The 72,089-nt window shown below is 40.5% G+C and overlaps 1 protein-coding gene and 2 long non-coding RNA genes across 19 annotated transcripts in view; 2 read left to right on the top strand and 1 right to left on the bottom strand.

Annotated features, from left to right (window-relative positions):
• Positions 1–3,224, top strand: part of LOC119374907 (L-asparaginase) — a 61,067-nt gene extending 57,843 nt beyond the window's left edge. Inside the window, exon 9 of the mRNA XM_049411076.1 lies at positions 768–3,224. Within this exon, the coding sequence (XP_049267033.1) occupies positions 768–824 (57 nt within the window). The 3' untranslated portion in view covers positions 825–3,224. The remainder of the gene's footprint in view (positions 1–767) is intronic.
• A 4,359-nt stretch (positions 3,225–7,583) lies between these two features.
• On the bottom strand, positions 7,584–8,989 carry LOC125760373 (uncharacterized). Its single transcript, XR_007417943.1, has 4 exons — positions 8,457–8,989; positions 8,318–8,384; positions 8,035–8,149; positions 7,584–7,886 (listed from the first exon to the last, which is right to left on the bottom strand). It is a non-coding gene; the product is annotated as an uncharacterized LOC125760373 (long non-coding RNA).
• Positions 8,990–24,002: 15,013 nt separating this feature from the next.
• LOC119374435 (uncharacterized) lies at positions 24,003–71,591 on the top strand. 17 transcript variants are annotated; one of them, XR_007414414.1, is made up of 8 exons: positions 24,003–24,131; positions 24,568–42,084; positions 47,771–49,165; positions 54,693–55,450; positions 59,040–60,479; positions 64,068–64,130; positions 67,716–68,053; positions 70,866–70,880. It is a non-coding gene; the product is annotated as an uncharacterized LOC119374435 (long non-coding RNA). The 17 variants fall into 17 exon arrangements; XR_007414416.1 differs by lacking the exons at positions 64,068–64,130; positions 67,716–68,053; positions 70,866–70,880 and adding exons at positions 49,301–49,704; positions 53,297–53,650; positions 64,342–64,356 and having other exon boundaries at positions 47,771–48,124; positions 54,827–55,450; positions 59,040–60,753; XR_007414413.1 differs by lacking the exons at positions 64,068–64,130; positions 67,716–68,053 and adding an exon at positions 64,342–64,477 and having other exon boundaries at positions 59,040–60,753; positions 70,874–70,888.
• The last annotated feature ends 498 nt before the right edge of the window (positions 71,592–72,089 follow it).

Raw genomic sequence — 72,089 nt, 5'->3', positions numbered from 1 at the left:
AAGGCTTTCAGTGCTAGAGAGAATTTGTGGCTGTTAGCTCTGTTAAATGTTTGTTGGAATATTTTATCTCTACTTGGACTTGCTTGATTAGCTGGCAGCATCGAAATGACTGCTGCTTCGATACACGTGCCTCAGTGTGGCATATTGTAGTATGCAAGTATTAGCATGCGTTATCTCGATCTCATGCATATTATCCATTGCAGCCTTTAGCAATGAATATTCATGTAGAATTACCTCAATGCCCGTCCAACATGTTTTTGCTTTGGACGAGATGATATTCCTGTTGTGCGAGGTGCAAAGAGTGGGTGTGGACATTGTGAATGTCTTTTGTGTGAAATAAGTGCTGCTGCTGGTTTTCGCAGCTTTGCAATGGTGCGTTTACGTCCTGCACTTGTGTAATCTCTCTTGTTGCAGCTACATGATGAGGAATCCTTAATAATCCTTAATTTTCGAGTTGGCTGTTGTGTGTGTGCCTGTTTAGCACAAACAGTTCAGGTCAACCAAGAGAAAATGCAGACATGAGAATACAGATGCTTGCATGGGTGCAAATTAATGCGACTGAGAGCTCTGAGACAATAATTTTTTTTTTCTCCTGGCACCTTCTGTGCCCAATCTCACCGTATACTCTTTCGGGAAAACACGAGACTGGCTTTGCAATTGCCTTGGCAGCTCCGGTTACAGCAGCACTTGGGTCCAGATCACCACAGCCTTATGTTGAAATGATAAAAATATAGCTAACTGATTAAGCGTATTGCTTCTCCTTTTAGACTCTGCTGCAGACATCCAGCCACCACAGGAATCACATTTCAATTGGTTGTTTTTGACTGAGACTTTGCACGTAAAGCCCAGATGATGTAGATCAACACTATTACGAGGGTCACTCAAGTGAAAACTGCACGTTTACAAAACTCTATGATTCCTGCGTGCTCAATGCAAGCCTTCCTCGAGTGTGCACAACTACCTGTTCACCATGCCCACAGTGAAACTTGTTGCTGCCCAGGGCTTCCTTTAGTGATCTGAACATACACAGGATTGTCACAAATGACAGACTCTTGCTTTGGATTATCTGACATTTAATAAAACAGAACAGAACTGCAAGTTGGTATATATGCACAGTTGGACCAGCTTGAACAGGTATGCAAGATGTGACACAATGAAATGGCCCTGTAGTGGTGCTTGGCAATGTTAATGCACTTTCAGCACTGCTGAGTTAGTGTTCCCCACTTGAAAAAAACCAGACAGTTGCATTAGGCCGTCTGTGAGCCTAGAAGCTTTAAAAACCATTAATGATGACAAATCGTCAAATGTAGGATGTTGCATTCCTTGCTTACTTCAAGCCTCTGTTCAGAACTTATGCCTAGTTTGAACCAAAGGGGTCTAATTGTAATTGTAACTGACAACCACATAAAACCCAAAACAGACACAGGACTTGCACAAGATCTGTTTGGTGTTTTTATTGTGATTGCTTGTCTGTGTGGGCCATATACCCTTCAGCATGCCATGCCAACTATAGCCCCTGTTGAAGCTCTTTTTGAATGGTGGGCCAATGAGTATCTTTATGTTAAGGCCTTAAAATGCACAATCAAACGCGAAAATTGACCATCAGCATTGGTGGCGTCAACATGAACGATGAAAAAAATCATCACGTGATGACATCACTGTATGAGGTCATTCCAACATTTGCCCACATGTTACGTCGTCATGAAGTCACCATGACGTTGCATGAGGACGTCATCACACGACATTGTTGCTTCGTCAAAGGTAGGCCGATCATGGAGGCAGTGCAAAACCACGTTATGCACACAAAACGTTTGGAAGGTGTCGGGGCGGGATCAAAACATCCACTGAGAAGAAAAAGACGGCCTTCGAGTCGTCTTAGGCGATTGCATAAGGGACCCTGTGGCTTGTACAGTGTTCTGAACAATCAGGGCACAGCTGCTGCTGTGGCAAGAGTGCTGTTAGAGTACTTACCAAGCCACATGGAGCCAGCCCAGTGTCACTGCAAGGTGAGATGTGCCGAATATGGCACCATCAGTTGTATCAAATGAAGGAGATAAGTATCATCGTAAGTAGTGCAACGAGACAGGAAAACAGAAAGGAAAAGACTGAACACAAACGTAAACTGACTTTATTCAAGGCAGATACACAGGTCTATATATCAACAAGCTGCGCAGGCACATTGCACATCGACCAATGGAGATAATAAAGCAGGAATTACCAAACAAGGCACGAAAGAAATTGCATTTCGGCATTGTCCAGCGAAATCAACGTGTCGCTCTCACACTCCCCACCTGCCTTCCTGATAAAAGATGCTTGTAACGTTTCATGAGCTGTTTTTGGCTTACTTCAGCCTAGGATTTGGCCTGGCAGAAATGCGATTTCTTCTGCACCTTGTTTGATAATTTCTGCTTTATTATCTCCATTGGTCGTGATGTTGCACCTGCACAGCTTGTTGATATATATAAACCTGTGGATATGCCTTGAATAAAATCAGTTGTCGGGTTGCGCCTGTGTTCGTCTTTTCCTTTCTGTTGTTCTGTCTAGTTGAGCTATTTACGATGGCATCTATGTCCAAACACCAACTCACTCAACATTCAACTCTTTTAAAGTATCAAATGAAGCTTTATTTCTAATCAAATTTATAAAGGGAGATTGTTTTGCATCACTGAGGTGCCCGAAGCCAAGCTTGCACAGCAAACTTCCATGGCAAGCACCTCCACCAATAATTGATTTATAATGCCCTCAAGCTCAAATGACATTACAGATGAGGAGGCTATAGCTGTAATTGAAAACATCTTTTCTTTTGTTGACCATAGTTCGCTGACCACTCTAAGCTCTGCGTGTATGTTGCAAAAATAGGGATCCCTGAACACCTAGTAATTGTAAAATCCGTTACATGGAACTTGTAAAAAGTGGCAACGCAGATGTGCTTGGCTACAAGTGGCACTGACTCCCAGGTCTAAGTGCAAAGGTATACCCGATAAAGTGTACAGGAGGACGACTGCCGTCGTAGCTATATTGGTAGAGCATTGGACACGTTATTTGAAGGCTGCCTTTTCGTCCACTTTAATTTCATCACATTTATATCATAATTACTGCAAATAATGTCCCCTATACTTTCCTTGGCTTGATTGTCTGTTGGTTGTCGTGAATGTTTTGTCTAACAAAAAAAACAAGCCCTTAAATTCCCCTTCTTTTGTTAATACAGATGGGAAGTGTTTATCATTTTTTTTTTGACATGAAGTGGCTGATTCCGCATATATATGTGAAAAAACGGCTTTAATAAATTTGTAAGTCAGCGCTGCCATGTGTTCGCTTTCTGTGTCCTCTTCTTTCACGTGCGCTGTCCGATTCATAACACAGATTAGTTTGAGGTCTGGAAAGGTGTAAGGAAACGGTGTACTTATTCCACATACTATATACACAAACTGTGATGTGGATGGCGGGAATATAGGAGTGAAAGGAACAAAGGTAGCCAACTTCACAGACAAATGTATAACAAAAATATCTGCCTCTTTACATAATTCAGATAAACAAATCTGGGTGCCACTGGATGATGTCTAAAAAGCTCTCCTTCAAATCATTGAAAGAAACAGCAGCAGGATAGTTCACTGAGCTGGAATGAAAAAAAGACAGTTAAAAGAAGTATCTATACACTCAAACCTCGATATAGGGAACCCAAGCTCAAGTTTGCGGCGCGACGACAGCGCCACGCTGGCCGCGCTGCGGCTCTGTCGGAAAGCTCTGTAGTGCATGCGCGGCGTACTCGGCCCCTTTCACTGTAGCACGAGCGCACGCGTTCTTCTGTCGGGTAACTGCAGGGGGGCTGTCAGCTCGGCACGTTGAACCGAGAGGCTTGCTATGGGAAGCTGCGCATTTCCGCGATGGCAGAAGCGACCCCGCGGAAGCGCAAGCGAGGTCCGTATTGCGGTTTAGTGGCCAGCCACAACAGTGCAGACAACACCAAGGCACACAATTCAAGCGACTACAGTAATGACTGCTTTCTGTCTTCTCGCATTGTTTAAGTCCAGTTACGGTTGTAAGTGAAGCAACTTTGTGCTTTGATTCCCCGTGTTCGTGAGACCTACCCCCCAAGCAACATTTTATCCTTGGCAAAATGTCGGCCTGACGTCGCTGGCCAAGTGCACTGTCGTTGGCCCAACCTTGGCAACCAATGTAGGGCCGGTCTTGGGGATTGACGTTGGCCACATGTGGGTCTGCGTCGTCACCCGATGTAGGCCCGTCCACCGTGGCCGACGATGCCGAGTGCATGCCGCTCGCGGGTTGACCAAGGCCCGACATTACATAAGCGTGCGCTGCAGTTTTGAGTGAACAAGTGGCGCCGCCCGCGGCGCGGCGCGCTACTAAGCAGTAGAGTCACTAGAAAAACTTCAGAGTATCGCATCTGTTTTCCGCGCGCCGCCGCCGACGCGATTGGCTTACTCGCATCACGTGACCTCTCGCCGCCATATCCCTTCCAAGCGCTTTGGGTGCAGGCGCGTTGAATGCAGAGCGCGGCCGGACATTTAGCAGTACCACGGTCCCTAGAAGTACTTCGTCGCTGTTTTAAAGCGTCATGCAGATGCCAGAGAGTAGCTCACCAGTAACCGAACGTTGCTGGTGAGCTAGTCTGGGAATTTCATATATTTTTGCATTCCGTGTGAAAAACATTAACGTCAAAGAGCGTCGTTGTACGTGTTTACATAGTTGGCCGCGAAATGAATTCGCCCTCCTCGAAGAACACTCCTTTCTGTAGTGAACTACACAAAGTTTGCTGGAAAAACTCTCATGCAACAGGATACTTCACCTTTTCTGTTCGCTATGTTCAGCGATGATGAAAACTACATACTACGTACCTTTCTATTTGCTCGGCTGTTTATATCTCGATCTGTTGAACAGATTGTGCATGCATTTCGAGTTATAAGCGTGTCGCGCACGAGAGCGAAATCGAAGACTTATTAAAATAATAACTGTTTACTGTATACCTTGAAGACAATTGTCGCATGACCATTTGCCACTGCGCAAAACTGAAGCGTGGAACTCTGTTGATAAAGTTGGTACAAGGCAATGTTATTAAGCGTACTTTATTTTAAAAAATGTTGCTAATGCTGCATTGCGCCGAGCGTACCCTTACAATACTGTTTAGTGGGTGAGAAATGGTCACAGCAAAAAAAAAAAAAAAAAAAAAAAAAATCGGCTCATCCTCCCACGCATTGAGGGAATCGATTTCATGCGAGCCCCGGATCTATATACATAGTGTGTTGCAGTAGCATGCGCGTTAAAAGGTTTCGGGATGTGCTATTCCTGATTAAAATAACATAAAGCACTGCGCCGAGAAAGTTTTAACAAGAGTGCATTGCGAAAAAAAAAACGTTGAAATTAAAAGCAGTGCAGAAGCCGAACCCCAGCTGTTTACGCGCTGGCAACGCAAAAAAAAAAAGACTTTGTCGGAACACAGCAAAATATTTGCAAATGCACTGCAACGTTGGGAATATTAAGGAGACAAAAAATAGGAAATCAAACAACTGAGTAGTGACATCAATCATTTTCGATGACCTATTTTCTACCTATCTGTTAGGAAATGACAACGTATTCGCAAAATAAGATGCACCTTACCTACCGCACGCCGATTCGCCCGTGCGTTCGGCTGCTGGCGTTCCGAACCGAGACAAATACTTCACGCACAACTTCCACTTACCGTACACACACTACTTCTATTACAGATAACACCCAGCTGAACAGCAAGCATGGTGCGCAAGTAAGGTATGCGTCAGCGATCAGTCGAAGGACGCAATGCTGAATGTTCGCGATGTTCGATAATGTTCTGGAATGCGCTATGAAGTGAACCTGAGCACCGACTGCAAAGCTAGCCCAAGCAGTCCACATTCACCAAGTGTCGAAGTAAATGGCATCTCGCACGGTCATTACGCGAATGCAACTATACAGCTCCGGACCTTGCGAACACACCCGGCCGTGAAACGAAAAGAGACCGATGAAGCCACGAAGAGAGTTCGCGAGCACATGGCAACATTCGCCGCACGTTTCATTAGCTACACCGCTTACCGCGCAGTATATTCATGACTGTCGATGACTCGAAATCACTTCTGATATCCTTTTGAAGAAACACACACACACACATATTGAAGTTACGCCGACCGTAACACGGCATCGAGGCGAAAAGATCGGTCACTTCTCAACACACGCTACCAACGCGCTGGACGGTTCGGAAGGGAAATGGCCGCCGCCGCCCAATGTTGCCCGCGTGCAGCCTACCTTTGCGGTACTCTGAAATTTTCGAGTGACTCTACTAAGCAGTCGCGGCTGAGAGCAGATGGTTACGGGCGGAACCATAGCAGCTCGAAAGGACGAACCTAATTCGCGGTCAAACGGGAGTGCAACTATACTGCTGCGTGCATGGCTGTCGCAACAGCTACGGAAACACTGGCTGTAAGCTGCCAAAAATAAAATTATATAGATTTTTATGGAAGGCTCACGAGAACGAGCGATGACAGCGTCGGATGAGGGCGGTGTGGCGCGCGAGATAAACAGACGTTCTTCATTTTTTTAATGCATTCCTTGCTATTACTACGCATATTTGCTCGTCGTGGTTATAAACTCTGCCTTCTTTTAGCCCCGATGGAGGTCTTCGGCAGCTTGTGAAGCACCAAAACCGCATAGGCAGTGCCCACTTCTTGGGCAATGATGAGAGAAGCTCGAAAGTCCTGCACTCTGCCTGTATGTCCTGACACTTTTGCCTGCGTGCTATGGGAAAGGCGACAGCGTGACCCTGTGACATATCTGTATCTAGAAGGGGACGCGGGTGATGGCCAGAGCTGCAGGCGCATGATAGCTAGGTCTGCGCAGGATGTCTGCTCGCACTTGTTGACAAACACTGACAAGGCGGCGCCGTGCTTGCGCCATCCGCGGCGCCCAGCCTTGCATGTGCACCTTGCTCCTACAATGTGCAATTGGTGATATATAGACAACTAAGAAAATGTGCAGAAATAATCGAAAAGCCCGAAGGAACGAGCGAATGTAAAAAAGCGAGAGGAACGAACGAACTTCCCAAGCAACATTTTATCCTTGGCAAAATGTCGGCCTGATGTCGCTGGCCAACTGCACTGTCGTTGGCCCAACCTTGGCAACCAATGTAGGGCCGGTCTTGGGGATTGACATTGGCCTCATGTGGGCCTGCGTCGGCACCCGATGTAGGCCCGTCCACCGTGGCCGACGATGCCGAGTGCATGCCGCTCGCGGGTTGACCAAGGCCTGACATCACATAAGCGTCGATTTACCGACGGCCGTGGTCGGTTGCGGACGTTCCTCGCTACTATTGCTCTGCTTTTTTTTTTCTTATTTTTTGTGCGTGTTTTAACAAAACGCATCAATTGTTTTTCTGGTGTGTTGATGCGTGTCGTATTTAATCTGAACGGGCAGTTTATAGAGGCGTTTAACTCTATCTGAATTAATTACGGGCAGAGTGCACATGTAAGACGGAATTAAACGCCTCTAACGGTCTGCACTAACGTGTTAATACGTAACACACAATAACAGAAAGACGTGAATATAAGTTTTCTCTCTTTATATGTTTATTTTGCAATTGTATAGATGTACTAATTTTACATGCAACATTGTTCGCACGGAGCGTTTGCATCAGCCCTTGTGCAACGCAACCGTACAGTCCATGTGATCGCTGCGTGATAGCGCTGACATATATATAAAACGGACGGCATTCTTGTTGGATCGGCTCCCTTCTTTCGGCCAGTTCTCGTGCTCTTGGCCCTGAACACGTACGCAGATGCGACGTTTTACCGTCGAGATGTGAGAGGGTAAATCGCCACCCTCATCAAGATGTGAGACTTGCATTGTTCTTCTGTCGGAGAAGACTGAAAGAAAGAACAATGAATAATATTCTGAGAAAGGTAGACTATTTACTTGACCAGTTGCACAGTCATGTCGCGTCTAGAAACTCTATTCACACAACTAAACAAAATTATTTTGTCACTGCACAAATAAGAAAAACACTGCACTTACAATAAATGCGAGTGTGCTGAAATTCTGAGAAGTGCTTCAAGCTCCACAGTGCACAAACTTGATAATATGTGGAGACAGGATGGATTGAGGTTTTCCTTGTTGGCTCGTAATGTCACTGCAAAACAAATGGTACAATAAATAGATTAATGAGAACACAATCTTACCTTCAAAGCGGCCGCAGGCCAGTCACATATTGTGTAGTCGGCATTTACAGCACACTTGCGACCAAATTCAACGTGAAAAGCGATTGCGTGAAACTTTTGTAACCAAGCATACGTCTTACCAGAATTCTTTTCAGTTGACGAGACCAGCGCAGCACGCTATCCACACCAGTCCTTGTTGCAGTGTTCCTTAGAGAAAACGGCAAAATAGGTTACGGTCTTACAATAAGATGCCACAAATAAAAAACAAGAAAATCTTACATATTTGCCCGTCAACGATGTCTTGGGTCCACGGACAAATATAACCACCGTTCGCCTGAACATTTCTTATCTGCCCGCTAGAAGAGACGACCAGATTGACGCATCAAGTGCGCAAATAAAATTTGATTTTGTCGCTAGACAGAAGTCACCATACGATACACCGAGGAAATAGAATGTCACTTACGAGTTCGCGTCAAATCCTCGGCAGCGGGAGACGGCCGCGCGCCTCCAGGATCAAGGCAAACGAAATGCTTCTGAGTGCTTGCCCAATGCCCGCCTCTGCGTAGTGTTTCCTCGCTCGAAAGAGCTACGATTTCGCGGGAAGGGAACTCCCGCACGCCACGGAGCTCGCTTCCCTCCCCAGCGCGGTGACAAAGAAAAAAAAAACCGCGAGAAGTCCGAGGTTCGGCGCTCCGCTTGCACGCCCCGCCGCCCTCGGCACATTCCGTTCCTCCTTTCAGGACTTGTCATTCTTTCTAGGAGAGGGATGTGATGCATGCTGCGTGCGCTCTCTCTCCAAAGTAAGACCGCAAGACCCCATCTTACCACTTTTTTTTTTTTTTCGGGGAACGCACGTGTGTCTGGTGAGAAAAAAAAAGGCGCGCGAAAACACTCTAGGGCAGCGCTAATGCGTCCAAGAAGCGAATCGAATTTGAATTGAATCGTTTTCGTTGTTAACACAAAATATCGTTGGCACCCTAACATTAAAACAAATTAACATGAAAACCATAAACTGAGCATCAAGTACAAATATTAAAACTCTTCAGAGTGTGCGGACTATCAAATTCTGGCTCTGCAAGCGACTTTTACGCTAATTTTGTGTTTATTTGGACATAGATAATATTTTGAAATATTCGTATTAACGCATATGGGCTATTCCCGAAGACCGAATCAAGTATGACGATATTCGATTCTATATTCCAAATGTTTTCATTATATCTGATGTCCTCCCTCTGTCATGCGGCTCGATCAGATCAATCATGTATTTATATTCACGACCGTGCTAAAGCGGTGGACAGTTCGGTGGACAGTTCAAAATGATCGATATTTTAATAGAGCCTAGCGCGCTATAGTATCAGGATCACAATTAAATTTCTGCTCGGTACTCGCATTTATTCCCATTTATTGATGTTGCTCAACCAAATGCTTTGCGTCTAATGCATGCAAAGGCGGACATTTTCTTGAGCTTCGAGCAGAAACCGTAAACGCTCGGTACACTTGAAAAGCACTGATGTCGTACCACTGTACATTGAGCATATAAGTGCTTCATCATAACAGGTCATCATAAGGCTTGAAAGGTGCTCATGACAATGCGGCGGAGGATTCTCGGCGGCCCGATCGCTAAAGGTTCTGAAGTTTCTTGCGAAACAGGTGAAAAATTTCGACATTTAAATTCCGCATTCTAACCAACTCCGCAATTGTACCTTTTCTTATTCACATACTTAATGTGCACATCAGAAATATTCGGCTGGATTCGGGAAAACTGAGGCACAGCAAACATATAACTTTAGTGCTGGGGTTATTGATTGGAGCAGAACTGCAAATGCGACGTCATTCTTAGACAAATGGACGTGTAATAAGCTACAAGAACGCCAGATTTTAAGATCACTTCGCAATTCAGCTTTTCATGTAATCAGTTAGAGCTTTCGCGCCCCTGAAACACGTATCTGAAATTTTCTATTAAAGTTGTGCAGTCCGCGAGAACTCTATTTCGCACAATTCGTGTGACGAAATTAATATTTTTTTGGTCTCGCTATAAAGCAGCCAAAACCTTTCCGATGGGAGAAAGAATGATTTAATTCATTTTCAATAAAGTTTATTATTAATAGATGGTGTAATGTATATGGTCGGTTACAATCAACGTGCCATTTGCGAACTATTTGAGTCAATTCTATACCGCGGCACAATGGACCATTGTAAAGCCACATTAAACATAAATTCGCGTGCTTGCACTTTCTTATCCGTTATGTACTTCCTGGTGGCAAATATATTGATCTCCAGAGTGTTCAAATCTTGCGATTTCTCAAGGTTATAAAAATATTTTAACGATATTCTCCGATCGAATAATTCTTCACAACACCGAAGAACTCCAACTTCCATATTGATGTCAATGCATGCGCTCATCATTATGGCCATCGCATGTCTAGTCAGCATCCGATTAATAGCTTAACTTCAGTCAGTTCAGAGCAAAACTCGATGTTATCCCTTAGCCGGAAGTTTCCCATACGTCTGTGGTTGACGGTCATTGCTGTTTTCCTTGTTTGACCAAAGGCCGTCATCGCGTTTGTAGCTACACTACATGACTTATTCTTCAACATACTGCCCAAACGCGCTCGCGCTTGGTAGCTCGAAACCTAAATGTTGAACTTCAAAATAAAATTGACCAGTGTTCAACTTGTCACTCGATCAGAGACGAATACTTTTCACCACGTCGCGTTATTTTGCTCTGCTTTCGATAACAACGGCGTTAGATTGATGAGCTCTGCTGACAAATCCTCATCACTCTATGCAGCCGATGTAAGGCTGGACAAATATATAAATCAATCTAACGGTGTCGAGCAGTGCACCTGGTCCCATGTGGTGCGTCAGCAAGGGACTTGATAATTAAGTTCTCATATGTGTAGAAACGTACGGTACGCTTACGTTGCGCAGCCTCTACAGTCAGCCACACATATCGTCAACGGCACGTGAAGCGTCTACTATTAGCAATGTAATTTTATTACTTGTTTTTCGTTTTGCATGCGAGGCACCGACGACGGCAGATTACCGCGAGGCACTAGCTATGCATTTGTCTAACGCGTCTTGAAATATAAAGCTACAGCGTCCATAGAATCATAGAAATATAAAGCTACAGCGTCCAGTTTTAAGCACGTGTTGCTCCCATTGATAATTATCATTATGTGAAATAACGGAAATAGTAAACATTTTATTAACATTCCAACAGAACAGCAGTGCGCGTTGCGCGTTGCGCATTACCCGCCGCAAATGCTCCATTATGCGATTCTTTTATACGTATGAGTCAGAAGATCAGACAAATCCGCGGAATGTTTCTCATGCATTTCCATGCATCATATTCGCTTGCTTATCTTTTTGTTTAGTATTTTCAAGACGTATAAAATGATCACCATGCGATTTCTGACTGGCATTATTGCGTATCTTGAGGCAGTGCATCGTTGGGATTATTTTAACTTCTTTATAATGTAGGTTACGGTGTACCTGCTTTGTCTTTTATTAAAAACAGGGGTTCACACTTTTATTTGAAATGCTGTGCTAAAATGATGAATGTCACCAACATATGCAAGACGACCTCTGACAAAGTGATGGGATAACAGAAACTTTTCAAATAGGCATATCGAGGAATATGAGCTTATTATCTGTAAGAGATAAAGGTGTAACTACATTGCACATTAAAGAAAAAGATAAATTCGCGTTAACTTAATTCAAACTTGTTACTACCTAGACGTACACGCGTAAATTTTGACAAACGCAAGTCTTTAGTGGTGCTGTTTCGGACATGTGTCCCATTTTCTTGGCGGCTTTGCGTGCCTGCAGATGTGCGGCTTCTTCGAAAGAGGAGGCGGCTCCACCATTCTGCCCTTGCGGCGCTAGAAAACGCTGAGAAAGAAAACCGGAGAACAGCGGAAAAAAAGAAGTTTCCCTCTCCCCACCGGGACCTTCCGGGGCGCGGGCCGCAGTAGCGCATGTTATTTTGCTTCTTTTTTTAAGTGTGTTTTTCACTCCACGCTCCCTAGCTACACTGTAGAGCAGCGCGCGGTTCCTCTTGGCTCTTTCCCGCACTTTTCCACCTTCTGCGTTTTATTTTCCACAGCACGAGTCTTCAGTGGATTGCCACTGCTGTGTGTTCATTCTAACAATCTTGAAAGAATATTTCTTGTTTATATATTATTCGTGTATTGGTACTACTAAAATCTTACATTGCGGCCACGCCAATTTTGATGAGTTTTTTTCACATAGCATATATGGTATTGCCGTTTGCCTGACTTATCCGTCAGCGAAAGATGAGAACGTTTACTCATTCCATTGCGCAAATTACATAATAAAGGACTAGCTGTTAGAACAAAACATTGCGTCTCTCTATCCACAGGCTGTTTGGGTGCAGCGCTGCTCGGGCAGCACGCAAAAATTTTCATGCTTCATGTTGTCTGTATACAGACGGTGCTTCTTTTAAGTTATACAGAACGGTTTTTAATGGCCGTTTTAGTTCAGAAATGACATAAATGTATTATGTGAGCTCGGTTTAATGCAAGCGGGTGACATTACTTGCATGAAAAAGCAAAATAAATAATCGCCTATCTAAATAAAGTTCATTTATGACCTTCAAATTACACTGCCTTACCTACTGCAACTAACTGTAGCCACTGAGTTTGCAATAATTGGAATGAAATCTTACGATTTAATATTTATGCCATCAAATTTGAGGTAGAAATTCACTGTTTGCTTCGGTCACGTTTTTTTTTTTTTTTGTAAGAATCCGTTTTAAGCATCGAACAACGACAAAAGCCTAGTTTAACGCGGCCCATGTATATAAATACTGTCGCACACTTGGCGAATGATGGTCTCGAAAAAATCTAGATACGCACGCTTGGAGAAACCATGCACGAATGTAATGGCTCGCTATTATTTTTGTTATTTAGTCAATAATGTATTTGGATTGTTCGCATAAATAATCTCTATCACTTGGTGTAATCAGCTCAAGGACCACAAGTATGTTGTGTGTCACAGGTGATTTTTGTAATGTTTAAAAAATCACACTGTAGGAGTTGTTTACACTTCCTGCAGTGTATTTTATGCTGCCCTAAAATAATACACGCTGTTCGAATTCTCTGCCGGCAACCAAGGCCGGCACGACGTGTTGCCGACTTGTCGCCCCGACAAGCGTTTGGCGCGCTCGGCGTTCACTCGGCCACCAACGGTGGTGCGAATCGTGCAGCCGACCTAGTGCCGACAAGTGTTTGGCGCGCTCGGCGTTCACTTGGCCACCGACGGTGGCGCGAATCGTGCAGCAGATCTAGTGCCGACGTAGCTGGCAGCGCACCTCCGGCCGACCCTTTTCGGATGCCTGGTGGCCAGTGAAGTCGGCTGCCGGCTATTTGCCAGTGATCAGCCAAACGTCGGCAGTCGGCCAGCGTTGCTTGGGTTTTCTCTTGCTTAGCCTTAACACCAACTAACACACGCAGACTGATTAATTGCGAGAACCCCCGCTGAATAGCGAGAACGGATGCAAAAGTATAAGGAACCTCTTCGCGTATCAAAGGGGGAAAAATTCACGAGCCGAGCGAGCCAAGCGTTTTCGATGCTGCTTAATGGAGGTGCATTTTCTTCTTCACAATGCTTTTAATTTAATCTAAATAATACAAGACCTGATAAAACTTTCATAACCTGACGACAGACGCCCTTGTCGACGTTCTTCATCTGAGCAACACACTTGCAACTGACTTGGAAGGGCCCCTTCGCAGACACAGTATCCTCCCTAGCACCGTGAACATGATTACCGCCGTAAAGATCGCTGCCGCGAAGAAGCCTGCTTTTATTTTAAACAACTTTCTACGAATTCAGTTCCGCGGAATCCACACAATCGCGCGCTGCTCGTTCCGACATGCCATTGCTCTGCTCCCACACAGCGGCGTTCGCAGCATGTCGCGACGGGATCACGCGCGCGGCCGCTACTCGCGGCGCCGACTGTCCCAGCGCCGCAGCGCCACCATACCAGCTGTCGAGGCCTAGGTCGGTTGCGGACGTTTCTCGCAAGTGTTGCTCTGCTTTTTTTTTTTGCTTTTTTTTGTGCGTGTTCTAAGAAAACGCATAAATTGTTTTTCTGATGTGTTGGTGCGTGTCGTATTTAATGTGGACGGGCAGTTTATAGAGGCGTTTAACTCTATCTGAATTAATTACGGGGAGAGTGCACATGTAAGACGGAATTAAACGCGTCTAACGGTCTGCACTAATTAACGTGTTAATACGTACCATACAATAAAAGAAAGACGCGAATATAAGTTTTCTCTCTTTAGATGTTTATTTTGCAGTTGTATGGATGCACTAATTTTACATGCAACATTGTTCGCACGGAGCGTTTGCATCAGCCCTTGTGCAACGCAACCGTACAGTCCATGTGATCGCGGCATGATATATAGCGCTGACATATATATATATATATATAAGACGGACGGCATTCTTGTAGGATCGGCTCCCAATTCTTTCGGCCAGTTCTCGCGCTCTTGGCCCTGAACACGTACGCAGATACGACGTTTTACCGTCGAGATGTGAGACGGTAAATCGCCACCCTTATCGAGATGTGAGACTTGCATTGTTCTTCTGTCGGTAAAGACTGAAAGAAAGAACAATGAATAATACTGTGAGAAAGGTAGACTATTTACTTGACCAGTTGCAGAGTCATGTCGCGTCTAGAAACTATTCACACAACTAAACAAAATAATTTTGTTGCTGCACAAAGAAGAAAAACACTGCACTTACAATAAATACGAGTGTGCTGAAATTCTGAGAAGTGCTTCAAGCTCCACAGCGCACAACCTAGATAATATGTAGACAGGTTTTCATTGTTGGCTCGTAATGTCACTGGAAAACAAATGGTACTATAAATAGATTAATGAGAGACACAATCTCACCTTCAAAGCGGCCACGGGCCAGTCACATATTGTGCACTCGGCATTTACAGCACACCTGCGACCAAATTCACTGTGAAAAGCGATTGCGTGAGACTTTTGTAACCAAGCATGCGTCTTACCAGAATTCTTTTCAGTTGGCGAGACCAGCGCAGAACGCCACACCAGCCCTTGTTGCAGTGTTCCCTAGGGAAAACGACAAAATAGGTCACGGTCTTACAATAAGATGCCACAAATAAAAAACAAGAAAATCTTGCATATTTGCCCGTCAACATAGGCGTGCGCAGGGGGGGGGGGGCAAAGGGGGCGAGAAGGGGGGCGCAAAGTCAGCCCTATACATTGTAGGGGGGGCGATAGGGGGGGCGCAAAGGCAGCCGCATACATTGACATAATAGGGAGGGGGGGCGCTGCGACGAACCTTCGCCCCCCCTGAAGGGCAACCCTGCGCACGCTTATGCCCGTCAACGAAGTCTTTTGGTCCACGGACAAATATAACCGCCGTTCGCCTGAATATTTCTGATCTGCCAGCTAGAAGAGACGACCAGATTGACGCATCAATTGTGTAAATAAAAATTGATTTTGTCTCTAGACAAAACTCACCATGCGATACACCGAGGAAATAGAATGCCGCTAGCGGGAGACGGCCGCGCGCCTCCAGGATCGAGACAAACGAAATGCTTCTGAGTGCTTGCCCGTCTCTGTGTAGTGTTTCAGCACGTCCTCGCTCGAAAGAGCTACGATTTGGCGGGAAGGGAACTCACGCACGCCAAGCTTGCTTCCCTCCCCAGCGCTGTGACAAGGAGAAAAAAAAAAAAAACCGCGAGAGGTCCGGGGTCCGCGCTTGCGGCCTGAATGTCCAACGAGACTGAATGTTCAATAGTGGACGTTCAGTCTCGCTGGACATTCCGTCTCGTTGGACATTCCATCTCGGTTGGACATTCAGTCTCGTTGGACATACAGTCTCGTTGGACATTCCGTCTCGGTTGGACATTCCGTCTCGTTGGACATTCAGGCTCTGAATCTAGCGCGATTCCTTTTAGTTGGCCTTAGGTACCCTCCCGCACCACCTTCTGCGTTTTATTTTCCACAGCACGAGTCTTCAGTGGATTGCCATTGCCATGGGCGTCGGCAGTGGGGTGCAAAAGGGGCACTTGCTCCCCTCAAGCCACACCAGCACTTGCCCCCACCCAAGCTACACCAGCGTTCTCCCCATCTCCCAGCCGCGATGCAACACAGCTGGCTTGCACCCGCCAAGACGAAATCCTGCCGACGCTCATGGCCATTACTGTGTGTTAACGTTCTAACAATCTTGAAAGAATATTTCTTGTTTATATATTGTTCATGTATTGGTACTAAAATCTTACATTGCGGCCACGCCTTTTGATGAGTTTTTTTCACATAGCATGCATATATGGTATTTCCGTTTGCCTGACTTATCCGTCAGCGAAAGATATAAGAACTTTTACTCATTCCATTGCGCAAATTACATAGAAAAGGACTAGCTGTTAGGACAATACATTGCGTCTCTCTATCCACACAGACTGTTTGGTGCAGCGCTGCTCGGGCAGCACGCAAAAATTTTCATGCTTCACGATGCTTCTTTTAAGCTATACAGAATGGTTTTTAATGGCCGTTTTAGTTCAGAAATGACATAAGTGTATTATGTGAGCTCGGTTTAATGCAAGCGAGTGACATATTACTTGCATGAAAAAGCAAAATAAATAATCGCCTATCTAAATAAAGTAAATTTATGGCCTTCAAATTACACTGCCTTACCTATTGCAACTAACTGTAGCCACTGAGCTTGCAATAATTGGAATGAAATCTTACAATTTAATATTTATGCCATCAAATTTGAGGTAGAAATTCACTGTTGCTTCAGTCACGTTTATTTTTTATATCCGTTTTAAGCATCGAACAATGACAAAAGCCTTTAACGCCCATGTATATAAATAATGTCGCACACTTGGCGAATGATGGTCTCGAAAAAATCTCTTAAAACCATGCACGAATGTAATGGCTCGCTATTATTTTTGTTATTTAGTCAATAATGTATTTGGATTGTTCGCACAAATAATCTCTACTACTTGGTGTAATCAGCTCAAGGACCACAAGTATGCTGTGCGTGGTGATTTTTGTAATGTTTGAAGAATCACACTGTAGGAGTTGTTTACACTTCCTGCAGTGTATTTTATGCTGCCCTAAAATAATACACGCTGCTCGAATCCTCTGCCGGCAACCAAGGCCGGCACGACGTGTTGCCGACTTGTCGCCCCGACAAGCATTTGGCGCGCTCGGCGTTCACGCGGCCACCGATGGTGGCGCGAATCGTGCAGCCGAGTGCCGACGTAGCTGGCAGCGCACCTCCGGCCGACCCTTTTCGGATGCCTGGTGGCCAGTGAAGTCGGCTGCCGGCTATTTCCCAGTGATCAGCCAATCGTCGGCAGTCGGCCAGCGTTGCTTGGACGTCTTTGGTGTCAGAAAAATACGGCAGCCTCGGCAGGATAAGACAAGTTGCAGCACTTCCGTGAGCATGGAGTAAGGCTCAGGCTTGACAAGTGTAGTTTTCGACAAGAGCCAGTGACGTATCTCGGTCATCGGATTGACCGTGAGGGTCTGCACCCAATCGAGAAGAACGTCGAGGCGATCGCGCAAGCCCCTAACCCACAGAACGTTCAGCAGTTGCGGTCTTTTCTGGGCATGCTCACATTCTATTCGAAGTTCGTGCCGAACATGTATTCGTTACTTGCACCGTTGTACAAGCTATTAGAGAGCAACGTACACCTTGGGTCTGGGGACAGTTTCAAGAAGCAGCTTTCCGTAACGCCCGAGAAGCCGCTGTTCTGGCCCACTATGATCCCAAGAGACCCCTCAAGCTAGAATGTGACGCCTCGATCGCAAGATGGAATACATGCCTTGCACGTGACGTCAGAGACAGGTTCTTTGCGCTTGGTCCCCCAACATGGCGGCCACCGTGACTTTTTTATCTCATTAGAGTGTGTCAGTGCAGAGGAGGACACCCAGGTGTTCGGTCCACGCGCTCTTTTGTGCTCTCCCCGCTTTCTTTTGTTCGCCAGCCGCGCCAAGGGGGAACACAAAGGAACGCGGGGGTTTTGGTGTGAAAGATGCTTGGGTGCACCGGCACTAATCTGATGGCGAGCCGTCACCGTTTCTTGCTCGACGCGTTCGAACAAAAGCTCAAGGAGCGTCTCAACCCGCTGGTCCCCCAAGATGGCGTGCCGTGCTTTTCCATACCTTCGGGAATATCAACAAACCCATTAGTTTCCGATAGAACGTTGACAAGGGCGGAGAAGAATTATTCTCAGCTGGAGTGGGAAGCCCTTGCTCTTGTGTTTGGAGTGTGTAAATTTCGTGATTACCTCGTAGGCCGAGAATTCGTTTTGGTCACGGACCACCAGCCGCTCGTGAGCCTGCTGAGGGCGGACCGACCAACTCCAGTCTTGGCAGCCACCAGAATACAGCGCTAGCTCTGTCCCTGTAAGCAGCTGCTGAACGCTGACGCCCTCAGTAGACTGCCACAGCGGATGGCAGAGTCTGAACTCCCCGAAGCAGATCCACCAGACTATGTACTACTAGCCTTGGTTGGTTTCAATGATAATAATATCTGGGGTTTAACGTCCCAAAACCAAGATATGATTATGAGAGACGCCGCAGTGGAGGGCTCCGGAAATTTCGAACACTTCCTCTTGCTTCCACCGATACGCGATGCTCCTAGGTGCCCCTCTCTCCACTTTCTTTTATTTCTTTCGGTGGCCGTGAGAGCGCGCGCTGTGCACTGCGCTGTAGCGCACCCGACAAGACCGGCTGGGCTCGTCGCTTTCGTCGCGTCTTCCTTGAACGATGCAACGTTAATATTGTGTTAAGGCGGTGGCCACACGTCGGACGATGAGCCCTGATTTCGTTCAGCTGCCATCTCATCAACGGCAATGTTTCAGACGCCTCAGTTGTGTACTTTTGTCCGTTGGTTGCGGGACAAGATGGCCTCCTGCAAGACCGCGTTTTTCCAAGTCAGCTGTGTGCGTAGTTCTCGGCGTCGTAGCAGTTTGATGACGCGAGGACGTCAACTGGTGCTACATCGTGGGAACAGCTGAAGTGACTGCAAGCTTGACGACATTGTGCCAGAATATTCTAGCGTACTGTACGCGCACGATTGTGCTACACTTAAAATACCGCGCTTGGCCTCGCGCGTCAACCTGGTACGCCTGTGTGCAACAAGTGTGTTGTTATCGTTGTTGCGTCGGTTAATATTGAATTGCAATTGGAATACCGTTTTTGCAAAGGTAAGTGAAGCTGTAAGTAGTTGTCCTGCTATATGCTCGCTACTCCACGAACATTACTTCTAGAATCGCATTTTATTTTGAGCTGCACGTACCAAAGGAGATACCAAGGGAGAATCTAGTATACGAGATACATTACACGCGTGCGCATTTCCTATATAAATCTGAGTAATGCCACGCGTGCGCATCTTCTATATAAGTCTGAGTAATGCCATGCTCAATTTAAAGCGCATGTGTTAGAGGATTGTGGCTTCAATGGTGAAAGTGATTAGATATTCCGAAATATATGTGATTGCAATGCAGTTAGAACTTTCTCATATGTTAACACGGTCTGTGAACAAAAAAAAAAAAAACGCTGTGTGAATGTTTGTTGGTCATTTGCTAAAGTACGTTCACGCATTATTATGCAGCTGTCTGACGGCTGTTAAAACGTTCAGCAAGTTAGATTTTGGTTTTCTTGGCCTAGTTGAGTGCTACGGGCGAAGATAAAATCGCGTGTCTTTTGTGCGTTTCTTAAGCAGGCATACAGCCGTAATAGTCATTGTTGTTGTACTGTTTGGGGTGTTCAATAAAACAAGAATGCTGTTTTGTACTGCAACAATTTTTATTTCATCTGTGTTAACAGATCACGCAAACAACTTGGACACATGCACGTAAGAAACGTACGCAGTGCATCGCGCGCACGCATAAAAAACGGGCCTGTCATTTTAAAACAAATAATATAGAAGAATCGACGTAACAGACGGCATGGTTGTCTATTGGAGCAGCGTCGGCAGTACAAATATCAAACCAGAATGAAACATGAATAGAAAAACGGAGAGTAACAGGCGCTTTGCCCACGGCTTCTATGAGCCGCGCATATCCACCTATCGCCACCGTCCGCCGTTGGTGGCGCCACCAGTACCACTGAAAGCAGCAGCGCACGAGGCGGATAGAGCTGGTTAACGCATCATGTCAGATCTGTGTTCAAAACATGCCCATGCCAACGTCAGCTAGTCCGATGAGCTGGCCCCCTACCACTGAAAAGTGGTCACGACTGCATATTGATTGTGCTGGTCCTATTGCAGGGAGCATGATTCTAGTGGTCGTGGACGCTCACAGTAAGTGGCTCGAAGCGGTGCCCTTGAGACAAGCCAACGCTGCGTGCACAGTCAGCTGCTTGCGTGCTATCTTCTGCCGATTTGGCGTGCCACGAACCAACGGAGTGCAGTTTACCAGTGACACGTTCTTAACTTTGTCAAGATGAACAATATAACGCACTCGCGCACAGCTGTTTATCACCCACAATCGAACGGTCTGGCAGAAAGGGCAGTCAGGACCATAAAGGATGGCCTCAAGAAGTTAAATGAGGGACGGTTGGAAGATAACCTAAACAAGCTGCTTTTCAATTACAGGAGGACGCCGAACAGCTCTGGGAAATCGCCGTCAGAACTTCTCTTCGGATATCAAATACGATCCCGCCTGGATGCATGTTTTCCTCCTGCATGCGCAGGTTCGTCTGACAAGGGCGTCCGCAGAACTTTTTCCAGGGGGGTGCATCAGCAGAGTGTGGGGGAGGGGAGGGGGGCATACAGCATAGGTAGCTTTTGTTTCATTGCCGTGACATGACCGGCAAGATTAGTCCATAGCAGTATGTAACGTGCAAAGTTGGCTGGCAATCCCGAATGATGTTTCACGCGGATATGCGGGACTGGAGTGTGCTAATCAAGCTGTGTAGCTTACTGCTACTGCATAGAAAATTATTATCCAAAATTCCAAGGGGGGGGCAGCTGCCCCCCCCCTCCCCCCTTGCACACCCCTCCGGACGCCCATGTCGTCTGATGACGCGGATGAGTGGCCACTGCCAACACCGGGCGCTGCTGTGAATGCTCGGAACTTTAGAACGGGTGAAAGATGGACGCCAGGAACGAGTCTACTGCAGGGTCTCGGATGGTTCGAGTACGAACGCCGGCTGGAGTTTTAAGACGACATGTTGACCATGCAGTTGTGAAAGCGACAATGTTCGACACCCACGATAGACTCGGATCAAGAACAGGAGAGGCAAGCATCACGATCGGGCACTACTATAGCGATGAACAGTCGCCGATGCCGCCAAGTGAACAGAGGGGCACTGCAGCAGCTGAGTTCACCCGGAAGCCACAGCTCACTGCCACGGCCGTGCCCGACAAACCAGCCCAAGTCTTGCGGCGCTCTACTCGTCAACGAAAACCAGTGCAGGGCGACTTCAGTATTAAAGAGAGATGTTGTAAAGTGACGTCAGTCCCTATCAAACTGCTCGTGCTGGTGGCGCATGCGCTTTTCGTTTGCTCTCTCTCCCCCCCTTTCCCCCTTCCCCCCTTCAGTTGGAAAAAACGATTACGTTTCGCCGGCCAACTGCGTGCTGTCGTACTTACACGCCCCGCCCTGTGTGTGTCGGAACTATGTAACAGGTGTTCACTTTCTTGTCTTCGCCTTTTTTTTTTTTTTTGCGCAACTATCATTATGAGTCACTCGTTTGCTTGTCTCTATTCGCACGCATTGTTGCCACAACGTTGAAACAGCGTCTGCAACGTTGCGGAAACGTTGTGTCAGCAACTGGTGAGGGTCATGGAATTCGCCATTTAATTGAAAAATTGTGCGAGTGCAACTTAATCTACCCATGTGTCAGCCAATGCCCAAAGCAGGCCCGTAGCCAGGAATTTTTTTCGGGGGGGGGGGGGGGGGGGGACTTGCTGAAAGCCTTGACTATTTGATAAAAACGCCTTCATTATTTATTTTCGGTAAAACACCATGTATCAAAAATTTCGGAGGGGGGGGGGGAGGCGGCTACGGGCCTGGCCCAAAGTAAAAGGCATCAGTGAATTATCTGTGCTGGCGGGCTCTCACTATTTTGACAGTGGTTTGCCCCTGCGGGGGACCAGTAACATCGATAAATTATTTTGATAGACGTCAGCGGGATTTTCTTTTATTAAAGTTATGCCTCATTCGGAGCAGTGATGTTATAGTATCCTTTCAAAAGATATGTCCTCTATAACCTCCTCTTCCTGTACATTTCGAGGAGTTCATATTTGAAAAACGAAGCTCATCTATGTTGTTTTCCTCCACCGTTTTTCTTGCGTTCCAGTGGTTTTAATATAATTTTCCGTCCCAATTGTCAGGGGGTTGAACACATGATGACACGACCGTTGATGAAAAACAAACAGATTTAGTAACAATTTAAACGGATTACATAACGGCTTCTCTAGCGAGCGCGTCTTTCCGCTCCAAACGCCAAACGTCTTCCTTTCCCGCCTCTCGCGAGGGCGCAATTGTTCCTTCTCCGATTGGACGACAGGTGTCGCTAGTCTCTCAGCTCGCACTGAACGTTTGTGTCGTTCTCCGAATCGTCGGTAGGTGTCGCTAGTCTCAGCTAACATGCTCTTCTTGCATTCCCAAAATTGTAATCCTGTTACAATCAGTATTAAAAAACCGAATTATTCACCCACTTGGCCACATCGTAAACGCCGCAGTATATATATATGCACGGCGATTGCATGACATATATGTTTTGTTGCACGCAGCGCAGCCAACGACTCGACCGATAACTTCGGAAGATTTGTTGTACAGGCAGGCCGCGGATAATCGAGATTCTTGCCAGTTACGATTGAAAACTGCGCGAAATTAGGAAAAGGACATCACGAAAGACGCACAAAAACAGATAGAGCGTAAACTAACAACTGATTTATTTCACGCAGGGCGTTACAATACACAGGCGTGATCAATACAAAAAAAGGCGAAAAAACAAAACAAAGACCCACTTAACGCATTCGGCTAGTCAAACACATTTCGGCGCTGCGTCTCTTCGCTACCTGTTCTTTTGATAAAATATGCTTTTAATATTTCTTGTGCACATGCGTCCTTGCTCCTCCCATCTGTTTTTTCGGTCTTCTTTTGCTTTTACGCGCATTTTACGATCGGTTACTAGAATACTCCAACTAGCCCCTCGAGATCAAGCATCAGCCAGTCAGCTTGCCGATTTCGGGGCTCGGTATGCCCTGCACAAACCAGCAGTTTACGGCAAACGAAAAAGAAAATGCAAACAATCTTTGAAAGTGCATGTATAGGCATTGGTAAAAAAAAAATTATTAACCCAGCCCTAACAATACGTGAAATCTCGAATGATCTACGCAGCGCCAACGCCTAGAACATGCTAGACAACAACGTCACTGTGAAGATTCTTTTTCCAAAGCAAAATACATAGCCACATTGACGCCTCAGTCGTTGCTGCGCGTTCTTCTTCAAGGGCCTGAATAGGCGTCCGAGAACACTTTTGGAACGGACACCGTTTGTTCCGAGGCCTAAACAGGCCACGCAGCTGAATAAAAACACAAACAAAAGAAGAAGCACGAAGCGGGCCTGCAACCCCAACAGCGCATAGCTGACGTCACAGATAGGAATTTCCCGCAGCCGCTGTGCGACCGCAGACAGAAATCGTCCGCGGCGCGTCCTGGAGCGCACTTTCACTTTCTCGCAGTCGTAGGAATAAAGTATTGCTTACAACTACAGAAAAATGTAACACGAAAAACGAAGTGTTGTTTTTGGTAAACCGAGAAATGCCACACCATAGCTGTACGCGCATGGTAGGAGGAACTACATTTCTTCCTGGCGGAGAGCTACAAAGCGGAGAGCGGGGCTATAAAAGGCCGCGTGACGTTCGTCTCGGCGGAACTTCTCGCAGGGACGTGCGCTGGAGCTCGCGGCCGCGTGTCTGCGATAAGGTAAGCCTACGCCTTGTTTCGCCTGCCTGCTTACCTCAGTGGCGTGTGTTGTGATTATATGGACAAATCATGGTAGCCGTTGTCGAAACGGCTGGTGGGCCATCTTACACGGTCAACAGCCAAGAGCTTCAGAAGATAGTGAACGGCGCGTGGCAGAAATGGTTGAGGCGGAAGTGCGACCTGCGAATGAACGTCCTCGTCCGGGCAACGTATACAAGGGCGAAGGAAGAGTTGGAACGCAAGCGCCTATCCCGCAAACGCCGATGGCAGGAGCTGTGGTCCGAGAGCGCCCAGTCGAAGCGACCGCACCAAGATGGCGGCTCAAGCGACGATGACCCGCTTTCCCTGAACTGTTTCTTTGAGAAGCTGCGGCACGGACAAGTGGCAGTGCAGGACAGAGTCTGAGCGTGGCGTCGTTTCCTTTCTGTTTTTGCAGTTCCCACCACCACCTCCCGCCCCCACGGCGCGACTACCCGCCTGGATGTCGACGTCCGCTGGAAGGGAGTGAGTCATCGGTGGTCGCACTAATTGTACATATCGCTGTAAATAATATATTGCCCATTGTACATAGCCATAGTCATGAGATTAAACGGATACAATGTCGAATTGTGCAGTCCGTCGTAACTTGTCGCTGAGCGGCCGCCATCTTGGTAGGCTTAGCGAAGTTAAAATATGGCGTCACTAGGCTTACGTGTACACTGCGCACTGACTTCATGTCGCCACATACCTAGCCGAGATACTCTGCATTACAGTCCATTACTTCAGATTTTCACTAATACGGCCTTTCTTTTGCTTTCCACAAATATGATGATGACTCGCGTTGTTGTGACCATTTACTCGATTTCTTTTGTCTGTAGGCGACCTTGTTGATGAACGGTTCCCGAAGTCGTCGCTACGATTTGAAGAATTACGTGTTTTATTTGCACTAGATATCCCAAGCCGACGAGAAGTTCTAGCGCTCTTTTGTGTTAAAAGCGACTTGCGTTTCAGGCCGCGAGTGACAACCAAGAAATTTCTGCAATACTTAAGCAAGTCAAGGATCGTATGGCATGGATGATAGTGCTGCGTCGCCGTCGACACCAGTCATCAATTTCACTTTCCAGCTCCATTGGGTTTGCCTGCTCTTTTTCCTTTGTGCACTATTCATGGCATGGCTTTCACTAGTTGATCACAATGAAAGGATTGCTAGAGGGAATGAATTGACACCTGTGGTACGAGGCTAGGCTTGTAGCTAAATCGTTTGTGTTGTAACAGTTGATTATATTAAATACAGTAGTAACTCGTGCGAAATTTTACGTAATTGCCATTGCCACTTCATAGGCGGTTAGGGCACATCCTTCATTCGAAAAATATTGCATCTTGCTTCTGACCTTTTTCTCCATTTCTATAGCACCACCAAGTCTTGTTGAAAGAGAAGTCTCCACAGTACTCCAGATTGACAGTTGGAAGTATTGCAAAGGTTGTTTTGGGGAAACTGCTAAAAGCTGCCCTAAATGGGAGTCAAGAAAGCTTTGATCAAGGAAAGAGTTCTGTCTCAAGCTTCAAAAGACAAAAGGAAAGCAATACTGAAGTACCCGATTGAAGTTCAAAGCATAAGTGAAGTATGGCAAGTTCAAAATCACATGAGGTACAAGCTGTAAGTCTTTCTTTTGAAGAGTTGTTCATTCAAGATCTGTATGCCAGTTACGTTGTAACGTGGAGGCATGCTGTTTAGTGCAAATTCTAGCTATCAAGTATACAGTGCCCAATTTTCAAGAGTTGCATTCAAGGTACAAGTTTTCATGTTAATGCTTCAAGCTGTCTAGTGTTGCCGGATTCAATTTGAGTGGTCAACGTTTCAAGTAATGTGCATATTGCTGCATTTTCAAGTACAAGCCGGTGTATCCAAGCATCAAAATATGTTGTGCAAGTTCTCAAGAAATTTCTAGAAATCTTCACATGCAAGCAGTAAGGCAAATTCCATATGCTTTCTGAAGTTGGGGAGGGGAGAAGACCAAGAAAAGTATGTCATGTCAAGCAGTATGACTTTGCAAGAGGGGAGGGGCAACTTTCTCAAAGACATCTGTTTATGCATACAGACCAGGAGAGCAAGGCAAAGTAGGTTGTGCCAGAAGGAAGATTGACCTCGAAGGAATTAACCGGATAGCAAGTTTCGCCGTGCATTGGAACTGGTTTGCTTTCCATCTTCTCAACTAGGCTAGCTAACTTCGGTGCTGCTTTAGAGTGAATGTTCATGTGCAGTGCTTTAGTTGCAGCACATAGTAGGCACGAAATTGAAGCCAGTTTGAGGCTCAGGCATGTTTGTTTTGCAGGTATACACGGTCGAGGCCAGACAAGATTTTAAGTGTCTGAATGACCTGTAATGAAAACAAGGGATCGTTCATTAAGTAGACTGCAGCACAATGGTTACTCTGGCGTGTAGCTCCCACAGGTATTCGTGAGTTCCTGTTGCATTTGTTGTTTCCCATGAAATTGTCCTCCTTCAGTTAACCATTTCATTTGCATTGCATTTTTAATTGTCCACTTGTCTATAGCCGTTGTATTATTGCTCGCAAAAAAACAAACTTTGTGGCACTGCATTTTTGCAAGTCCCCCTCGAATCTTTTTCTCTAGCGCATGTCCGGGGGGAGGGGGCGTGTTGTATGCTTTGCTTTTGAGTCCCATTGCAGCTAACTAGGTCCTGGATGACATAGACCTTCCTAGTGACTACACCAACACTGCTACGACACTCTCCTCCTCACACGGCTCACCACGTGCCGGAGTCCCCTGCATTTGCTTTCTTCCGTATTCTGCCTGGTGCGCCGTGGTCTCGTTTTGTCCTTGGCTGCACGGAAATCCTCTTGTAAGCCACGTGTGAATGGGGTTTGGTTCTTCCTATGAAATTGCACGGACTGTTGCCTAACTGCAATTAGCGGCAAGTTGCTTTGCTCGTCTTTCAGACTGGGTATTGCAAGGCTTTTGTAATGCTTAAGATGGTAGAGTGGATTGGGTGGGGTAGAGTAATTGTGCAGCTATCGCAAGTTCACAGTATCGCCTGCATTTGAGCACTTGGATGCAACCTGCTGTAAGCATTGCATGTAATTACTTCGCATTGGTCGTCTTTAGAGCATTTTAGATTGGTTGGGGTGGGGGCAATTGTGATGAGTGTTTTTGCAGGAACTAGGTGTTCATTGGCATAAAGGTCTGGAGCAAACGCTGCAACTGTGAGCAGTCCTCATTACGCCGGGTAAGGGGTTTTTGAGGGAGGGTCATGGCATATTGTGCAGTGCCGGCGTAGCCAGGATCTGGAAGTATCGTAAGCATTTCTTTTATAGGGGAAGAGTGGGGGGCGCTATGGAATATTGGAGTTTTTGCAGTGCTGACCCAAGTTTCGGAGCTGGAACAAGGAAGCTGTCGTAAGCATTTTTTTTTGTAACTGGTAGGGGGGTCTGGTTGTTGCAAAAGTTTGTGCACAGTGCCAACAAGTTTCATACTTTGGATTTGAGATGAGAGCATTCGTAAGCATCTTTTCTTGTTTAGGGTGGGGAGGGGGTAATTTTCACATTTTTTTTTTTTTGTCCAATGAGCCCTACAGTTCGGTGCTAGCGGCAGTGCCTGTCTGCAGAAGAGGACCAAATGTAAGCATAGTGGATGAAACTGCTAATGGGATGGGGATTGACCTGTGCTGTGGAGTTTTTGAGCATGAGTCACAGGTGCCACCCTGTGTAGTATTGGACCGCGAGTGGCTTTGTGTGGGTGGGGGGGCGTGCATGAGTCCTTGCAGTTTCGTGCCGACACGTAGCTTCCTCGTGTGCTTCACTGGCTGGCAAAGAAAGCTGGACACGGTTCCCTCCCGGTGTGCTGGGCTCTCTCCGCCGATATTGGTGCAGGGAGTACTGCTGTAGTCTTTCCTCCTGTGGTTTTGGGCCTACCGCTTATGTTGCCGTTGGAATGCGTCTAGGCAAGGAGTCGAGGGGAAACAAAAAGAGAGCTCCTGTTCCGGTGTCCTGGCCCTAAAGCCCGCCGACCGCGAAGACCCCCCCATTATCGGCTACTGGGCTGCTAAAGGCCGTTCTACCCCGCCTGCAGAGTGTGTCCGGGCATGCCGGCCTTCGAGGACACAGTGCTGTGCACGTGATTGCAGGTTTGCTCAGAGGCTTTCATCTCTGCAGTCTCTCTAAATGTGGGGCTGTGTTGTTTTTTTTGTAGGGTTGTAGCTAGCTTTTAGCACCTAGCCAATCTTGTGGTTTATTGCTTAAGGTTAGTCAGGCAGCGTTGCGTAACGGTGTGTGGGTAGTGGGCGTTTTCTTGCAGCTCCTGGCGCGAGTGTGTGCAATGCCAATGCGTGGGTCGCTCCGGGCGTGGCTGTGTTGTGTGCCGCTATGATGCCGAGGCATCGAGCGTGTGCCGCGATGATGCCGTAAAGCAAGGCGTCGAGCGAGGGTATCCTTCGGTGCGTCCGCCTCTTCATCGGGGCCGTGGTTCCCGTGCTTTTCCCGGTGTAGTGTTCAAGGACCGCCAGCGACGCGTCTTGTGCGAGTTGAGCGTGTGAGGCGTGCCAGGGTCGTCGTCGGAGGATGCTTGTCGTTCTCCCCACGGAGTCAAGATGGTTTCCCTTTCCACGAGTTCCATTGCCAGCCTAGTCCGACCGAGATGTCATCGCGGCTTCGTTACCTAGCTCTTCCAACATGTCAACATCTACAATGCCTACCTAGCCCAATCTAAGTGTCTCCACTGATATCCCCAGCTATTGAAATTGCATCTTGCACTTCATATTGTTGCGCTGTAAAGAGGCTGATCAAGCAAGAAATGGACTTTCCTGAATAGCAAAGTGATGCTTGGCTCTGTATCTGTATTCATACAATGAATACAGATTAAGCTCAAAGGAGAACATGTTGCCAATTCATTGTAAGGAGTGTTCTAGCTTTATACCAAGCTGTTCTGACCAATATTTCCTGTAGGTCTAATTTAATGCAAGAGCAGATATGTACTGCTTATTCCAGTTGCATAAGCTGTACGGCTTTTGTAATAAGGCCACAGTTCCATTGTATTGTGATCCTGCTCACAATTAATTCTATTTATACTCAACGCACTTGTGCAAATGTTGGAATTGTAGTGCAAGTACGAGACTTGAAAACATCTTTTTGTTGCAAACATTTCTTAGGCAATCTTCATGTGCTGTCTGAATGTTCATAACGGCAGTTGTTCATCAATACAAACATATTCGAAACTTCTACGATTACAGTCTTAAATGAAAGCAGCCCTGTTAATTCCCACATGTTTTCTTTGCTTTTCCAAAGTGCAACAGATTTATTAATCAAAGAAATGCTTCTAGGAAAATTGCAACCCTAGTCCCTACTGATGCAATGTGCCATAGATTGCATCAATTCAACTTTGCAAACATGTTCATGTGCTTTAAATGTTCCCATTCATGCCTCTCCTATTAGTCTAGTCCAAAACAGCCTCTATAATTTACCTTTGCTTTGTTGGCTTGTGATGCAATGTGCCATAGATTACATGTCCAAACTTCATTGAAAAGCAAGTTTGCTTGCATGCCCATGCGGCAAAATGCATAACATGCATTAGCTAACATTCAACATTCATGAAAGACAGCAAGACACCTTGATCATAGCTTACTGATAAGCTGCTTAGAGCACCAGTTCCTCTAATCTGCCTTAAATATGAAGTGCAGAAGATTTGGCGATAATTAGCAAGCATTAATGCAGATTTCATAACACCTGTATAAGCATACTAGTTTCCTAACCATTGCATTGCCTGGATGTGTTGGATATGATGATAGTGTGCAGAATGTCGTTGATATGTTGGCTGAAAAGATTCTCTCACAGGCTGGATGTGGTTTAGATGCCACTGCAGGCAATGTGGTACAGTGTATAGACTTGCAGCCTTGGGCTACAAATATGTGTACCACTTTCAATGAATGGTATCATATTTTATCACGTCTAAAGTAAACCTGACCTTGTGCATAGGCAATAAGCAGTTCCACAGTAGCTTGTGTTTCAAATACTTGAAAAAACTTGTTCGCTGCAGTAAATAAATGTTCGTGCAGAGTTTCCCACAACAGCTGCTTTGTTGGTCAGAAGCATGGCCAAGCTTTATACATTCTGAGAAAGAAAAGCATTTAAGTATCTGCCTATAACTGTCGTTCCCTAAATTTTTCAATTTATGGAATAAGAATACATTAGGACTAAGAGGTCCAACATCTCAATGATTGCTTTTGCCATTTTTCATCCAAAGCTTTCCACTACAGAGCATTGTTTTGCAAATTATGCCGTATGGCTAGTCTTTCATCGTGAATATATGCTTGTGAAGACTGCCCAGAGCTACTTAGTCGGTCCGAAGCATGACAAAGTTTTAAACAAATATTGTGTGTTCTGGAAAGCAAGCGTTTCAGTATCTGTCCCCTAGATTTTTGATTTTATGGAATAAGAATATATTAGCACTAAGAAGTCCAACATCTCAATGATTGCTTTTGCCATTTTTCATCCAAAGCTTTCCTCTGCAGAGCATTGTTTTGCGAATTATGCACTGTGCCGTATGGCTGGTCTTTAACTGTAAATATATGCTTGTGAAGACTGTCCGGAGCTACTTTGTCGGTCTGAAGCAATACCAAGTTTTATACAAATATTGTGTGTTCTGGAAAACAAGTATTTAGTATCTGTCCCTTCGATTTTTCATTTTATGGAATAAGCATATATTAGCACTAAGAAGTCCAACATCTCAATGATTGCTTTTGCCATTTTTCATCTAAAGCTTTACTATGCAGAGCATTGTATTGCAAATTATGCACTACGCCGTATGGCTAGTCTTTCATCGTAAATATATGCTCACGAAGACTTCCCAGAGATAAACGTTGCTGTAAATAAAGGGTCAATAAAATGGATTCCACAAGAAGCCTATCAAAAACAAGAAAAAAAGCCTATGAAGAAAAGAAAAAGGATTGGTAAATATCTGAAAGGCTAGTGGAAGAAAAACCATTGAGTGGTGTGGAATCTGGGGCAGGTGCCAGGGGAGAAGGGAGCCTGCCAGAAAAAACGAAAGTGCTCTATTCGCAGCAACGTTTGTAGCCTTTGGTTATGTAAAGTCTTAAGCAGAATGAAATAAAGAAATCTTTAAAACCAATTGCACACAAAGTTTCCAGAGTGTTATTTCAGGCCAGGCAGCATTTGCCCCCTAGACGTTCTTTGCTCAGCCACTGCCCTGTGCAGTAGATGGTGCAAGGGCGTGTTGGGATTGCTGGCGTAATCCATGAACCCCTCGACACACTCACTTTTAGAGAAGGGCTCATGGATTGACGCCTTGGATAGAACCACCTTTTTCTTGTAGTGTGAGCCATGGAGATACTACATAGAAGTTTACTGGAGATCCTGTGGTTTGAATGGTATAGTATGCATTTTATCTTTTGGTTAGCGAGGTGCATGTTAGATATGCCGATGACTTTTAGAATGCAAGTGGCAGGTGTTCCAACAAAAAAAACCTTGTAGTATCTCTGCGAAAATGCAAAGATGTTTTTAACTATTCATGCTATTGAACTATTCATTCACCTTGCTCTAGGTACACAATGATTCACCGGAAAACATCCTACAGCATCAACTTGAAAATGGATCAACTTGAGTGTGCTGATCGTGTTGCGTATGAATACTGAATGAAAATATATTGGGTAGAGGCACACGATAATTCACTGTAAAATGTACATTCTACAGGATCAATGTGGGGGCAATAGTGTTGCATATAAATACTGAGTGAAAGTGTATTCGCATAGGAGGTGAGAGAGTTGCATCCAGTGCGATATGGCTGTGGTACCTTGAGTGCAGATAAGCTTCATACTGCTGGGAAACCTTTGTTTCACAGTATGAAACTTCTTTGCAGGAACAGCTACATATTATGTTGATACAAACTGGAATAAACGAACTGAAACCTGTGGTGCGAGCCTAGAGATACTGCAAGATGAAAGAAATGGGACATGTAGTTAAATACTTTGCGATTTGGGTGCACGTGATCGATGAAAAGCCCAGCTTCATTCCCCCAGATTCTAGCTTTTCTGGCAATGCTCCATTTGCTTTCTTGCTATGCAGTCTGCAAACTGCTTGCTCATTGCAATCGTAAAGAAGCTCCAATGGTTGCTAAATGTGCACGATGATTAGTTTTTCATTTGAAAAGGTGTACAGACAGCTGTCATGCTGTGGGATAAAGATGAGTTCGTCTGTTTGCCATTCTGCTGTTGTCCAAACCATGACCTTAATTGAATCTGTGAGTTCTGTGGTGGTGTTGCCTGGCACCCAAAGGAAGTTTAGTTTTTCTGGAGATTTCCGGTGTATCACTGCAATGTCCAGAAGATCTCTGCATCTTCAGCATAGTTAAACCAATCTCTTGTTCTTGCCTCGAGTTTTGTATGATGTTAAACTTGGTGAGAGGTGAAGGTGGCTCTGGTTTCATGTTACAAAGGCATTGGAGTGGTTCACATGCTTCCTTGACTGTGACTGGCTTAAATGTTGAGAGTATGGCCACAAGCCTCCTAAAACCTGCTTTGAGCCCAGCTCTAAAATCAAAATACTGACAAAAAAATGGCAGGTCTTGTATTTTTTTGGATTTGGACTCCTACAGCATTCTTGCGAGTGCCACAGGGGCCCTCCTTGAAATATGTCTCAAAGAAAAATAAGGTTTTTGACAACAAAAACCTATTATTGAAATGTGGTGCTACATCAATGTGAGAATGGTCATTGGCCTACTTGGCTTTCATTGTAGGATGGCCTCTTGCATGCAGCCCCAATTTGTCCTGTCCCGCTTCTGTTTTATACCTGCAAATTTTCCGTTCCATCGCGCTACCTGGGACCTGCCGTCCTTTGCTTCATTTCTCGACTTCGTGTTCTGTCCGGCCTCTAACCATCAGTTATCCATCCTATGCATTGTGTGACCTGATCTATTGTATGCTTTTCTCTTCATGTGGCCACTATGTGGCCTGCCCTTGCTCGTTCTCTGGCCCATTCTGCAGTCTCTGATCTCTTGGTTGCGCATATCAATTTCAGTTCCATCACTTTCTGTGCAGACCTTGAAAATTCATCTTGCATTTCCTTGCTAAGTTATATTACAGATACTTAGCTTATGGTGAATAAACAATTACCTGCTGTTGCGATGTTGACTGCATTACCAGAAAACATCAAAAACATTGAAGAGGGTGGTACAGTTTAAAGTAGCTGCAATTTTTACTCTTGTCTAGTGCGTGCCCAGTTTTCATGTGTTTAGACTAAATGCACTTAATGTATTGCTCCATAAACTGAGGATAAGGACACATTCCTATCCCAACACTTCCTTCTGTGACCCAAGTTTTGCAGGCTACAAGATCATGCCTAGTTTAAAGGGACACTAAAGGCAAATCAAAATATGAGTGAAAGGTCAATGTCAGTGTTGTTGTCAATAGCAGTGCTCTAGTAATCAAGAAATTCAGGTAGGGCACTATATGTGCCACCAGTAGGACGTTTTATGAGCCCAATGACGTCCAGAGTTTGTTTCATTCATGGAAAAAAGAACTTGACGGTACAGTGGAGAATGGCGTGGCTTGTGCACAAGTTCCGTTTTCGCAGGGCTGCGCTCCGCTCGCGTCTCAGTGGTAGTTTCATTATCGCATACTGCTGCGTGTGCCTTGCACGCTCATGGAAGTTGCTGTAACGAAAAGTTTGGCAAAATGCTGTGTCCATGTTATGTGTAATGTGCCCGCAGAAACCACAGCGTTGGCTGTCTGGCAGTAAAGGCGGCCAACGTTGGGCAAGATTGGGCTGTATTTGTATGTGCAATAGCCTAAAACAGCGTATTCGTTTGCATAACATGTATTTGTTGTATTTGTATTTTCGAAGCAATGTATTCTACCCCGTTTGGTATTGTTGCCTGCATTTTTTCCATAATATGTTGAATTTCCACCCTGCTAAAATCCCCTATGGGGATTGCAGTATCTGTAAATAAATAATAAATAAGGCTAATGCTACGTCAGGAGGCCTTTTCAGGTGCGCAATTCGAAGTGCGCTAACGCTGTGCGGACCACTAAAACGTGATTTTCATTCAAAATAAGCATTTCATTGGCACGAAACAAGAACCACAGGGTTTCTGGAACGCTATTTCAACAATCAACATTGACCATTTGCCTTTAGTGTCCCTTTAACTTTGGTTTAGCATAAGAAATCTTGGCTCAAAAATATCATGGTTACCAGCTTGATGTACTTTGTATGGTATTTGATATGGCTAGCTGTTATGGATATAAAAGCATTGTAAGTTGAAAAAAGTGCTGGAAATCGGAATATATAATTTGCACATTTCCGTAGTTAGTGGATGTGATAAATGCCAGATATGCAAATGTCTAAAGGTGGCTAGGTGGGAAACGTACCGAAGTAATAGTCGGGAGCCGACAAAAAATTCGGAGGGCTCACATCAGTAAAAGTTTAATCGGTAAATCTGTGAGAGAAAGCTTGAGTACATCAGAACTTGATCTCATTGAGGTGCGGTATGGTACGTGAATATTTACGAAATGTCAAGCTGATAAATAAATGGTTACAAAAATTGAAAACAAAAAAGTATGTGTAAGGTGGGGACAAGTGTAATGTGGTATAAATTTCCAGCACAAGTGGTAGTGAAAACAGTAGCATTGCGATTACAAATAGTTGCAGCGATAACGGTAATGAAATGTCTTGGTGGTAGAATAAGTGGGCATACTTGTAATGTGTCTGTGTGTGTGTTTTATAAAAAAACAAATTCTGGGATAGGCAAGGAATCCAGGCCTATTTTCATGTCCACTGCAGGGAGGACTGTCCCAGTTATCTCCAGTTTACACCATCTTGTGTGAACAAACTCCTTGCCCCAAGTTCTTAAATTTTGTTGCTCCAGGTCTTGTGCATTCTGTGGTTGGCCCAGTCCAATTTCTTTTACTTTGTGTCAACTAGAACACCTGTTCCGATCATTTAATGTTATGTCTGCCATTCTTCGTTGCATTGCGCTCTTCCTGTTACAATATCCTCCAAGCTTCAGCTCCATATGCTAGCACTGGCAATATGCAGTGACAGTATGCTTTTTGCTTTGCTTCAGCCATCATTATTTGGAGGATTTCCTTTTCATGTGTATGCCTCGCCCAGTTAGTAAATACCCTAGGTGTACACTCTCTTGTACAGACTCCAAGGTTTGGTTACCAATTCTGAACTCGTTTGCCATGCTCTGAATGATTTTTTTTTTAAACCTTATTGTTACACTTGCTTGAGCTGGCCGAGATATTCTCTGTTAATCAGTGTTCCCACTTCTAAGCACGACGTAACAACGTTGGACAGATTGTATCTCCTTGCCCAACTCCTTTTGCTTTTTGTGAAGGAGCAAGGTAGACGTTGGCCTAGGTATACACTTTTCGAGTACCTCTTGGTGACTCTGTGCTTGCAAGACGTGTATGTATGTCAGAGAGTCAAGTAACTTTTTGTAGTCTTTGAAAGCCATGCACTGGGTTGATTGTCCTCTGCAGACTTCATTGTTCTGATTGTTTATATGGGTGTGATCTATCACAGCTCGTGAACAAGGCTCCCATGAGGGGAGCCTTATTCTGTGGTTAATGTTACTCTTCTAATTTTTATGATCTATCGTAAAGTACTTCTTCCTGAAGCCAACTTGTTTTCTAAGTTGGTTCAAGTCTAGGGGGTCTCTTTATCATGTTTTTAACTACATTTAAATATTTTATGAAATACTGAAAGTAAGCTGATGGCTCTGTAATTCTTTGTCTCCCTTCTGGGGCATTAATGTTGGCATTTTTCCACCTCAATGGTACATTGAAGTTTTTCAAAATGAGTGCAGAGCAAGTTTCTCTAGTGTAAAATTCCCTCCACATAAAGTTATGCCTAATGGCTTTTCTAACCTCATCTGTAGTTTCATATGGAACTTTGTCTTGTTTCACATTGCTTCCATTTGAAGATGGATGACTTATCTGTGAACATTATAGTTCTGAGTTGAGAGAGAGAGACATAACTTTGTGTCCTTGCTGGGGTCAAGGGAGGCGGGGGCCGGGAGACTAGCCCTACCGGAGCCCCCCTTCCTCAAAAGGCAGCCAGACCTTGGGTCTTGGCAGTGTCTTCGGCCAGCCGGACTGCCCAGAGTTGGTCATCTGGGCACGCGCTGAGCAGCTTTGTTAAATGAGCTCGGCAAAGTCTTATTTTCCATTTCAAGTTTGTCACTTTCATCAGTTTTTTTTTTTGTATCTAATTCAGTCGTGCTTTGAGAAAAAGGAGTTGCTTCTTGCCTTGCTGCCTCAGACATCAGTCCCGTTACAATTTTGTTCATTTCCCTCTGTGGCTGTATTCTTGCTCTAAATGATTGTTTTTCTCAAGGGTAATTATGAACAAGTCTCTTTTTATGACTCAAATGATTAGACTTGTTTTTTAGCAGTTCATTTTGCTTGTGTTCTCTGGTTGAGGGATATTCTTGACCTCACTAACCTATGATCACTATGTTTTACATAGCGTATCAACTTAGTCCTGTATTACGTGTGAACCTCTGCATAATACAAAACCTTGCACCTTTTGTTTCTCTGTTATGGCGATCTACGTCCACTCCCTGTGCTGTCAGGTGGTGTTCATTATACGAAGTTGATTTCGTTAGGCTAATTGCACTAACTTCTGTTCTGTTTGTAAAACTGATGCAGCCTCCTGTGGCTGTGGTGTACTGGGTGTGCACCTTATGCATTGCTAATTCAACATTCTTGTTGAATCATTCTACATCATAGTCATCATGGCTGCACTTTCAAGTGTCCATTTCCTATTTCACGTACGATTTGGTATATAATGTCTATGTGTGGAATAGTTCACATGTATGTGCAAAAAAAAAATTAACTGCAATTGTTGACAAGTAAGCAGCATCCAACAACCTGCGTAAATGATTTCACTTAGTCGTGTTTCAACAATTAACATGACTGAGGTAGTGGGTACTTAATTTGAAGAATCACAAGAAAATGTGTAGATGAGAAGCTGTGCTTTCATATTGTGACATATACATTCTGCATGGTTTGTGCATTTAAAAACTATCGAAAAAGGAGCATTAAAAGCAACAATCCTTAAGGTCGAGCAACTGTGATTGTGTGGTTGACATTCCTATGTTGTTATTACTGAAAGATGGTGGCACCAGACAACTTGAGGAGCCCCCCCAATTTTTGCACAGATACGGTATTTGAATAATTGCATGCTGTTGATCTGATGAATGCATTCAAAAACAATGCTAGCTGAAGCAGTGCTGATGAAATCGGTAAAATCATTTCTGAATATTGATATTCTATTTAAGTGATATCTTAAAGGATGCCAGAAAATGATTTCATTAATGTACATAAAACATTCTAGTTGTATCATTAGTATGAAATGTAGTATATAATTATATGCTATTGAATCAAGATCTCTTCAGCAGAGCAGATGATTGCATAGACATGCCCTTAATGGTACGTAAATTTCCATGGGCGGATATTCGAGTAATCAAGATGTGGTGGAAATCAATACACCGAAAGATGAATACTCGTACACTATGGAAACAAAATATTGCGGTACACATAAATATGAAATGTTGTGGTTGAAGTCGGTACAATCAAATATCGATGCACTATTCAACCGAAATGATTCACTATTCAACCGAAAAGAAATTGATTTCGTACTAGTATATATGAAGTAGCACGGGTTGTGATGTGTTTGCAGTAATAAGAAATTGCTTTCATACAGGTACTGGTATATAAGAAGTAGCATGGGTTGAGATGTGTTTGAAAAATAAAAAAAAAACTGGTTGAAATGATGCGGCGGAAATGAGTAGCATGAAATGTGAATAATGATGCGCTATGAACAAAAACGTTGCAGTAATAAGATACTGATTTCGTACAGGTATATAAAGAAAGTAGCATGGGTCGAGATGTGTTTGAATAATGAAAAGCTGGTTGAAATGGTGTGGTTTAAATGAGTAGAATGAAATGTCAATAGTCATGCTGTGTTGAACAAAGATACTCCAGGAATAAGAAATTGGTTTCATAAGAGGTGCAGGTATATAAAGAAGTAGCATGGGTCGTGATGTGTCTGAATAATGAAAAACTGGTTGAAGTGTGTAGAAAGAATGTGAATAATTCGACATTGAACCAAAATATTGCATTAATAGGAAATCGATTTCATAGCAGTACTGGTATTAAAGAAGTAGCATGGGTCAAGATGTGTTTGAATAATAAACTGGTTGAAATAAGTAGCATGAAATATGAATAATGATGCGCTGCGCTATGAAGAAAAACGTTGCAGTAATAAGGTATTCTTTCGTATAGGTATATAAAAAAGTAGCATGGGTTGAGATGTGTTTGAAGAATGAAAACCTTGAAATGACAATGAAATGTGAATAATAATGCTCTGCGCTATGAACAAAAATATTGCAGCAGTAAGACATTTGATTTCGTACAGGTATATAAAGAAGTAGAATGGGTCGACATGTGTTTGAATAAAACTGGTTGCAATGAGTAGAATGAAATGTAAATAATGATACGCTGTTAACAAAAATATTGTAGTAATAAATTGATCTGTCCTGGTATATAAAGAAGTAGCATGGGTCTAGATGTGTTTGAATAATGAAAAACTGGTTGAAATGAGTAAAATGAAATGCAAGTAATGATGTGCTGTGAACAAAAATATTGCAGCTAAAAAATAAATTCATACAGGTACTGGTATATAAGGAAGTAGCATGGGTAGAGATCTGTTTGAATAATGAAAAACTGGTTGAATTTAGTAGAATGATGTGTAGATAATGATGTGCTAGGAACAAAAATATTGCAGTAATAAGAAATTGCTTTCATACAGTTACTGGCAGATAAACAAGTAGCATAAGTTGAGATGTGTTTCAATAATGAAAAAGTGGTTGAAGTGAGAATGAAATGTAAATAATGATGCGCTGTGAACAAAAATATTGCAGTAATAACAAATTGATTTCGTACTGGTATATAAAGTAGCATGGGTCGAGATGTGTTTGAACAATGAAAGACTGGTTGAAATGAGTACAATTAAATGTGAATAATGATGCGCTATGAACAAAAATATTGCAGTAATGAGAAATTGATTTTGTACTGGTATATAAAGTAGCATGGGTCGTGATGTTTTTTGAATAACGAAAAACTGGTTAAAATAAGTAGAAAGAAATGTGAATAGTGGTGCACTATGAACAAATATTGCAGTAATAAGAAATTGGTTTCATACAGGTACTGGTATATAAATTAGCATGGGTTGTGATTTTTTTTTTTTAATGAAAAGCTGGTTGAAATGGTGCGGTTTAAATGAGTAGAATGAAATGTGAATAATGATGCGGTATTGAACCAAAATATAGCAGGAATAAGAAATCGATTTCATAAGAGGTGCAGGTATATAAAGAAGCAGCATTGGTTGACGTGTTTGAAAAATGAAAAACTGGTTGAAATGAGTAGAATGAAATGTGAATAACGATGTGCTCAATTATTAAACAGAAATAATGCTGTAATAAGAAATTGATTTTATACAGGTACTGGTATATAAAGAAGTAGCATGGGTCGAGATGTGTTTGAACAATGAAAAACTGGTTGCAATGAGAATGAAATGTAAATAATGATATGCTGTGAACAAAAATATTGCAGTAATAAGAAATTGATTTCATCCTGGTATATAAGAAGTAGCATGGGTCTAGATGTGTGAATAATGAAAAACTGGTTGAAATGAGTAGAATATGTAAATAATGATGCGCTATGAACAAAAATATTGCAGTGAAAAGAAATTCATTTCATACATGTGCTGGCATATAAAGAAAAGTAGCATGGGTCCAGATGTGTTTGAATAATGAAAAACTGATTGAAATGAGTAGAATGAAGTGTGAATAATGATACGCTGCACTATGAACAAAAATATTGCAATAATAAGATATCGATTTTGTACAGGTATATAAAGAAGTAGTATGGGTCGACATGTGTTTGAATAATAAAAAACTGGTTGAAACGAGTAGAATGAAATGTGAATAGTATTGCGCTATGAACAAAAATATATCAGTAATAAGAAATCGATTTTATAGCAGTACTGGTATTGAAGAAGTAGCATGGGTTGAGATATGTTTGAATAACGGAAAACTGGTTGAAATGAGTAGCATGAAATGTGAATAATGATGCGCTATGAAAAAAATATTGCAGTAATAAGATATTGATTTCATACAGTTACTGGTATATAAAGAAGTAGCATGGATTGAGATGTGTTTGAATAATGAAAAACTAGTTGAAATGAGTAGAATGAAATGTGAATAGTGGTGCCCTATGAACAAAAATAATGCAATAATAAGTAATTGATTTGATACAGGTACTGGTATATAAAGATGCAGCATGGGTCGTGATCTGTTTAAATAATGAAAAACTGGTTGAAATCTGTAGAATGAAATGTAAACAACAATGTGCTGTGAACAAAAATATTGCAGTAATAAGAAATTGGATTTCGTGCTGGTATATAAGGAAGTAGCATGGGTCGAGATGTGTTTGAATAATGAAAAACTGGTTGAAATAAGTAGAATGATATATAAGTAATGATGCGCTGTGAACAAAAATATTGCAGCAAAAAAATAATTTCATACAGGTACTGGTATATAAGGAAGTAGCATGGGTAGAGATGTGTTTGAATAATGAAAAACTGGTTGAATTTAGTAGAATGAAATGTAAGTAATGATGCGCTGTGAACAAAAATATTGCACTAATAACAAATTGATTTCGTACTGGTATATAAAGAAGTAGCATGGGTCTAGATGTGTTTGAATAATGAAAAACTGGTTGAAATGAGTAGAATGAAATGTAAGCAATAATGCGCTGTGAACAAAAATATTGCAGTAATAAGAAATTTATTTCGTCCTGGTATATAAGAAGTAGCATGGGTCGAGATGTGCTTGAATAATGAAAAAAATTGGTTGAAATGAGTAGAATGAAATGTAAGTAATGATGCGCTATGAACAAAAATATTGCAGTAATAAGAAATTGCTCTTATACAGTTACTGGTGTATAAAGAAATAGCATGGGTTGAGATGCGTTTGAAAAATAAAAAACTGGTTGAAATGAATACAATAAAATGTGAATAATGATGTGCTATGAACAAAAATATTGCAGTAAAAAGGTACTGGTATATAAAGAAGTAACATGGGTAGAGATGTATTTGAATAATGAAAAACTGGTTGAAATGATTACAATGAAATGTGAATAATGATGCGCTATGAATAAAAATATTGCAGTAACAAAAAAATAATTTCACAGGTACAAAAACAAACGAGTAGCATGAGTCGTGTTACGTTTGAATAATAAAAACCTGGTTGAAATGTGAATAATCATGGCTATGAACTAAAATATTAGATTAATAAGAAATTGCTTTCATACAAGTACTGGTATATAAAGAAGTAGCATGGGCATACCTGCCAACTCTCCCGAATTGTCCGGGAGACTCCCGAATGTACGAATGTCATCTCGAATCTCCCGAAAAGTGGCCACCACAGCAGAGGCAGGGTTTTTTCCTCTTTTCTTTTAAATCATGCGCGTACGTCAGCCTTTACAGCTGTGGCGGCGCTGTGGAAGAGCACTCGCCACCACACTTCTATTTCATTGTAACCATATACTTTATATCTACTTTACTTAATCTACTTTATAGACATTTTATGCTGGTATACGAAAAGGTCGCATGGATTTAGATGGTATATATAAAAATAGAAGCTTTTGAAGTGGTGTGATGAAAAGGATTTGAATGAGATACAAATACTGATGTGCCATGTAACCAAGTTATAGAAGTATAGTGAAAATTGTTTATATGGACGTGCTTACGGTGGTATTCGAAGAACCTCCATATGTCGCGACACCGTAACGGCATGGTTGAAAGGAGTTGCATGAAAGACGTTTAATGACACACTATTGTATGAGGATATCGAAGCATGTAGGAACCTTATTTCATAGGTGTACTTTGGTGTTCAGTGAAGTAGCATCGCTCGAGATTGTCTAGACGTAAAGAAAGACTGTTGTTTAAATGGTATATTTGAAAGCTGTCCAATGAAATATGCATAGCAATAGTCTATTGAATCAAGGTATCGAGGTATGATGGAAGTTCATATAGGCACAATTACAACGGTACACAAAGAAGTGGGATGAGTTGAGATGTTATATAAGAAAAAAGAAGGTTGAAATGGTGTGATCAAAGGGAGTTCAGTGAGAAACAATGATGTGTTATTCAACGAAATTATGGAAGCGTGTTGAAATTTGGTTTTGTAAATGTGCTTTATATAATGTTTGAAGAAGTAGCATGGCTACTGAGGGAAAACTGTTCAAGCGGTATGGTCTGAAAGTGTTGGATGAAATAATAATAATGATACGCTATTGAACCATTCTATCGAAATATGGTGGAAGTGGGTTTTAGACATTTTCGGCCGGTGTACGAAGATATCGCATGGATTGTGATGGTATATATAAAAATGAAAGCTTTTGAAGTGGTGTGATCAAAAGGAGTTGAATGAGATACAAATAATAATATGCCAATTAACCAAGTTATAGAAGAATAGTGAAAACTTATTATACGAACGTACTTACTGTGGTATTGAATGAAGCTCCATTTGTCGTAATGGTATATAAATATATTAAAACGGTGCCCGTAACAGTATGGTTGAAGGGAGTTGAATGAAAAACGTGTAACGACACACTATTGTACAAGGGTATCGAAGTATGTTGAAAATTTATTTCATAGGTGTAGTTTGGTTTCAAAACGAAGTAGCATCGCTCAAGATGATCTAAATGTAAAAATAGACTTGTTTAAACAGTATATTTAAAAGCTGTGAACTTATATTTGCATGGAAACAGTCTATTGAATCCAGGTATCGAGGCATGATGGAATTTGATATAGGCGCACTTACAATAATACACAAAGTAGCATGGGTTGAGATGATATATATATCGACAAAAAATGGTCAAAACAGTGTGATCAAAAGGAGTTGAATAAGATTAAAATACTGGTGTGCCATTTAACCAAGAAGTATAGTGAAAAGTGTTTATAAGGACGTACTTACAGTGGTATTCGAAGAAGCTCCATATGTCGTGAGGTATGTACATAGAGTGAAACGTTGGCCGTAATGGTATGGTTGATAGGAATTGAATGAAAAGCGTGTAACGACACACTATTGTACGAGCATATCGAAGCACGTAGGAAATTTATTTCATAGGCGTACTTTGGTGTTCAGTGAAGTAGCATCGCTCGAGATGGTCTAGACGTAAAGAAAGACTGTTGCTTAAATGGTATATTTGAAAGCTGTCAAATGAAATATGCATAGCAATAGTCTATTGAATCAAGGTATCGAGGCATGATGGAAGTTCATATAGGTGCAATTACAACTGTACATGAAGAAGTTGCATGGGTTGAGATGCTATACATCAAGAAAAAGTGTTGAAACGGAGTGATCAAAGGGAGTTCAATGAGAAACAAATGATGTGCTATTCAACGAAATTATGGATGCATGTTGAAATTTGGTTTTTGTAAATGTGCTTTATATAGTGTTTGAAGAAGTAGCATGGATAGTGATGGAAAACTGTTCAAGCGGTCTGGTCTGGAAATGTTGAATGAAATAATAATGATATGCTATTAAACCAATATATCGGAAGTATGGTGGAAATTACTTTATAGACGTTTTATGCTGGTATACGAAAAGGTCGCATGGATTTAGATGGTATGTGTAAAAATAGAAGCTTTTGAAGTGGTGTGATGAAAAGGAGCTGAATGAGATACCAATACTGATGTGCCATGTAACCAAGTTATAGAAGTATAGTGAAAATTGTTTATATGGACATGCTTACGGTGGTATTCGAAGAACCTCCATATGTCGCGACACCGTAACGGCATGGTTGAAAGGAGTTGCATGAAAGACGTTTAATGACACACTATTGTACGAGGATATCGAAGCATGTAGGAACCTTATTTCATAGGTGTACTTTGGTGTTCAGTGAAGTAGCATCTCTCGAGATTGTCTAGACGTAAAGAAAGACTGTTGTTTAAATGGTATATTTGAAAGCTGTCCAATGAAATATGCATAGCAATAGTCTATTGAATCAAGGTATCGAGGTATGATGGAAGTTCATATAGGCACAATTACAACGGTACACAAAGAAGTGGGATGAGTTGAGATGTTATATAATAAAAAAAAAGGTTGATATGGTGTGATCAAAGGGAGTTAAGTGAGAAACAATGATGTGTTATTCAACGAAATTATGGAAGCGTGTTGAAATTTGGTTTTGTAAATGTGCTTTATATAATGTTTGAAGAAGTAGCATGGCTACTGAGGGAAAACTGTTCAAGCGGTATGGTCTGAGAGTGTTGGATGAAATAATAATAATGATACGCTATTGAACCATTCTGTCAAAGTATGGTGGAAGTGGGTTTTAGACATTTTCGGCCGGTGTACGAAGAGGTCGCATGGATTGTGATGGTATATATAAAAATGAAAGCTTTTGAAGTGGTGTGATCAAAAGGAGTTGAATGAGATACAAATAATAATATGCCAATTAACCAAGTTATAGAAGAATAGTGAAAACTTATTATACGAACGTACTTACTGTGGTATTGAATGAAGCTCCATTTGTCGTAATGGTATATAAATATATTAAAACGGTGCCCATAACAGTATCGTTGAAGGGAGTTGAATGAAAAACGTGTAACGACACACACGTTTTTATACGTTTTATGCTGGTATACGAAAAGGTCGCATGGATTTAGATGGTATGTGTAAAAATAGTACGATACCCTTGTATTGTACAAGGGTATCGAAGTATGTTGAAAATTTATTTCATAGGTGTAGTTTGGTTTCAAAACGAAGTAGCATCGCTCAAGATGATCTAAATGTAAAAATAGACTTGTTTAAACAGTATATTTAAAAGCTGTGAACTTATATTTGCATGGAAACAGTCTATTGAATCCAGGTATCGAGGCATGATGGAAATTGATATAGGCGCACTTACAATAATACACAAAGTAGCATGGGTTGAGATGATATATATATCGACAAAAAATGGTCAAAACGGTGTGATCAAAAGGAGTTGAATAAGATAAAAATACTGGTGTGCCATTTAACCAAGAAGTATAGTGAAAAGTGTTTATAAGGACATACTTACAGTGGTATTCGAAGAAGCTCCATATGTCGTGAGTTATGTAAATAGAGTGAAACGTTGGCCGTAACGGTATGGTTGATAGGGATTGAATGAAAAGCGTGTAACGACACACCATTGTACGAGCATATCGAAGCACATAGGAAATTTATTTCATAGGCGTACTTTGGTGTTCAGTGAAGTAGAGATGGTCTAGACGTAAAGAAAGACTGTTGTTTAAACGGTATGGTTGAAAGCTATCAAATTAAACATGCATTGAAATAGTCTATTGAATAGAGGAATGATGGAAGTTGGTATAGGCGCATTTACAACGGGGGTACACCAAGAAGTAGCATGGGTCGAGATGGTATATATAAAAATAAAAGCTTTTGAAGTGGTGTGATCGAAAGGAGTTCAGTGAGATACAAATACTGATCTGCCATTTAACCAAGTTATAGAAGCATAGTGAAAATTGTTTATATAGACGTAGATACAGTGGTATTTGAGAAATCTCCATATGGTCGTGATGGTACATAAATAGCAAGAAACGCTGGCTGTACCCGTACGGTTTGAAGGAGTTGATGTACGAGTAACAGTACGCTATTGAACCAAGTAATCGAAGCATGGTGGAAATTGATGGACGCATTTACATTGGTATTCAACGTAGGACAAAGTGGTGAGACCATGAATTACTGCAGTTTTTGAAATGGTATGGTGAAAAAGGGAGTTGAATGAAATACCAGTAAGCGTGGTGGAAATATATTTCTAAGCGTACTTACAGTGCTATGCGATCAAGTGTAGTGTTGGTCGAGGCTGTTTATGTATGGTGTGTGAAATTTATTCTTGTAAATCGATAAGCCCGCTGTTCAATCGAAATATCACTGTATACCTGAAGTTTGTTTCATAGACGTGGCTATATGGTATTTGAGAAAAAGAAACTGGACAATACATATATATATAAATAATGAAAAAGAGTGGTTGAAATGATAAAGTTGAAATCAGTGCAATGAGCAGTCAATAACAAGAGGCATTTATTCAGAATATCGCAGTATACGAGAAACTGGCTTCATAGACATGCATATATTGGTGCTTGTAAAATAGGATGGGTCGAGATGTATATCAATAATGCGAGACATTGGATTACAGAATGTTGTTGAAATCAGTACAACGAAAAATGGTTAATACTTGAAACATGAATGTCACAGTCCCCCATAAAATATTTTCAATGGCTTGTATGTAATGGCAGTTTGAATAATTGGCGTGGGTTGGTTTGCAAGGTGATGTGAAAAGGTGGTTGGAATCCGTGCAGTATGATGCAGCGATATGCTTTTGAAGGAAAGATCACAGTAAAAGTTGAATTCATAAACGTCCTTATCTTAAAATTCAATCTAGTAGCGTGAGTTGAGTTTGTATATATGTAACGAAAAACTGCTAGTTGAAAAGATATGAATAACAATGACGCGCGTTTGAACTGAGGTATCGAAACGTGGTGGTAATTGATTTTATAAACGTTTTAGGCTGGTATACGAAGAAGTACCATGGATTAGGAGGGTATATATATATATATAAAAAAATATTTTGTAATGGAGTGTTCAAAACCACTTGAAAGAGATACAAATAATAGAATTGTGGTGAAAATTGATTTCATAGACGTAGTTACAGTGGTATTCAAAGAACCTTCGTAGGCCGTTATCGTACATAAGAGGAAAACTGTGGCCATATGATGCACTATTGCCTGAGGATAAGGAAGCACGTTGGAAATTTATTTCATAGGTGTACTTTGGTGCTCAGCGAAGTAGCATCAATAGAGTTTGTCTACACGTAAAGAAAGACTGTTGTTTAAAAGGTATATTTGAAAGCTGTCAAATTATATATGCATACAAATAGTCTTTTGAATCAAGGAATGATGGCAGTTGATATAGGTGCAATTACAACGGTACATCAAGAAGTTGCATGGGCTGAGATGCTACACATAAAAGAAACTGTTGAAACGGAGTGATCAAAGGGAGTTCAATGAGAAAGAAATGATGTGCTATTCAACGAAATTATAGACGGATTTTGAAATTTGGTTTTTGTAAATGTGGTTTATATAGTGTCTGAAGAAGTAGCATGGATAGTGATGGAAAACTGTTCAAGCGGTATGGTCTGGAAGTGTTGAATGAAATAAAATGATACGCTATTGAACCAATATGTCGGAAGTATGGTGGAAATCTACTTTATAGACGTTTTATGCAGGTATACGAAAAGGTCGCATGGATTGAGATGGTATATATAAAAATAGAAGCTTTTGAAGTGGTGTGATGAAAAGGAGTTGAATGAGATACAAATACTGATGTGCCACGTAACCAAGTTATAGAAGTATAGTGAAAATTGTTTATATGGACGTGCTTACGGTGGTATACGAAGAACCTCCATATGTCGCGACACCGTAACGGCATGGTTGAAAGGAGTTGCATGAAACACGTTTAATGACACACTATTGTACGAGGATATCGAAGCATGTAGGAACCTTATTTCATAGGTGTACTTTGGTGATCAGTGAAGTAGCATCGCTCGAGATTGTCTAGACGTAAAGAAAGACTGTTGTTTAAAGGGTATATTTGAAAGCTGTCCAATGAAATATGCATAGCAATAGTCTATTGAATCAAGGTATCGAGGCATGATGGAAGTTCATATAGGCACAATTACAACGGTACACAAAAAAATGGGATGAGTTGAGATGTTATATAATAAAAAAAAGGTTGATATGGTGTGATCAAAGGGAGTTCAGTGAGAAACAAAGAATGATGTGTTATTCAACGAAATTATGGAAGCATGTTGAAATTTGGTTTTGTAAATGTGCTTTATATAATGTTTGAAGAAGTAGCATGGCTAGGTGAGGGAGAACTGTTCAAGCGGTATGGTCTCACATTTTCGGCCAGTGTACGAAGAGGTCGTATGGATTGAGATTTTATATATAAAAACGAAAGCTTTTGAAGTGGTGTGATAAAAAGGAGTTGAATGAGCTACAAATAATAATATGCCAATTAACCAAGTTATAGAAGAATAGTGAAAATTTATACGAACGTAGTTACGGGTGGTATTCAAAGAAGCTCCATATGTCGTGATGGTATGTAAATAGAGTAAAATGTTGGCCGTAATAGTATGGTTGATAGGAGTTGAATGAAAAACGTGTAATGACACACTATGGTGCGAGGATATCGAAGTATGTTGAAAATTTATTTCATAGGCGTAGTTTGGCTTCAAAACGAAGTAGCTTCGCTCAAGATGGATCTACATGCAAAAATAGACTTTTTAAACGGTATATTTAAAAGCTGTGAATTTATATGTGCATGGAAATAGTCTTTTGAATCAAGGTATCGAGGCATGATGGAATTTGATATAGGCGCACTTACAACGGTACACAAAGTAGCATGGGCTGAGATATTATATATAAAGACATAAAACGGTCAAAACGGTGTGATCAAAAGGAGTTGAATGAGATGAAAATACTGGTGTGCCATTTAACCAAGATGTATGTGAAAAGTTTTTACAAGGACGTACTTACAGTGGTATTCGAAGAAGCTCCATATGTCGTGATGGTATGTATATAGAGTGAAACATTGGCCGTAACGGTATGGTTGATAGGAGTTGAATGAAAAACATGTAATGACACACTATTGTACGAGCATATCGAAGGATGTAGGAAATTTATTTCATAGGCGTACTTTGGTGTTCAGTGAAGTAGCATCGCTCGAGATGGTCTAGACGTAAAGAAAGACTGTTGCTTAAATGGTATATTTGAAACCTGTCAAATGAAATATGCATAGCAATAGTCTATTGAATCAAGGTATCGAGGCATGATGGAAGTTCATATAGGTGCAATTACAACTGTACATGAATTTGCATGGGTTGAGATGCTATACATAAAAAAAAAGTGTTGAAACGGAGTGATCAAAGGGAGTTCAATGAGAAACAAATGATGTGCTATTCAACGAAATTATGGATGCATGTTGAAATTTGGTTTTTGTAAATGTGCTTTATATAGTGTTTGAAGAAGTAGCATGGATAGTGATGGAAAACTGTTCAAGCGGTCTGGTCTGGAAATGTTGAATGAAATAATAATGATACGCTATTAAACCAATATATCGGAAGTATGGTGGAAATTACTTTATAGACGTTTTATGCTGGTATACGAAAAGGTCGCATGGATTTAGATGGTATATATAAAAATAGAAGCTTTTGAAGTGGTGTGATGAAAAGGAGTTGAATGAGATACAAATACTGATGTGCCATGTAACCAAGTTATAGCAGTATAGTGAAAATTGTTTATATCGACATGCTTACGGTGGTATTCGAAGAACCTCCATATGTCGCGACACCGTAACGGCATGGTTGAAAGGAGTTGCATGAAAGACGTTTAATGACACACTATTGTACGAGGATATCGAAGCATGTAGGAACCTTATTTCATAGGTGTACTTTGGTGTTCAGTGAAGTAGCATCGCTCGAGATTGTCTAGACGTAAAGAAAGACTGTTGTTTAAATGGTATATTTGAAAGCTGTCCAATGAAATATGCATAGCAATAGTCTATTGAATCAAGGTATCGAGGTATGATGGAAGTTCATATAGGCACAATTACAACGGTACACAAAGAAGTGGGATGAGTTGAGATGTTATATAATAAAAAAAAGGTTGATATGGTGTGATCAAAGGGAGTTCAGTGAGAAACAATGATGTGTTATTCAACGAAATTATGGAAGCGTGTTGAAATTTGGTTTTGTAAATGCGCTTTATATAATGTTTGAAGAAGTAGCATGGCTACTGAGGGAAAACTGTTCAAGCGGTATGGTCTGAAAGTGTTGGATGAAATAATAATAATGATACGCTATTGAACCATTCTATCGAAGTATGGTGGAAGTGGGTTTTAGACACTTTCGGCCGGTGTACGAAGAGTTCGCATGGATTGTGATGGTATATATAAAAATGAAAGCTTTTGAAGTGGTGTGATCAAAAGGAGTTGAATGAGATACAAATAATAATAGGCCAATTAACCAAGTTATAGAAGAATAGTGAAAACTTTTATACGAACGTACTTACTGTGGTATTGAATGAAGCTCCATTTGTCGTAATGGTATATAAATATATTAAAATGGTGCCCGTAACAGTATCGTTGAAGGGAGTTGAATGAAAAACGTGTAACGACACACTATTGTACAAGGGTATCGAAGTATGTTGAAAATTTATTTCATAGGTGTAGTTTGGTTTCAAAACGAAGTAGCATCGCTCAAGATGATCTAAATGTAAAAATAGACTTGTTTAAACAGTATATTTAAAAGCTGTGAACTTATATTTGCATGGAAACAGTCTATTGAATCCAGGTATCGAGGCATGATGGAATTTGATATAGGCGCACTTACAATAATACACAAAGTAGCATGGGTTGAGATGATATATATATCGACAAAAAATGGTCAAAAAGGTGTGATTAAAAGGAGTTGAATAAGATAAAAATACTGGTGTGCCATTTAACCAAGAAGTATAGTGAAAAGTGTTTATAAGGACGTACTTACAGTGGTATTCGAAGAAGCTCCATATGTCGTGAGGTATGTACATAGAGTGAAACGTTGGCCGTAACGGTATGGTTGATAGGAATTGAATGAAAAGCGTGTAACGACACACCATTGTACGAGCATATCGAAGCACGTAGGAAATTTATTTCATAGGCGTACTTTGGTGTTCACTGAAGTAGCATCGCTCGAGATGGTCTAGACATAAAAGAAAGACTGTTGTTTAAACGGTATGGTTGAAAGCTATCAAATTGAACATGCATTGAAATAGTCTATTGAATAGAGGAATGATGGAAGTTGGTATAGGCGCATTTACAACAAGAAGTAGCATGGGTCGAGATGGTATATATAAAAATAAAAGCTTTTGAAGTGGTGTGATCAAAAGGAGTTCAGTGAGATACAAATACTGATCTGCCATTTAACCAAGTTATAGAAGCATAGTGAAAATTGTTTATATAGACGTAGATACAGTGGTATTTGAGAAATCTCCATATGGTCGTGATGGTACATAAATAGCAAGAAACGCTGGCTGTGCCCGTACGGTTTGAAGGAGCTGATGTACGAGTAACACTACGCTATTGAACCAAGTAATCGAAGCACGGTGGAAATTGATGGACGCATTTACATTGGTATTCAACGTAGGACAAAGTGGTGAGACCATAAATTACTGCAGTTTTTGAAATGGTATGGTGAAAAAGGGAGTTGAATGAAATACCAGTAAGCGTGGTGGAAATATATTTCTAAGCGTACTTACAGTGCTATGCGATCAAGTGTAGTGTTGGTCGAGGCTGTTTATGTATGGTGTGTGAAATTTATTCTTGTAAATCGATAAGCCCGCTGTTCAATCGAAATATCACTGTATACCTGAAGTTTGTTTCATAGACGTGGCTATATGGTATTTGAGAAAAAGAAACTGGACAATACATATATATATAAATAATGAAAAAGAGTGGTTGAAATGATAAAGTTGAAATCAGTGCAATGAGCAGTCAATAACAAGAGGCATTTATTCAGAATATCGCAGTATACGAGAAACTGGCTTCATAGACATGCATATATTGGTGCTTGTAAAATAGGATGGGTCGAGATGTATATCAATAATGCGAGACATTGGATTACAGAATGTTGTTGAAATCAGTACAACGAAAAATGGTTAATACTTGAAACATGAATGTCACAGTCCCCCATAAAATATTTTCAATGGCTTGTATATAATGGCAATTTGAATAATTGGCGTGGGTTGGTTTGCAAGGTGATGTGAAAAGGTGGCTGGAATCCGTGCAGTATGATGCAGCGATATGCTTTTGAAGGAAAGATCACAGTAAAAGTTGAATTCATAAACGTCCTTATCTTAATATTCAATGGAGTAGCGTGAGTTGAGTTTGTATATATGTAACGAAAAACTGCTAGTTGAAAAGATATGAATAACAATGACACGCGTTTGAACTGAGGTATCGAAACGTGGTGGTAATTGATTTTATAAACGTTTTAGGCTGGTATACGAAGAAGTACCATGGATTAGGAGGGTATATATATATATATATAAAAAATATTTTGTAATGGAGTGTTCAAAACCACTTGAAAGAGATACAAATAATAGAATTGTGGTGAAAATTGATTTCATAGACGTAGTTACAGTGGTATTCAAAGAACCTTCGTAGGCCGTTATCGTACATAAGAGGAAAACTGTGGCCATATGATGCACTATTGCCTGAGGATAAGGAAGCACGTTGGAAATTTATTTCATAGGTGTACTTTGGTGCTCAGCGAAGTAGCATCAATAGAGTTTGTCTACACGTAAAGAAAGACTGTTGTTTAAAAGGTATATTTGAAAGCTGTCAAATTATATATGCATACAAATAATCTTTTGAATCAAGGAATGATGGCAGTTGATATAGGTGCAATTACAACGGTACATCAAGAAGTTGCATGGGCTGAGATGCTACACATAAAAGAAACTGTTGAAACGGAGTGATCAAAGGGAGTTCAATGAGAAAGAAATGATGTGCTATTCAACGAAATTATAGACGGATTTTGAAATTTGGTTTTTGTAAATGTGGTTTATATAGTGTCTGAAGAAGTAGCATGGATAGTGATGGAAAACTGTTCAAGCGGTATGGTCTGGAAGTGTTGAATGAAATAAAATGATACGCTATTGAACCAATATGTCGGAAGTATGGTGGAAATCTACTTTATAGACGTTTTATGCAGGTATACGAAAAGGTCGCATGGATTGAGATGGTATATATAAAAATAGAAGCTTTTGAAGTGGTGTGATGAAAAGGAGTTGAATGAGATACAAGTACTGATGTGCCACGTAACCAAGTTATAGAAGTATAGTGAAAATTGTTTATATGGACGTGCTTACGGTGGTATACGAAGAACCTCCATATGTTGCGACACCGTAACGGCATGGTTGAAAGGAGTTGCATGAAACACGTTTAATGACACACTATTGTACGAGGATATCGAAGCATGTAGGAACCTTATTTCATAGGTGTACTTTGGTGATCAGTGAAGTAGCATCGCTCGAGATTGTCTAGACGTAAAGAAAGACTGTTGTTTAAAGGGTATATTTGAAAGCTGTCCAATGAAATATGCATAGCAATAGTCTATTGAATCAAGGTATCGAGGCATGATGGAAGTTCATATAGGCACAATTACAACGGTACACAAAAAAATGGGATGAGTTGAGATGTTATATAATAAAAAAAAGGTTGATATGGTGTGATCAAAGGGAGTTCAGTGAGAAACAAAGAATGATGTGTTATTCAACGAAATTATGGAAGCATGTTGAAATTTGGTTTTGTAAATGTGCTTTATATAATGTTTGAAGAAGTAGCATGGCTAGGTGAGGGAGTACTGTTCAAGCGGTATGGTCTCACATTTTCGGCCAGTGTACGAAGAGGTCGTATGGATTGAGATTTTATATATAAAAACGAAAGCTTTTGAAGTGGTGTGATAAAAAGGAGTTGAATGAGCTACAAATAATAATATGCCAATTAACCAAGTTATAGAAGAATAGTGAAAATTTATACGAACGTAGTTACGGGTGGTATTCAAAGAAGCTCCATATGTCGTGATGGTATGTAAATAGAGTAAAATGTTGGCCGTAATAGTATGGTTGATAGGAGTTGAATGAAAAACGTGTAATGACACACTATGGTACGAGGATATCGAAGTATGTTGAAAATTTATTTCATAGGCGTAGTTTGGCTTCAAAACGAAGTAGCTTCGCTCAAGATGGATCTACATGCAAAAATAGACTTTTTAAACGGTATATTTAAAAGCTGTGAATTTATATGTGCATGGAAATAGTCTTTTGAATCAAGGTATCGAGGCATGATGGAATTTGATATAGGCGCACTTACAACGGTACACAAAGTAGCATGGGCTGAGATATTATATATAAAGACATAAAACGGTCAAAACGGTGTGATCAAAAGGAGTTGAATGAGATGAAAATACTGGTGTGCCATTTAACCAAGATGTATGTGAAAAGTTTTTACAAGGACGTACTTACAGTGGTATTCGAAGAAGCTCCATATGTCGTGATGGTATGTATATAGAGTGAAACATTGGCCGTAACGGTATGGTTGATAGGAGTTGAATGAAAAACATGTAATGACACACTATTGTACGAGCATATCGAAGGATGTAGGAAATTTATTTCATAGGCGTACTTTGGTGTTCAGTGAAGTAGCATCGCTCGAGATGGTCTAGACGTAAAGAAAGACTGTTGCTTAAATGGTATATTTGAAACCTGTCAAATGAAATATGCATAGCAATAGTCTATTGAATCAAGGTATCGAGGCATGATGGAAGTTCATATAGGTGCAATTACAACTGTACATGAATTTGCATGGGTTGAGATGCTATACATAAAAAAAAAGTGTTGAAACGGAGTGATCAAAGGGAGTTCAATGAGAAACAAATGATGTGCTATTCAACGAAATTATGGATGCATGTTGAAATTTGGTTTTTGTAAATGTGCTTTATATAGTGTTTGAAGAAGTAGCATGGATAGTGATGGAAAACTGTTCAAGCGGTCTGGTCTGGAAATGTTGAATGAAATAATAATGATACGCTATTAAACCAATATATCGGAAGTATGGTGGAAATTACTTTATAGACGTTTTATGCTGGTATACGAAAAGGTCGCATGGATTTAGATGGTATATATAAAAATAGAAGCTTTTGAAGTGGTGTGATGAAAAGGAGTTGAATGAGATACAAATACTGATGTGCCATGTAACCAAGTTATAGCAGTATAGTGAAAATTGTTTATATCGACATGCTTACGGTGGTATTCGAAGAACCTCCATATGTCGCGACACCGTAACGGCATGGTTGAAAGGAGTTGCATGAAAGACGTTTAATGACACACTATTGTACGAGGATATCGAAGCATGTAGGAACCTTATTTCATAGGTGTACTTTGGTGTTCAGTGAAGTAGCATCGCTCGAGATTGTCTAGACGTAAAGAAAGACTGTTGTTTAAATGGTATATTTGAAAGCTGTCCAATGAAATATGCATAGCAATAGTCTATTGAATCAAGGTATCGAGGTATGATGGAAGTTCATATAGGCACAATTACAACGGTACACAAAGAAGTGGGATGAGTTGAGATGTTATATAATAAAAAAAAAGGTTGATATGGTGTGATCAAAGGGAGTTCAGTGAGAAACAATGATGTGTTATTCAACGAAATTATGGAAGCGTGTTGAAATTTGGTTTTGTAAATGCGCTTTATATAATGTTTGAAGAAGTAGCATGGCTACTGAGGGAAAACTGTTCAAGCGGTATGGTCTGAAAGTGTTGGATGAAATAATAATAATGATACGCTATTGAACCATTCTATCGAAGTATGGTGGAAGTGGGTTTTAGACACTTTCGGCCGGTGTACGAAGAGTTCGCATGGATTGTGATGGTATATATAAAAATGAAAGCTTTTGAAGTGGTGTGATCAAAAGGAGTTGAATGAGATACAAATAATAATAGGCCAATTAACCAAGTTATAGAAGAATAGTGAAAACTTTTATACGAACGTACTTACTGTGGTATTGAATGAAGCTCCATTTGTCGTAATGGTATATAAATATATTAAAATGGTGCCCGTAACAGTATCGTTGAAGGGAGTTGAATGAAAAACGTGTAACGACACACTATTGTACAAGGGTATCGAAGTATGTTGAAAATTTATTTCATAGGTGTAGTTTGGTTTCAAAACGAAGTAGCATCGCTCAAGATGATCTAAATGTAAAAATAGACTTGTTTAAACAGTATATTTAAAAGCTGTGAACTTATATTTGCATGGAAACAGTCTATTGAATCCAGGTATCGAGGCATGATGGAATTTGATATAGGCGCACTTACAATAATACACAAAGTAGCATGGGTTGAGATGATATATATATCGACAAAAAATGGTCAAAAAGGTGTGATTAAAAGGAGTTGAATAAGATAAAAATACTGGTGTGCCATTTAACCAAGAAGTATAGTGAAAAGTGTTTATAAGGACGTACTTACAGTGGTATTCGAAGAAGCTCCATATGTCGTGAGGTATGTACATAGAGTGAAACGTTGGCCGTAACGGTATGGTTGATAGGAATTGAATGAAAAGCGTGTAACGACACACCATTGTACGAGCATATCGAAGCACGTAGGAAATTTATTTCATAGGCGTACTTTGGTGTTCACTGAAGTAGCATCGCTCGAGATGGTCTAGACATAAAAGAAAGACTGTTGTTTAAACGGTATGGTTGAAAGCTATCAAATTGAACATGCATTGAAATAGTCTATTGAATAGAGGAATGATGGAAGTTGGTATAGGCGCATTTACAACAAGAAGTAGCATGGGTCGAGATGGTATATATAAAAATAAAAGCTTTTGAAGTGGTGTGATCAAAAGGAGTTCAGTGAGATACAAATACTGATCTGCCATTTAACCAAGTTATAGAAGCATAGTGAAAATTGTTTATATAGACGTAGATACAGTGGTATTTGAGAAATCTCCATATGGTCGTGATGGTACATAAATAGCAAGAAACGCTGGCTGTGCCCGTACGGTTTGAAGGAGCTGATGTACGAGTAACACTACGCTATTGAACCAAGTAATCGAAGCACGGTGGAAATTGATGGACGCATTTACATTGGTATTCAACGTAGGACAAAGTGGTGAGACCATAAATTACTGCAGTTTTTGAAATGGTATGGTGAAAAAGGGAGTTGAATGAAATACCAGTAAGCGTGGTGGAAATATATTTCTAAGCGTACTTACAGTGCTATGCGATCAAGTGTAGTGTTGGTCGAGGCTGTTTATGTATGGTGTGTGAAATTTATTCTTGTAAATCGATAAGCCCGCTGTTCAATCGAAATATCACTGTATACCTGAAGTTTGTTTCATAGACGTGGCTATATGGTATTTGAGAAAAAGAAACTGGACAATACATATATATATAATAATGAAAAAGAGTGGTTGAAATGATAAAGTTGAAATCAGTGCAATGAGCAGTCAATAACAAGAGGCATTTATTCAGAATATCGCAGTATACGAGAAACTGGCTTCATAGACATGCATATATTGGTGCTTGTAAAATAGGATGGGTCGAGATGTATATCAATAATGCGAGACATTGGATTACAGAATGTTGTTGAAATCAGTACAACGAAAAATGGTTAATACTTGAAACATGAATGTCACAGTCCCCCATAAAATATTTTCAATGGCTTGTATATAATGGCAATTTGAATAATTGGCGTGGGTTGGTTTGCAAGGTGATGTGAAAAGGTGGCTGGAATCCGTGCAGTATGATGCAGCGATATGCTTTTGAAGGAAAGATCACAGTAAAAGTTGAATTCATAAACGTCCTTATCTTAATATTCAATGGAGTAGCGTGAGTTGAGTTTGTATATATGTAACGAAAAACTGCTAGTTGAAAAGATATGAATAACAATGACACGCGTTTGAACTGAGGTATCGAAACGTGGTGGTAATTGATTTTATAAACGTTTTAGGCTGGTATACGAAGAAGTACCATGGATTAGGAGGGTATATATATATATATAAAAAATATTTTGTAATGGAGTGTTCAAAACCACTTGAAAGAGATACAAATAATAGAATTGTGGTGAAAATTGATTTCATAGACGTAGTTACAGTGGTATTCAAAGAACCTTCGTAGGCCGTTATCGTACATAAGAGGAAAACTGTGGCCATATGATGCACTATTGCCTGAGGATAAGGAAGCACGTTGGAAATTTATTTCATAGGTGTACTTTGGTGCTCAGCGAAGTAGCATCAATAGAGTTTGTCTACACGTAAAGAAAGACTGTTGTTTAAAAGGTATATTTGAAAGCTGTCAAATTATATATGCATACAAATAGTCTTTTGAATCAAGGAATGATGGCAGTTGATATAGGTGCAATTACAACGGTACATCAAGAAGTTGCATGGGCTGAGATGCTACACATAAAAGAAACTGTTGAAACGGAGTGATCAAAGGGAGTTCAATGAGAAAGAAATGATGTGCTATTCAACGAAATTATAGACGGATTTTGAAATTTGGTTTTTGTAAATGTGGTTTATATAGTGTCTGAAGAAGTAGCATGGATAGTGATGGAAAACTGTTCAAGCGGTATGGTCTGGAAGTGTTGAATGAAATAAAATGATACGCTATTGAACCAATATGTCGGAAGTATGGTGGAAATCTACTTTATAGACGTTTTATGCAGGTATACGAAAAGGTCGCATGGATTGAGATGGTATATATAAAAATAGAAGCTTTTGAAGTGGTGTGATGAAAAGGAGTTGAATGAGATACAAATACTGATGTGCCACGTAACCAAGTTATAGAAGTATAGTGAAAATTGTTTATATGGACGTGCTTACGGTGGTATACGAAGAACCTCCATATGTCGCGACACCGTAACGGCATGGTTGAAAGGAGTTGCATGAAACACGTTTAATGACACACTATTGTACGAGGATATCGAAGCATGTAGGAACCTTATTTCATAGGTGTACTTTGGTGATCAGTGAAGTAGCATCGCTCGAGATTGTCTAGACGTAAAGAAAGACTGTTGTTTAAAGGGTATATTTGAAAGCTGTCCCATGAAATATGCATAGCAATAGTCTATTGAATCAAGGTATCGAGGCATGATGGAAGTTCATATAGGCACAATTAAAACGGTACACAAAAAAATGGGATGAGTTGAGATGTTATATAATAAAAAAAAGGTTGATATGGTGTGATCAAAGGGAGTTCAGTGAGAAACAAAGAATGATGTGTTATTCAACGAAATTATGGAAGCATGTTGAAATTTGGTTTTGTAAATGTGCTTTATATAATGTTTGAAGAAGTAGCATGGCTAGGTGAGGGAGAACTGTTCAAGCGGTATGGTCTCACATTTTCGGCCAGTGTACGAAGAGGTCGTATGGATTGAGATTTTATATATAAAAACGAAAGCTTTTGAAGTGGTGTGATAAAAAGGAGTTGAATGAGCTACAAATAATAATATGCCAATTAACCAAGTTATAGAAGAATAGTGAAAATTTATACGAACGTAGTTACGGGTGGTATTCAAAGAAGCTCCATATGTCGTGATGGTATGTAAATAGAGTAAAATGTTGGCCGTAATAGTATGGTTGATAGGAGTTGAATGAAAAACGTGTAATGACACACTATGGTACGAGGATATCGAAGTATGTTGAAAATTTATTTCATAGGCGTAGTTTGGCTTCAAAACGAAGTAGCTTCGCTCAAGATGGATCTACATGCAAAAATAGACTTTTTAAACGGTATATTTAAAAGCTGTGAATTTATATGTGCATGGAAATAGTCTTTTGAATCAAGGTATCGAGGCATGATGGAATTTGATATAGGCGCACTTACAACGGTACACAAAGTAGCATGGGCTGAGATATTATATATAAAGACATAAAACGGTCAAAACGGTGTGATCAAAAGGAGTTGAATGAGATGAAAATACTGGTGTGCCATTTAACCAAGATGTATGTGAAAAGTTTTTACAAGGACGTACTTACAGTGGTATTCGAAGAAGCTCCACATGTCGTGATGGTATGTATATAGAGTGAAACATTGGCCGTAACGGTATGGTTGATAGGAGTTGAATGAAAAACATGTAATGACACACTATTGTACGAGCATATCGAAGGATGTAGGAAATTTATTTCATAGGCGTACTTTGGTGTTCAGTGAAGTAGCATCGCTCGAGATGGTCTAGACGTAAAGAAAGACTGTTGCTTAAATGGTATATTTGAAACCTGTCAAATGAAATATGCATAGCAATAGTCTATTGAATCAAGGTATCGAGGCATGATGGAAGTTCATATAGGTGCAATTACAACTGTACATGAATTTGCATGGGTTGAGATGCTATACATAAAAAAAAGTGTTGAAACGGAGTGATCAAAGGGAGTTCAATGAGAAACAAATGATGTGCTATTCAACGAAATTATGGATGCATGTTGAAATTTGGTTTTTGTAAATGTGCTTTATATAGTGTTTGAAGAAGTAGTATGGATAGTGATGGAAAACTGTTCAAGCGGTCTGGTCTGGAAATGTTGAATGAAATAATAATGATACGCTATTAAACCAATATATCGGAAGTATGGTGGAAATTACTTTATAGACGTTTTATGCTGGTATACGAAAAGGTCGCATGGATTTAGATGGTATATATAAAAATAGAAGCTTTTGAAGTGGTGTGATGAAAAGGAGTTGAATGAGATACAAATACTGATGTGCCACGTAACCAAGTTATAGAAGTATAGTGAAAATTGTTTATATGGACGTGCTTACGGTGGTATACGAAGAACCTCCATATGTCGCGACACCGTAACGGCATGGTTGAAAGGAGTTGCATGAAAGACGTTTAATGACACACTATTGTACGAGGATATCGAAGCATGTAGGAACCTTATTTCATAGGTGTACTTTGGTGTTCAGTGAGGTAGCATCGCTCGAGATTGTCTAGACGTAAAGAAAGACTGTTGTTTAAATGGTATATTTGAAAGCTGTCCAATGAAATATGCATAGCAATAGTCTATTGAATCAAGGTATCGAGGTATGATGGAAGTTCATATAGGCACAATTACAACGGTACACAAAGAAGTGGGATGAGTTGAGACGTTATATAATAAAAAAAAAGGTTGATATGGTGTGATCAAAGGGAGTTCAGTGAGAAACAATGATGTGTTATTCAACGAAATTATGGAAGCGTGTTGAAATTTGGTTTTGTAAATGCGCTTTATATAATGTTTGAAGAAGTAGCATGGCTACTGAGGGAAAACTGTTCAAGCGGTATGGTCTGAAAGTGTTGGATGAAATAATAATAATGATACGCTATTGAACCATTCTATCGAAGTATGGTGGAAGTGGGTTTTAGACACTTTCGGCCGGTGTACGAAGAGTTCGCATGGATTGTGATGGTATATATAAAAATGAAAGCTTTTGAAGTGGTGTGATCAAAAGGAGTTGAATGAGATACAAATAATAATAGGCCAATTAACCAAGTTATAGAAGAATAGTGAAAACTTTTATACGAACGTACTTACTGTGGTATTGAATGAAGCTCCATTTGTCGTAATGGTATATAAATATATTAAAATGGTGCCCGTAACAGTATCGTTGAAGGGAGTTGAATGAAAAACGTGTAACGACACACTATTGTACAAGGGTATCGAAGTATGTTGAAAATTTATTTCATAGGTGTAGTTTGGTTTCAAAACGAAGTAGCATCGCTCAAGATGATCTAAATGTAAAAATAGACTTGTTTAAACAGTATATTTAAAAGCTGTGAACTTATATTTGCATGGAAACAGTCTATTGAATCCAGGTATCGAGGCATGATGGAATTTGATATAGGCGCACTTACAATAACACACAAAGTAGCATGGGTTGAGATGATATATATCGACAAAAAATGGTCAAAAAGGTGTGATTAAAAGGAGTTGAATAAGATAAAAATACTGGTGTGCCATTTAACCAAGAAGTATAGTGAAAAGTGTTTATAAGGGCGTACTTACAGTGGTATTCGAAGAAGCTCCATATGTCGTGAGGTATGTACATAGAGTGAAACGTTGGCCGTAACGGTATGGTTGATAGGAATTGAATGAAAAGCGTGTAACGACACACCATTGTACGAGCATATCGAAGCACGTAGGAAATTTATTTCATAGGCGTACTTTGGTGTTCAGTGAAGTAGCATCGCTCGAGATGGTCTAGACATAAAAGAAAGACTGTTGTTTAAACGGTATGGTTGAAAGCTATCAAATTGAACATGCATTGAAATAGTCTATTGAATAGAGGAATGATGGAATTTGGTATAGGCGCATTTACAACAAGAAGTAGCATGGGTCGAGATGGTATATATAAAAATAAAAGCTTTTGAAGTGGTGTGATCAAAAGGAGTTCAGTGAGATACAAATACTGATCTGCCATTTAACCAAGTTATAGAAGCATAGTGAAAATTGTTTATATAGACGTAGATACAGTGGTATTTGAGAAATCTCCATATGGTCGTGATGGTACATAAATAGCAAGAAACGCTGGCTGTGCCCGTACGGTTTGAAGGAGCTGATGTACGAGTAACACTACGCTATTGAACCAAGTAATCGAAGCACGGTGGAAATTGATGGACGCATTTACATTGGTATTCAACGTAGGACAAAGTGGTGAGACCATAAATTACTGCAGTTTTTGAAATGGTATGGTGAAAAAGGGAGTTGAATGAAATACCAGTAAGCGTGGTGGAAATATATTTCTAAGCGTACTTACAGTGCTATGCGATCAAGTGTAGTGTTGGTCGAGGCTGTTTATGTATGGTGTGTGAAATTTATTCTTGTAAATCGATAAGCCCGCTGTTCAATCGAAATATCACTGTATACCTGAAGTTTGTTTCATAGACGTGGCTATATGGTATTTGAGAAAAAGAAACTGGACAATACATATATATATAAATAATGAAAAAGAGTGGTTGAAATGATAAAGTTGAAATCAGTGCAATGAGCAGTCAATAACAAGAGGCATTTATTCAGAATATCGCAGTATACGAGAAACTGGCTTCATAGACATGCATATATTGGTGCTTGTAAAATAGGATGGGTCGAGATGTATATCAATAATGCGAGACATTGGATTACAGAATGTTGTTGAAATCAGTACAACGAAAAATGGTTAATACTTGAAACATGAATGTCACAGTCCCCCATAAAATATTTTCAATGGCTTGTATATAATGGCAATTTGAATAATTGGCGTGGGTTGGTTTGCAAGGTGATGTGAAAAGGTGGCTGGAATCCGTGCAGTATGATGCAGCGATATGCTTTTGAAGGAAAGATCACAGTAAAAGTTGAATTCATAAACGTCCTTATCTTAATATTCAATGGAGTAGCGTGAGTTGAGTTTGTATATATGTAACGAAAAACTGCTAGTTGAAAAGATATGAATAACAATGACACGCGTTTGAACTGAGGTATCGAAACGTGGTGGTAATTGATTTTATAAACGTTTTAGGCTGGTATACGAAGAAGTACCATGGATTAGGAGGGTATATATATATATATAAAAATATTTTGTAATGGAGTGTTCAAAACCACTTGAAAGAGATACAAATAATAGAATTGTGGTGAAAATTGATTTCATAGACGTAGTTACAGTGGTATTCAAAGAACCTTCGTAGGCCATTATCGTACATAAGAGGAAAACTGTGGCCATATGATGCACTATTGCCTGAGGATAAGGAAGCACGTTGGAAATTTATTTCATAGGTGTACTTTGGTGCTCAGCGAAGTAGCATCAATAGAGTTTGTCTACACGTAAAGAAAGACTGTTGTTTAAAAGGTATATTTGAAAGCTGTCAAATTATATATGCATACAAATAGTCTTTTGAATCAAGGAATGATGGCAGTTGATATAGGTGCAATTACAACGGTACATCAAGAAGTTGCATGGGCTGAGATGCTACACATAAAAGAAACTGTTGAAACGGAGTGATCAAAGGGAGTTCAATGAGAAAGAAATGATGTGCTAGTCAACGAAATTATAGACGGATTTTGAAATTTGGTTTTTGTAAATGTGGTTTATATAGTGTCTGAAGAAGTAGCATGGATAGTGATGGAAAACTGTTCAAGCGGTATGGTCTGGAAGTGTTGAATGAAATAAAATGATACGCTATTGAACCAATATGTCGGAAGTATGGTGGAAATCTACTTTATAGACGTTTTATGCAGGTATACGAAAAGGTCGCATGGATTGAGATGGTATATATAAAAATAGAAGCTTTTGAAGTGGTGTGATGAAAAGGAGTTGAATGAGATACAAATACTGATGTGCCACGTAACCAAGTTATAGAAGTATAGTGAAAATTGTTTATATGGACGTGCTTACGGTGGTATACGAAGAACCTCCATATGTCGCGACACCGTAACGGCATGGTTGAAAGGAGTTGCATGAAACACGTTTAATGACACACTATTGTACGAGGATATCGAAGCATGTAGGAACCTTATTTCATAGGTGTACTTTGGTGTTCAGTGAAGTAGCATCGCTCGAGATTGTCTAGACGTAAAGAAAGACTGTTGTTTAAATGGTATATTTGAAAGCTGTCCAATGAAATATGCATAGCAATAGTCTATTGAATCAAGGTATCGAGGTATGATGGAAGTTCATATAGGCACAATTACAACGGTACACAAAGAAGTGGGATGAGTTGAGATGTTATATAATAAAAAAAAAAGTTGATATGGTGTGATCAAAGGGAGTTCAGTGAGAAACAATGATGTGTTATTCAAGGAAATTATGGAAGCGTGTTGAAATTTGGTTTTGTAAATGCGCTTTATATAATGTTTGAAGAAGTAGCATGGCTACTGAGGGAAAACTGTTCAAGCGGTATGGTCTGAAAGTGTTGGATGAAATAATAATAATGATACGCTATTGAACCATTCTATCGAAGTATGGTGGAAGTGGGTTTTAGACACTTTCGGCCGGTGTACGAAGAGTTCGCATGGATTGTGATGGTATATATAAAAATGAAAGCTTTTGAAGTGGTGTGATCAAAAGGAGTTGAATGAGATACAAATAATAATAGGCCAATTAACCAAGTTATAGAAGAATAGTGAAAACTTTTATACGAACGTACTTACTGTGGTATTGAATGAAGCTCCATTTGTCGTAATGGTATATAAATATATTAAAACGGTGCCCGTAACAGTATCGTTGAAGGGAGTTGAATGAAAAACGTGTAACGACACACTATTGTACAAGGGTATCGAAGTATGTTGAAAATTTATTTCATAGGTGTAGTTTGGTTTCAAAACGAAGTAGCATCGCTCAAGATGATCTAAATGTAAAAATAGACTTGTTTAAACAGTATATTTAAAAGCTGTGAACTTATATTTGCATGGAAACAGTCTATTGAATCCAGGTATCGAGGCATGATGGAATTTGATATAGGCGCACTTACAATAATACACAAAGTAGCATGGGTTGAGATGATATATATATCGACAAAAAATGGTCAAAAAGGTGTGATTAAAAGGAGTTGAATAAGATAAAAATACTGGTGTGCCATTTAACCAAGAAGTATAGTGAAAAGTGTTTATAAGGACGTACTTACAGTGGTATTCGAAGAAGCTCCATATGTCGTGAGGTATGTACATAGAGTGAAACGTTGGCCGTAACGGTATGGTTGATAGGAATTGAATGAACAGCGTGTAACGACACACCATTGTACGAGCATATCGAAGCACGTAGGAAATTTATTTCATAGGCGTACTTTGGTGTTCAGTGAAGTAGCATCGCTCGAGATGGTCTAGACATAAAAGAAAGACTGTTGTTTAAATGGTATGGTTGAAAGCTATCAAATTGAACATGCATTGAAATAGTCTATTGAATAGAGGAATGATGGAAGTTGGTATAGGCGCATTTACAACAAGTAGCATGGGTCGAGATGGTATATATAAAAATAAAAGCTTTTGAAGTGGTGTGATCAAAAGGAGTTCAGTGAGATACAAATACTGATCTGCCATTTAACCAAGTTATAGAAGCATAGTGAAAATTGTTTATATAGACGTAGATACAGTGGTATTTGAGAAATCTCCATATGGTCGTGATGGTACATAAATAGCAAGAAACGCTGGCTGTGCCCGTACGGTTTGAAGGAGTTGATGTACGAGTAACACTACGCTATTGAACCAAGTAATCGAAGCACGGTGGAAATTGATGGACGCATTTACATTGGTATTCAACGTAGGACAAAGTGGTGAGACCATAAATTACTGCAGTTTTTGAAATGGTATGGTGAAAAAGGGAGTTGAATGAAATACCAGTAAGCGTGGTGGAAATATATTTCTAAGCGTACTTACAGTGCTATGCGATCACGTTTAGTGTTGGTCGAGGCTGTTTATGTATGGTGTGTGAAATTTATTCTTGTAAATCGATAAGCCCGCTGTTCAATCGAAATATCACTGTATACCTGAAGTTTGTTTCATAGACGTGGCTATATGGTATTTGAGAAAAAGAAACTGGACAATACATATATATATAAATAATGAAAAAGAGTGGTTGAAATGACAAAGTTGAAATCAGTGCAATGAGCAGTCAATAACAAGAGGCATTTATTCAGAATATCGCAGTATACGAGAAACTGGCTTCATAGACATGCATATATTGGTGCTTGTAAAATAGGATGGGTCGAGATGTATATCAATAATGCGAGACATTGGATTACAGAATGTTGTTGAAATCAGTACAACGAAAAATGGTTAATACTTGAAACATGAATGTCACAGTCCCCCATAAAATATTTTCAATGGCTTGTATATAATGGCAATTTGAATAATTGGCGTGGGTTGGTTTGCAAGGTGATGTGAAAAGGTGTTGGAATCCGTGCAGTGTGATGCAGCGATATGCTTTTGAAGGAAAGATCACAGTAAAAGTTGAATTCATAAACGTCCTTATCTTAATATTCAATCTAGTAGCGTGAGTTGAGTTTGTATATATGTAACGAAAAACTGCTAGTTGAAAAGATATGAATAACAATGACACGCGTTTGAACTGAGGTATCGAAACGTGGTGGTAATTGATTTTATAATCATTTTAGGCTGGTATACGAAGAAGTATCATGGATTAGGAGGGTATATATATATAAAAAAAGCTTTTGTAATGGAGTGTTCAAAACCACTTGAATGAGATACAAATAATAGAATTGTGGTGAAAATTGATTTCATAGACGTAGTTACAGTGGTATTCAAAGAACCTTCGTAGGTCGTTATGGTACATAAGAGGAAAACTGTGGCCATATGATGCACTATTGCCTGAGGATAAGGAAGCATGTTGGAAATTTATTTCATAGGTGTACTTTTGTGCTCAGCGAAGTAGCATCAATAGAGATTGTCTACACGTAAAGAAAGACTGTTGTTTAAAAAGTATATTTGAAAGCTGTCAAATTAAATATGCATACAAATAGTCTTTTGAATCAAGGAATGATGGCAGTTGATATAGGTGCAATTACAACGGTGCATGAAGAAGTTGCATGGGCTGAGATGCTATACATAAAAGAAACTGTTGAAACGGAGTGATCAAAGGGAGTTCAATGAGAAACAAATGATGTGCTATTCAACGAAATTATAGATGCATTTTGAAATTTGGTTTTTGTAAATGTGCTTTATATAGTGTCTGAAGAAGTAGCATGGATAGTGATGGAAAACTGTTCATGCGGTATGGTCTGGAAGTGTTGAATGAAATAAAATGATACGCTATTGAACCAATATGTCGGAAGTATGGTGGAAATCTACTTTATAGACGTTTTATGCAGGTATACGAAAAGGTCGCATGGATTGAGATGGTATATATAAAAATAGAAGCTTTTGAAGTGGTGTGATGAAAAGGAGTTGAATGAGATACAAATACTGATGTGCCATGTAACCAAGTTATAGAAGTATAGTGAAAATTGTTTATATGGACGTGCTTACGGTGGTATACGAAGAACCTCCATATGTCGCGACACCGTAACGGCATGGTTGAAAGGAGTTGGATGAAAGACGTTCAATGACACACTATTGTACGAGGATATCGAAGCATGTAGGAAATTTATTTCATAGGCGTACATTGGTGTTCAGTGAAGTAGCATCGCTCGAGATGGTCTAGACATAAAGAAAGACTGTTGTTTAAATGGTATATTTGAAAGCTGTCAAGTGAAATATGCATAGAAATAGTCTATTGAATCAAGGTATCGAGGCATGATGGAATTCGATATAGGCGCACTTACAACGGTACACAAAGTAGCACGGGTTGAGATATTATATATAAAGACAAAAAAACGGCCAAAACGGTGTGACGAAAAGGAGTTGAATGAGATAAAAATACCGGTGTGCCATTTAACCAAGAAGTATAGTGAAAAGTGTTTATATGGACGTACTTACAGTGGTATTCGAAGAAGCTCCATATGCCGTGATGGTATGTAAACAGAGTGAAACGTTGCCCGTAACGGTATGGTTGATAGGAGTTGGAATGAAAAACGTGTAATGACATGAGGATATCAAAGCATGTTGAAAATATTTCACAGGCGTACTTTGGTGTTCAGCGAAGTCTCATTGTTCGAGATGGTATATACGTAAAGAAAGACTCTTGTTTAAACAGTATGGTTGAAAGCTATCAATTTAAACATGCATTGAAATAGTCTATTGAATAGACGAATGATGGAAGTTGGTATAGGCGCATTTACAACGGGGGTACACCAAGAAGTAGCATGGGTCGAGATGGTATATATAAAAATAAAAGCTTTTGAAGTGGTTTGATCAAAAGGAGTTCAGTGAGATACAAATACTGATCTGCCATTTAGCGAAGTTATAGAAGCGTAGTGAAAATTGTTTATATAGACGTACATACAGTGGTATTTGAGGAATCTCCATTTGGTCGTGATGGTACATAAATAGCAAGAAACGCTGGCTGTGCCCGTACGGTTTGAAGGAGTTGATGTACGAGTAACACTACGCTATTGAACCAAGTAATCGAAGCACGGTGGAAATTGATGGACGCATTTACATTGGTATTCAACGTAGGACAAAGTGGTGAGACCATAAATTACTGCAGTTTTTGAAATGGTATGGTGAAAAAGGGAGTTGAATGAAATACCAGTAAGCGTGGTGGAAATACATTTCTAAGCGTACTTACAGTGCTATGCGATCAAGTGTAGTGTTGGTCGAGGCTGTTTATGTATGGTGTGTGAAATTTATTCTTGTAAATCGATAAGCCCGCTGTTCAATCGAAATATCACTGTATACCTGAAGTTTGTTTCATAGACGTGGCTATATGGTATTTGAGAAAAAGAAACTGGACAATACATATATATATAAATAATGAAAAAGAGTGGTTGAAATGATAAAGTTGAAATCAGTGCAATGAGCAGTCAATAACAAGAGGCATTTATTCAGAATATCGCAGTATACGAGAAACTGGCTTCATAGACATGCATATATTGGTGCTTGTAAAATAGGATGGGTCGAGATGTATATCAATAATGCGAGACATTGGATTGCAGAATGTTGTTGAAATCAGTACAACGAAAAATGGTTAATACTTGAAACATGAATGTCACAGTCCCCCATAAAATATTTTCAATGGCTTGTATATAATGGCAATTTGAATAATTGGCGTGGGTTGATTTGCAAGGTGATGTGAAAAGGTGGCTGGAATCCGTGCAGTATGATGCAGCGATATGCTTTTGAAGGAAAGATCACAGTAAAAGTTGAATTCATAAACGTCCTTATCTTAATATTCAATGGAGTAGCGTGAGTTGAGTTTGTATATATGTAACGAAAAACTGCTAGTTGAAAAGATATGAATAACAATGACACGCGTTTGAACTGAGGTATCGAAACGTGGTGGTAATTGATTTTATAAACGTTTTAGGCTGGTATACGAAGAAGTACCATGGATTAGGAGGGTATATATATATATAAAAAAATATTTTGTAATGGAGTGTTCAAAACCACTTGAAAGAGATACAAATAATAGAATTGTGGTGAAAATTGATTTCATAGACGTAGTTACAGTGGTATTCAAAGAACCTTCGTAGGCCATTATCGTACATAAGAGGAAAACTGTGGCCATATGATGCACTATTGCCTGAGGATAAGGAAGCACGTTGGAAATTTATTTCATAGGTGTACTTTGGTGCTCAGCGAAGTAGCATCAATAGAGTTTGTCTACACGTAAAGAAAGACTGTTGTTTAAAAGGTATATTTGAAAGCTGTCAAATTATATATGCATACAAATAGTCTTTTGAATCAAGGAATGATGGCAGTTGATATAGGTGCAATTACAACGGTACATCAAGAAGTTGCATGGGCTGAGATGCTACACATAAAAGAAACTGTTGAAACGGAGTGATCAAAGGGAGTTCAATGAGAAAGAAATGATGTGCTAGTCAACGAAATTATAGACGGATTTTGAAATTTGGTTTTTGTAAATGTGCTTTATATAGTGTCTGAAGAAGTAGCATGGATAGTGATGGAAAACTGTTCAAGCGGTATGGTCTGGAAGTGTTGAATGAAATAAAATGATTCGCTATTGAACCAGTATATCGGAAGTATGGTGGAAATCTACTTTATAGACGTTTTATGCAGGTATACGAAAAGGTCGCATGGATTGAGATGGTATATATAAAAATAGAAGCTTTTGAAGTGGTGTGATGAAAAGGAGTTGAATGAGATACAAATACTGATGTGCCATGTAACCAAGTTATAGAAGTATAGTGAAAATTGTTTATATGGACGTGCTTACGGTGGTATTCGAAGAACCTCCATATGTCGCGACATCGTAACGGCATGGTTGAAAGGAGTTGGATGAAAGACTTTTAATGACACACTATTGTACGAGGATATCGAAGCATGTAGGAAATTTATTTCATGGGCGTACTTTGGTATTCAGTGAAATAGCATCGCTCGAGGTGTTCTAGACGTAAAGAAAGACTGTTGTTTAAATGGTATACTTGAAAGCTGTCAAATGAAATATGCATAGAAATAGTCTATTGAATCAAGGTATCGAGGCATGATGGAAGTTCATATAGGCACAATTACAACGGTACACAAAGAAGTAGCATGGGTTGAGATGTTATATAATAAAAAAGAAGGTTGAAATGGTGTGATCAAAGGGAGTTCAGTGAGAAACAAAGAATGATGTGCTATTCAACAAAATTATGGATGCGTGTTGAAATTTGGTTTTGTAAATGTGCTTTATACAGTGAAGAAGTAGCATGGCTAGGTGAGGGAGAACTGTTCAAGCGGTATGGTCTCGCATTTTTGGCCAGTGTACGAAGAGGTCGCATGGATTGAGATTTCATATATAAAAATGAAAGCTTTTGAAGTGGTGTGATAAAAAGGAGTTGAATGAGCTACAAATAATAATATGCCAATTAACCAAGTTATAGAAGAATAGTGAAAATTTATACGAACGTACTTACGGTGGTATTCAAAGAAGCTGCATTTGTCGTGATGGTATGTAAATAGAGTAATATGTTGGCCGTAATAGTATGGTTGATAGGAGTTAAATGAAAAACGTGTAATGACACACTATTGTACGAGGATATCAAAGCATGTTGAAAATATATTTGACAGGCGTACTTTGGGGTTGAGCGAAGTCTGATTGTTCGAGATGGTATATACGTAAAGAAAGACTCTTGTTTAAACGGTATGGTTGAAAGCTATCAAATTAAATATGCATTGAAATATGAAATAGTCTATTGAATCAAGGAATGATGGAAGTTGGGATGGGCGCATTTACAACGGGGGTACACCAAGAAGTAGCATGGGTCGAGATGGTATATATAAAAATAAAAGCTTTTGAAGTGGTGTGATCAAAAGGAGTTCAGTGAGATACAAATACTGATCTGTCATTTAACCAAGTTATAGAAGCATAGTGAAAATTGTTTATATGGACGTACTTATAGTGGTATTTCAGGAAGGTCCATATGTCCTGATGGCACATAAATAGCAATGAACACTGGCTGTACGTGTATGGTTTGAAGGAGTTGATGTACGAGTAACGATACGCTATTGAACCAAGTAATCGAAGCACGGTGGAAATTGATGGACGCATTTACAATGGCAGTCAACGTAGGACACAGTGGTGAGACAGTAAATTATTGCAGTTTTTGGAATGGTGTGCTCGAAAAGGGAGTTTAATGAAATAGGAGTAATGACACACTATTGTAACAAGGATATCTAAGCGTGGTGGAAATATATTTGATAGGCATACCTGCAGCG

This window comes from Rhipicephalus sanguineus, chromosome 11, assembly GCF_013339695.2.
Source record: "Rhipicephalus sanguineus isolate Rsan-2018 chromosome 11, BIME_Rsan_1.4, whole genome shotgun sequence".
NCBI lineage: Eukaryota > Metazoa > Arthropoda > Arachnida > Ixodida > Ixodidae > Rhipicephalus > Rhipicephalus sanguineus.
Note: the sequence above shows the minus strand (reverse complement) of the source record. Positions and strands in the feature narration are given on the sequence as shown.